At 46.7% G+C, this 70630-nt stretch overlaps 3 protein-coding genes across 7 annotated transcripts; 1 reads left to right on the forward strand and 2 right to left on the reverse strand.

The window, feature by feature from the left end:
- Nucleotides 1–784: 784 nt before the first annotated feature.
- On the reverse strand, nt 785–13937 carry DUSP3 (dual specificity phosphatase 3). Of its 4 annotated transcripts, none has more exons than XM_068976718.1 (4): nt 13800–13911; nt 13337–13396; nt 10413–10639; nt 1249–4449 (listed from the first exon to the last, which is right to left on the reverse strand). In XM_068976718.1, exons 2-4 carry the CDS (start codon nt 13363–13365, stop codon nt 4244–4246), a joined length of 462 nt encoding a protein of 153 aa, XP_068832819.1. In that variant the 5' UTR covers nt 13366–13396; nt 13800–13911; the 3' UTR covers nt 1249–4243. The 4 variants fall into 4 exon arrangements, with proteins under 4 accessions (XP_068832817.1, XP_068832819.1, XP_068832820.1 ...); XM_068976719.1 differs by having other exon boundaries at nt 13337–13380; nt 13800–13909; XM_068976716.1 differs by lacking the exon at nt 13337–13396 and having other exon boundaries at nt 785–1382; nt 13800–13937.
- A 1530-nt stretch (nt 13938–15467) lies between these two features.
- On the forward strand, nt 15468–18223 carry CFAP97D1 (CFAP97 domain containing 1). The gene is made up of 5 exons (XM_068979189.1): nt 15468–15591; nt 16143–16213; nt 16472–16590; nt 17538–17661; nt 18167–18223. The coding sequence occupies exons 1-5, from the start codon at nt 15468–15470 to the stop codon at nt 18221–18223; spliced, it is 495 nt and encodes a 164-aa protein (XP_068835290.1).
- An 11035-nt stretch (nt 18224–29258) lies between these two features.
- On the reverse strand, nt 29259–55038 carry MPP3 (MAGUK p55 scaffold protein 3). Of its 2 annotated transcripts, none has more exons than XM_068977842.1 (18): nt 55014–55038; nt 54650–54768; nt 54405–54482; nt 53084–53164; nt 52701–52838; nt 49042–49123; nt 47451–47536; nt 45645–45719; nt 41973–42169; nt 39511–39575; nt 37997–38017; nt 37390–37431; nt 35804–35968; nt 35628–35708; nt 34198–34291; nt 33556–33664; nt 31830–31952; nt 29259–29690 (listed from the first exon to the last, which is right to left on the reverse strand). In XM_068977842.1, exons 1-18 carry the CDS (start codon nt 55036–55038, stop codon nt 29514–29516), a joined length of 1758 nt encoding a protein of 585 aa, XP_068833943.1. In that variant the 3' UTR covers nt 29259–29513. The 2 variants fall into 2 exon arrangements, with proteins under 2 accessions (XP_068833943.1, XP_068833941.1); XM_068977840.1 differs by having other exon boundaries at nt 53084–53197.
- Nucleotides 55039–70630: the final 15592 nt, after the last annotated feature.

Genomic DNA, 70630 nt, shown 5'->3' on the forward strand with positions numbered 1-70630 from the left:
TTGAATTTATTACTGTTCCTATACAATATTTCCTTTTAAATTAAAATGTTTAAGTTCCACTTTAAAAATGTTACCCGTTTTATATATCAGTGCTTTTGTATCAAAATATGAAGATTAGGTTGCCAAAGAGGTTTGATAATACTGAGCTAGTCTAATTGCCTCCTGCCGTAGATGGTGAGCTGGAGACCAGAGAGGCTCTTTTTCTGCCCAGGCTCTGTCTGGAGGAAAGTTACCCAGTTTTCTCTCAGTTTTTATTCAGAGGGGGAGAAAAAGCAATGCTTCTTATAAAATAGTTAGTGCTAATGGAGGAATTTATAAAACATCCAGGGGCAGGGGATGTTTAGGGACTGCCCGTTTGCAGGATCACTCAACTCCTAAAATGCCACGCAGTCATCTTCATGTGAGGCGACTCTGAGACTCACCCCTATCCCCTTTCTTAGGAACATAAATCTTACCTGCCTCACTGGCGTTGGTAGGCCACTCCAATCAAGAATATCCCAATCAGTTACACAGTAATAAAGCTGGAATTCTTAAAAATTAAATAAAAAGATTATTCCTAAGCCAGGAATTTTCTGGTACTGGAGAGATGTTCAATAAATATTTAGTACATGAATATAATCATCACAGAACCTATAACTAGATCAGGAGGGTGAATTTTTAAATGATGATCATTAGAAAAAACAAACATAAAAGCTAAGCATAAAAGTATAAAAGAAAATCAACTATGATAAGGACAAAAAAGACCATTTCTTCATAATATAAGATTTATTGTGGTTACAGTTTTAGTGTTTTAACACTGATTTGTGATATGACAGACATTAAACTTATTTTTTTAAAAACCAGTTTAATACCTTTCCCTTTTCTGTCCAGAAAATTGATGCTTTCACAATCAAATTACAAAAAGCTGACAGCAGGTAAGTTAAGCTTCCAACCAATCTGTTCTCTCAACCGGAGATGGCCTCTCTTTCCAATCAGGATAAAATCTTGACTTGAAAGGGCCATCATTGTCAGCTCTTCAGTGATTCTTGATGCCAGTTTTATGACAGAAAATTTCCTGCGAGAAAAGCTAACATCTTCATATTTTAAGATCAGTGCTTATTTCGATTAAAATATTAGCATCTTAACATTGTGACACAAAAGGCACCAACATTTTCCCAAGCATCCATCCCCATGAGTGGAACACAGCGCCACCTGCTGGTCATCATGTTGTTACACACCCTATAATTTCCAGGTGGCGGTCCAAGTCAATGGGGATTCTTGTAACAACGCGATGGTGTCAGAGCCAAAAGGGACCTTAGAGGTCTTCAAGTTTAGTCCCCTTGCTTGAAAGATGGTGACTTCTGCTCTCCAGCTAACTTGGAGTGGCAGGGAAACAGACCAGCCTGTGGAAGATGTACTGCTTCAGAACTGAGAAGAAAACCATTTGGTGCTCTCATTTGGTCTAGATGGGGGTCTCCCAGTCAAAGAAAGAGACCAGGTCAGAGGAGGGGAGAGAGGCACCCTGAGTTCCTATTCCATCACTTCCCGGTGGCAGAGGGGGAAGCTGTCCAGATGAGCATGTGCTGGCTGTTACACAACAGAAGTTGATTTTGTTTTTACTCAAAGAAGTAGGAGCCACATCTCGTGAAGGAAATACAGGGTTTCTGGGACTAAAGACTATGAAGAAATCCCAAGTTATCAGCAGAAGAGTAGCCCCAAAGTGACGGCAGTAATTCTCCCCGTGGCCTTTTCTCCAACATGTCCCCACACAAAGAGGCCTTCAAAAGGTCCTGTCAGCAGACCTAAGTAGCTGAGGCTGTCCTGTGTGAGGACCACCACCTGGGCGTGGGAGAGGGACCCCAGCCCCAGCTCCTGAGCCTCTTCCGGAAGTGGAGCAGAAAGCTCTGACTTAGGGATGCTACGTGATTCCGAGAAGAGCCACACGTCCTAACCCAAACGGTGACCCACACTTATTTTTCCTGCAGCAGGCCCCTCCCCTCCCCCGGCACCACGGCTTGAACTCTTGTCCTCTGGCTACAAAACTAACTGGCCTCGTGCATGGGGGCTGGGTCAACAGCATGCGCAGTGCACCCAGACCTTCCCGAGGGCTCATTTCTTGAGGAGGAGAGTAGTAGGAGAGGAAGAATTCAGCTTCAGAGAGCAGTCAACCTGAAGTTCCACCTCAGCTCTGCCTTTGAGCTGGGAAGCCCTGAGCACCCCACCCCTAATCACTCTGAACCCCAGTTCCTTTTCTTAAAGGTACCAATACATGAAGGAGCCCCACACCAAGTTAATAAGGTTATTGTGAGGATCAAGTTAGATGAAGTGGAAGAGTTATTTGGCCTCTGTGAGGCACACAGTGGGGGAAAAGGCCATTTCACTTGGGTGGGTCTATGGGGGCAGCCTGGTATCTGAAAAAGAAGACAGATTCTAGTCTGTTTGGGGCTGCTGCAGTCACAGAGCAAAGGGGACATCCAGGCTGGGTGGTGCTGCTCCTGTCAAGTTAGAGATCATTACCCCTGGGTGTTAAGCCCCAAGGCATACCTGCCTCTCCTCCACCTAGCTGGAAGCTTCTGGTCAATTCTTGAAAAGGCACATTTCCCACCTCCACATGGTCAGAACCACTGCCTGAATTGAAACTTAAAACTGAATTTTAAATATTCAACAAAAGTCCCTGATATTTCATTTCAGGTAAGACTCCTTTGCAAATCCTTGCAAGGGATCCTACCACCAAGTCAGGCTTCTGGGAGCTTGATAGACCCACCAGAGCAATGCCTTGCATATATTTGGTACTCAAGAAAAGAAAAAAAAAAGTTTAATTCCACAAACTTTTATCAAACATCTATGTGCTAAGGGCCAGGGGGCAGAGCTGAGGACCACCTCTCTGCCATTAGGAAACCTGAAGACAACGGCACCGCATCACTTGCCCCGATGGCAATTATCCCAAGTGCTAACAAGACTGTGTTCAAAGCAAAACTCCTCTATTCTGACAAATGTGTACACACGTGTGAGTGTGAGTGTTCATGGCTTCCAACATCATCCTAAAAAGTCCTTGCAAAGGCTGTTTCTTTTCATTTCTTTGCTCTACCATCCATAAAGGTGCCATTTGGACGTTCCGTCATGTTTCCTTTCTGCCTGGCTGAGTCATTTTTGCTCCCAAGGCTCCAGGACCTTTTCTGGCAGCAGAGAGCTGTAAGAACTACCTGTGAGTGGGCAGGGTGTGAGCCTGGGCCCGTTCAACCCCCCGTTTGTCCAGCCACTGGCTATGTTGCTCTCACACACACACACAACACACGTGCTATAATTGGCCAATTTCCTCCTCCTGTTCTTGGAATAGCAACTGAGACAAAAAGCAGTGAGCACGAGTGGCTTGGGCTCGCCAGCACTATAATTTAGGACAAAACCCTTGTAATTCTCCAAATGGTGGGGTTTTTAAATAGGCTGGACTTCAACACCCTGTTTTCTAAAAAAGAAAAATAAAACCCTGCCTAAGGAACTACTCTTCTAACGGACCAAGGGACTGAGAGCCGAGTATCCCTAAAAGGCGGATTCTGAACTCAAGCCTTCTAAGGAGTCACATTTTTCAAACTATTGATCTAGGAGAGTCCTTCACGGAGGGGGATGTGTCTGCCCACACAAGGGCCTCTTTGTTTCGATATCTTTAATCCTAAGGAAATCGTCAAAATGCAGTTACTTGATGAGCATTTCCACCCACGGACAACTGACCCCAGCCAACTTCAGACCTCATGACGTGTCTCTGTGAGCAGAGCGTGGACGGCTGTGAGGATTCGGGGGAGACAGACACAGTGGGGGGAGGGGGCCCACATTTGCATAGTTCCTTTACAGAGCCCCACTCAGGAAAGGGCCCAGGGGTGGGGGCTCGGAGTAGGGGGCGGGGGAGGTCAGGAGGGGCCCCTGTGAGCATCTCAGGCCTTGCACTTCCACAGACCTCTTGCCCTGGGTCATCCAGGAGAAGCACGCCTGTCGCAGGCCTTCCCCCTCTGGGCCCCCACCTCCGGGTGAGGACGTCATAAACTGCAGGCACAGGACACGCCAGGGAGCAGGACGCCCTCCTCAGCAAGCTTCTTTATATGCTCCCCAGGGGAAAAGCGGCCCAGGGCCGTGTTGGGACAGACGTGTGGGCAAGTGCCTGGTGATTCTGGGAGCAGGGTACACTGTGTTTCCTAAACATGGCAGCCTGTGACATCACAACCAGGGACCCCCACCCCCGTCTGACCTCTAGAGAAGAGGCAGTGGGGGCGCCCTAGAGTTTCAATTTTCCCTCCTTGACGAGTCTGTCATTGAGCTGGCAGAGCTGGGCCAGGAAGCCGTCATTGGGGCCGATCTCACGGTTCTGCCTGACGATGCTCAGGGCGGACTTGACATCCATCTTCTGACGCATCATGAGGTATGCGATGACGAGGGTTGGGGAGCGGCTGTAACCCTCACGGCAGTGGACCAGCACTCGGCCTGTGAGAGACGGGGACGTGATGAGCTGGGGCTGGCCCGCCACACCTCAACTCTAGTCAAAACTCTTCCCAGGACATGCACATGCAAATTACAGTGCCAGGCCATCCTGGGCCCACCAGAATGGCTAAGATGGCAAAGATAAATACAAAACACACAAAGCACTGTCAGGGATGTGGAGCATAGCTAGGACTTTGATCTGTGGCTGGGGAAAGTGAAAAAGAGAGTGACAGACGCTCAGTCATGTCCAACTCTTTGTGACCCCATGGACTATTCAGTTCATGGAATTCTCCAGGCCAGAATACTGGAGTGGGTAGCCATTCCCTTCTCCAGGGGATCTTCCCAACCCAGGGATTAAACCCAGGTCTCCCACATTGCAGGCAGATTCTTTACCAACTAAGCCACCAGGGAGGACCAAGAATATGCAGGGGGTAGCCTATCCCTTCTCCAACAGATCTTCTCAACCCAGGAATTGAACCAGGGTCTCCTGCATTGCAGGTGGATTCTTTACCAGCTGAGCTACCGTGGTTGGGGAGGGGATCATGGCTTCAGGAAACCATGTGATGGGATCTACTCAAGCTGACCATGTGCCTCCCCCAGGGCCTGGCAATTCCATCCCAGACTCACACCAGATAGGACTGCAAACACACGTCTGCTAAAAGAATCCCACCAGGACGTCATAGGCAGCACTAGTCACAATAGCCACATACTGGAAACTCCCAGAGGCTGGTCAACAGAAAAGTAGATGAATACTAAGTCTGAACAGTCTACAACTTCCCAGATACAAACTGGATGAAACACACAAATAGGATGTGTATGATCCCACAGAGTAGAAGAGTCAGGGGAATCCCCTGGTGGTCCAGCGGTTAGGACACAGGGCTTCTACTACAGGGGGCACGGGTTCAATCCTGGTTAGGGGACTAGATCCCATATGCTGCGAGGTGTGGCCAAGACAAAACTGAAAAAAAAAAGGGGGCCAGCAAAACTGAGCTATGCGGTTAGAAGTTTGGATAGTGGTGTGGAGGTGGGAGATGCGACACTGGGAGGAACATGTGGGGGTTCTGGGGTGCTGGTCAGGTTTAGTTTCTTGATCTGGGGCTGATAGTGAAGGACAGGGAAGTCTGGCATGCTGTCCATGGGGTTGCAAAGAGTCAAACACAACTTAGCAACCGAACAACAAAAACACGGGTGTGTGCAGTGCACTGATCTACACACTGCGATATGGGTACTAACCTACATGAATTTTCTATTTCAAGCGAAAACCACCCAAATGTCCATCAACAGGTAAATGGATAAACAAATTATGGAATGTCCATCCAACAGAACACTACTCAGCATTAAAATGGCATTCCTGCTATGGCAACAGCATGGAAGAAACAAAAGAATTATGCTGAGTGAAAGAGGCCAGACCGAAAAAGCACACACCCTGTGCAACTCCATTTACACGAAACTCTACAAAACGTACACTAATGTCTAGTGATAGAAAGCAGATCAGTGGTTACTTGGGAATGGAGGAGAGAGAGGAGCAGAAGGGAGAGGTCACAAAGGGAGGTGAAGGAAATCTGTGGGGTGATGGATAAACTCACCATCTTGGGTGTAGTTATGGCTTCACAGATGTATACATATGTCAAAACTTACCAAACTCTACTATGTGTAGTTTAGGGAATGTCAATTAATGCCTCAACAAAACCATTTCAAAATAGAAGGACCGTGAATGTCAAATACAAACACAGAGAATCAAAACAATGTATGTATGTGTTAGTTGTTCAGCTGTGTTCCACTCTTTGCGACCCCAAGGACTGCAGCCTGCCAGGCTCCTCTGTCCATGGAATTCTCCAGGCAAGAACAGTAGAGTGGGTTGCCATGCCCTCCTCCAAGGGATGTTCCTGAACCAGGGATCAAATGTAAGAGACCCAATGTACATTGCAGACAGCTTCTTTACGGTATGAGCCACCAGGGAGACTATTAAATCTGTCCTCTCCCCGTGCCTGACATCATCTCCTCGTTCCCCTCCTCCCTCCAATCCAGCCAGCCAGCCCCTTGGCCTGCAAAAAGTGAAAGTCTTAGTTGGTCAGGCCTGTCTGACTCTTCACGACCCCATGGACTGGAGCCTGCCTGCAACACCTCTTTTCCCAGGTGTTGCTCCAGTGTCCTAGGAAGGTCTTTCCTGCCCACCTTTAAAGAGCCATAATCCCACTCTCTATACCCTGTCATCCCCTTGCTCCCTGCTTGAGTCACCCCCATCCCCTGGGGGCCACACATGTTTTTCACTTGTCTACTGTCATCTTCCCCCAAAATGTAAGTTCCTCGAGGGTAGGGATGCCTGTCTGTTTTGCTCCCTGTTGTATCCCCAGCATTGGATGAAGGAAGGAAGGGATGGTCAGGAGAGGCCAGAGCATCATCAACAAGGTTCCCCCAATCTTTTATCAAAGTGGGGAGGCCCCTTGAGCAAGAAGCCTTGGCTTCTCTTATCCCTACACAGAGCGCTCAGTTCAGGTCTTCATCATCTCTCACCTCTGCCCCTTCACCTCCAAACTAAGCTTTCCCTCCACCCTCACCCTCCACCAACCTACACAACAGCTGGAGGGAGCTTTCTCCAATATAAATGTGACCTGTCACCATTAGTCGGGTAGGCTAGCCACCAAAACGTTACTTAGCAGGCTAACTGCCCGCTGCCCCGACACCTTTCCAGGCTATTCGTGCTCACCTCTGTGCCTTCGCTCATGTTGTTCCTCCTACCTGGAACACCCTCTCCCTCTTGGCAACCTGGCAAACTCCTATTCATCCTTAAGACCCCAGCTCAACTATTTCCTTTGTCAGCATAAGGACTGAGAACCCCAATCCTTGAAGTCATGGGAATCTGGGTTTAAATTTTAACTTGCTGGTTGTGATGGTTAAATGCGTCAACTTGGCTTGTCTATGACACCCAATTGCTTGGTCAAACACTAGTCTACAAGAGATTTTGTAGATGTAATGAACACCTCCCATCAGTTGACTTTAAGTAAAGGAGATCACCCTTGATAAGGTGGGTGGACCTCATCCAATCAGTTTAAGAGCAAAAAACTGAGGTTTCCTGGAGAAGAAAGAATTCTGTCTGCAGAAGTCCTGCCTCAGTTTCCAGCCTGCCTGACAGATTTCAGATTTGCCAGCCCCATGATCACATGAGCCAATCCCCTAAAATAATAATATATTTTACTGGTTCTGTTTTCCTAGAGAACCTGGGCCAATACCCTGGTTATCACCCTGTGACCCACCTAAGAATACTGTGCCTCACTTTCCTCATCTGAGCTAATATACCCATGGCCCAAGATGGCTGAAGATTCAGGGAAGAGATAAATAAAAGCCTCAGACTAGCGCCTGGCAGACATGAACATTCAATAGATAAATGTGAGCCAACACTATGAGTGTTCTGCTGGCACCTGGTGCATCGTCTTCTGTAGCAGCCCAGCCCTGTGTTTCTGTTGGTCACACACAGACCAACCCTCCTCTGCCAAAGTGTGAGTTCCTTAAGGGCAAGGACTATAGGGTATTGATTCTGGATACCCTACAATTCCCAGCATACACTAAGTGTTCAACAAATATTTGCTGATCAGCTGAGTGAATGATTCCCCACCAACACCTCTGCATGGGCATTACTGTGAAGGAAACCTGCTGACCCAGAGTCAGACAGTCTTCTATTCCCATGACCCTACCCCAAAAACATAACCTTATTTTTCCCAGTGCTCTCAGGGGAGAAATGGGGAGTTCTCCACTTCCCTGCCCAGTCACTCTCTGGCCAATGGACCCGAAGTATTCAGAGTAGGGCTCTCCCTGCTCCCGTCCTGGCAATGGGACCCTCTGCAGAGCAGCTGCCTCATTACTTAGAACCTGGAACATACTCAGCATGCACAGAACTCAGAGCCACTAAGCAAGGGGAGAGGTCAAAGTCCATCCTTCCAGGCCCCGCCCATACACTACCTCCTCCAGGAAGTCTCCCTTGATCTTCCCAGCTGGAAATGACTGCTTCCTTCTCTGAGGGTCCCTGGCCAATTCCCCCACCCCAAAGTGATGGGCCCCCAGCTCCCTTGAGCCCTGCACAGTGTTGGAGGCCAGTGTATTTCTATTGGCTCACTTGACTAATCAATCCTATAAGTATTTCCACTGGGCATTAGAACCCATGGAATTATTTCCTGTCACTGGTTCAGTACTCCAGTGTACCTGCTACATGCCTGATCTATGTCAGGTGCTAGGGAGACAGACAATGGACACAGTGGACTCAGACCGCAGGCAGGCTTCATGGATGAATGGACACTACATCCAGGGCTCAAGCATAAGGCAGGGTCTGCCAGAGATGGGTCAGGAAGATGCAGAGAGATCCCTCCAGACAAATGACCCAACCCACATGGGCTAAGGCAGGAGGTCACACAAAGTCAGAGTATGTTCCCAGTTGCATGGAAAGAGGAAACCGTCAGGGAGCTCTAAGTTCCCTGAATGAATGACCAATGGATATACAGGAAGAGCAAAATCCATCCCCTTAACTGGGCCCCTCATCCTTGTCTACAGCAGAGCTCAGTATAGCTGGAGAGGAGGCATGTGATGTATACGAGGCTGGGGAGGACCACAGAGGGCCTGATGATAAAGACTGTAGATATCCCAGGCAATCAAACCTCCCTCCTGGGCCCCAGTTGTGTGATAACCAGTGGCTAGTAAACTCTGTCCACTGGAAATCATTGCTGTGGGGAGGCTGCGGGACAAGTAGCATCAGGGCAGCAGAAACAGGCTAGAATCAGGGGGACAGGGCTGATCATGCCTCAGTGGGAGTCGCTCCCCCTGGCCAGGTCTGGGTGGGGAAGAAGAAAGGGGCTGGAGGAAGCGGCAGGAAGGTAAAGGCAGTTGCTGACAGAATCAAGCTAAAAGCAGAAAGGGCAAGCAGCCCAGCCTGGTCAGCTGCTGTCTGCCCTCTGGCCTTCTAGGATTTCTCTCTGGCATGCCTCATCTGACAGCCAGCATTCTAGCAGTTCTGCTTCGGTCCTGCTTTATCTTTTGGACCTGCAGGAAGCATTTAAAAACTGGGCCAAAGTTTGCTGACACCCAGCCTAAGCCAATCAGGGCTGCCCCCCTCCCCTAGCCAGGTAATGCATGTGACCCAGCTCTCACCAGTGAGGTGAGGGGGACTCCACTGGGTGGTTTCTAGGGGCTGTTTTATTTGTTCTTAAGAAAAGAGAAGGGGTATCCCTGGTGGTCCAGTGGCTAGGACTCTGTGCTCCCAAAGCACAGGGTCCAGGTTCTATCCCTGGTCAGGGAACAAGATCCCACATGTTGCAACTAAAGACCCCACGTGCCCACAGAGAAGATTGAAGATCCTACATACTGTAACTATGACCCAGCAAGGACAAATAAGGTAGTAAATATTAAAAAAGAAGAAGAAGAAGAACAAAGAGAAACATGAGGAAGAGATGGTGGCCTCATCTATCGATCGCTGCACTTTATCCTGTTGGGAGAGGGTAACCAGATCTACCACAGCCGTCTTGGGACCATCAGGGGAGTCCCCAACACTGAGGGTGGCAGAAAAGTTCCGAAGCCACCAGAGAGCTACCCATCAACCAGCCCTGGAGCTGGTCACCTCGGGATTTTTTATCACAGAAAATAATAAATCTTCACTATTGCAGCTATCTGAATAGGGGAGCAGGGCTGGCAATCAACCCTCGGCCAAAGTCAATGCAAACACAAGGGCCCCGAGGCTGCCATACCTTGTGTCACGTGTGGTCACTTAACAGGCAGCCAGGTGAGCAGAGAGAGACCCAAAGCTCTCGGCCATTCACACAAGAGCCAGAAAACATCAGGTTTTCCAAGAAGAGGCCTGTCACGTGCTTATTTTCTAAAAAAGTCAAGTTCAACCTGCCTCCCAGTAAAGCAACCCTACTCCAATAAAAACTGATTTTAAAAAAAGCTGCCTCCCACTGTTTCCTGGGTGGCAGGTCCCTTACCATTCTTCTGAGCCAGAGCCTGGTCGATGAAGTCTGCCGCCTTTTCAAAGTAGGCGCTGAGGTTGAACTCTTGTGTGTCATTGGCCTTGATGCCCAGGTAGGTGATCCCGGAGTCCTTGTAGAAGTTGGCATTGGTGTTGACGTGCATGAAGGACCTGCCCTCAGCCGCATTCAAGACATGGGTGATGCCCAGCTTCTGCAGCTTGGGGATGTCTTGAGCCACAGACCTGGGCAGGAAACAGCAGCAGGGGAGGATCAACTGACTGCCTGGCAGCCCTCAGGGGAGGACGACGGAGAAGACACTAAGCCTCTTGGCTCAGAAAGGAACCTTCCGTGCTCTGGCCCCTACTGGCTTCTCCAGCCTCAGCTTATGACCCTCTGCCCTCACTCCAGCCAGCTCCAATTACCTGCCGCAAATAGCCTGGGTGCTTTCATGCCCACACTGTTCCCGCTACCTGGAATGCCCTTCTCCACCTTCTTCATAAAGGTGCACCCTCTCATATCTCACCTCCCTTGGCAGCATTTCCTGATCTCCCCTTCATCCAGCATCGTGCTCTCGATCCTGTGGTGGTGATACCACCAAGAGGCTAAAAACAGAGCCAGACTCCAGACAGCCCTGTCACTTACTAAGCTTGAACAAGTCACTTAACCTTTCTATGCCTCAGTTTCCCTATCTGTAAAATGAGGATGATAACAGTACCTATGCCTGGGCCTGTTGTTAGTGTTAAATGAGCTGTTCTATAGACAGAGCCTGACACCGTGGTCACAGCCACTATCCTAATGCTTGATCGTGCTCATTTGTTTAGATGTCCAGGCTGTGAGCTCCTTGATGGAGGAACCATGTCTGCTTCATGTCCGTATGCCCTGCGCGTGCTCTGGTACCTGGCACACACAGTAGGAGTATGTGGTGAATCAGTGAAGAATGAAATCAGCACAGCCCAGCAGCCTTCTTCCTTGGATTATAGAGTGCAGCAGCCCCCTTCCATCCCCTAGAGGGATCCTTCCTGCTATTAGTCCACTAGCCACGTCTCTGAAGCTTTCCTGGGTGAGTAAGCACTTGGGGAGCCAGTGGAGGTTACAAAACATTCGATCTGAATAGTCAAAGGGCTGCTTTATTTCATCTCACAACAACGTCCCAATTCAAACAGCAGTTTACACTTTACGCAAGGCCTTCTCCTGCGTGATCTTGTTTGCCTGTCACATCAGCCCTGGGAGGAAGGAAGGACAGAGCTTCAACTCTGGCCCGACAGGACAGACGAAGGACGTGCATATGCTCTCAAGGGCTGCTGCAAGGCAGGGCTGGGAGGAGGCCTCTTTTCTCCTGACACAAGGCCTGCTCTATCTTCCCCCTCACTCTGCTTCTCATGCCCACATCAACCACAAATCTCACGAGGCAGAAAACGGGGCTCCTCCAGGTTTCACTCTGCCCTGTGAGCCCTGATCAGGGGCCCTGATTTTGTTAAAGCACTCCTGACAGCAAGGGGTAGGGGAGAAATAGGTACTCAGTCAATCCTCCCTGTGGAGCACTCCCCATGCCCCTGTGTCAAGGTCAGATTTGCTTAAAGGCAAGGGATGTGTTTTCTACAGTGGCCATTGGCACGTGCCACCCTTGACCACCACCAGATGGTCACATCTTTGGTTTCCACCTTGGAAGTAGTGACAGCTGACTGAGCCAAACTGCCCAAGAGAGCAGGGTTTCCAAGAGTGCAAGGCCCCTTGCTGCTTGGGTGGATGGAAAGGGGCTTATTCTCAGAACTCAGCAATTACTGAGGACTCTGGATGAGATTCTGGTACCCTTTGTTAGCTATCAGGACACTGCAGGCAACTGTAAAGTTGCTCATTAAAAAGGCTCTAAAATAACTAACTTTGAAGAGTCACTGCCATTCATCTTCCTTCTCAAATACTAAGTCAACATTTAACAACTTTACCATCACTACTGTGAATGATGGCTTGTCTGGTGGCTCAGATGGTAAAGAATCTGCCTGCAATGCAGGAGACCCAGGTTCGATCCCTGGGTTGGGAAGATCCCCTAGGGAAGGGCATGACTACCGACTCCAGCATTCTTGCCTGGGAAATTACACGGACAGAGGAGGCTGGCACGCTACAGTCCATAGGTGCGCTGAGTCAGACGCGACTGAGCAATTAACACACACTGTGAATGAACCTTGTTCAGTACCTGACACCAGTGATGCTCCATATGGTGAATGAGTGATAGATGGACGAAGTTGGCCCCCATGAAGCTGGGACCTGACTTCTAGACCCCCTAGTTCCGTGATGACCCCCATTTTTGCGGCAGTCCTTGGCAAAGTAAGCATCAGGTCCTAGTCCAGGACCTGGGATACAGACATGAACAAGATATTGACCCTAACCTCACAAGCCCTCACCTGCTCTGGGCCATCATTTCTTCCTGTGAAAAAGGAGAGAACCGGGTTAGACTTGGGGTCTCTGGGCCCACGGAGCTTAGGGCCTCAGGGTCTCATGAAAATCCAATCCAACCTCCTGTGGCCCTCCGGAGGCTACACAGGCATGGCAATCTATTTTTTACTTTTGGCTGAGATTTCAACACCTCTCAGAATGGCTATCACTAGTTATCTCCTGCTGCTAAGAAATTCTTACTAGTAGTTTGACTATGAGAAAATGAGAAAATCGATTTGGTAAGAACTCCTAAGTGATAAATAATGAATGCATTTCCTGGTGGCGAGAAGGTCGGCAGCCTTTGCTAAGTGATGGCTCGGGTCCTCAAGGGTTTTATCATAAATTGGGTCGTTCTAGAATTCTAGATAAATCAAACTCTAAGTGGAAGGTAGGGGGAGGAGCGAGGAAACGTGGGCCCAGATCTCTGAACCCCCAAGTTTGGGATATGTCAATTCTCCGATCTAAGCCTGCCTCGCCGGGAAAATTCCACGCCCGAATTGTGACGTCACCTCGTTGCCATGGCAGCGAAGGCAGACATTCCGCGGTGACCTCACTGCAGAACCAGGCAGCTGTCACATGACGCGCGGGCCGGAGACCGGTCGGGCGACATAGGGCCACCTGTTAGGTGAACCTGGTCGCCCCGACACCGCCCAAGGCCGAGCACCTAGACGGTGGAGGTCTCGGGCCGGACGCCGGCTGCCCGAGCGGCCCCGGGTCTCCACCACCCAGGGAAGGGAAGGACAGAGCTGGGATGGGGCGGGGTCCAGCCCCTCCGCCCCACGCACGAAGGGTGGGCGGTGACTCCAGCCCCCGCCCAGCCCCGGCCCCGGCTTCCGGAGGGGCGACCCCGCCCCGGCTCCCCCCACCCGCTCCCGCCGACGCCCCCACCCCAGCCCTCGGGTGGGCGGGGCGCCCCGGGGAGGGGCTGGAAGGGCTGGAGGGGCGTCTCGGGGCCCGAGAGAGGCGACTCACGCGTTGCCCACGTAGATCCTGGGGGTGACCTCGTTGCAGGGCTGGCTCGGGAGGCTGTAGCAGCCGCTGCCATCCGAGAGCAGGTCGTTGAGATCCTGCACGGAGAGCTCGAACGGGCCCGACATGGCGGCGGCAGGGCCCTGCACGCCCGGGCAGCCTCGAGCGAGGGGAGAGCGGCCGGGTCAGCTGGGCGGGGGCTCCGGAGCCGGGACCCGCCCCGTCCCGCCCCGGAGGCGGGCCCGCAAGGCGCGGGAAGCGGCGAAGCGCGGGCGCCCAGGCGCGCTCAGCTCCGGGAAGTATGTGCGCAGCTTGGCGCCCGGGGGACGCGGGGAAAGACCTCTGGGCCTGAATCTGGGGCGGAAATGCTGCCACCCTGGAGTTTCGGAGGGTCCTCTTCCCACCCCCCGCTGAGGCATGGACGTGCAGTAACTCCACTGGACTAAATGCAGGGCTCAATAAAAATTTTTCTTGACCAGGGGTACACCCAAATGTCGCTTAATTTTCTCAGGATTACAGGGACACCCGGGTTCCGATTGTGAGCTCTGACTGCCTGCTGCGGACCAGCAGCGTTGGCTTCACCCGGGAGCTGGTCAGAAATGTAAAGTCTCCGCCCTCCCCGCCCCCACCCCGCCGCCCAGCTCAGACCTGCTAAGGGAGGATGTGCATTTTACAAGCCCTGCTGGGGATCCCTACGAAGGTTAAAGGCTGAGAAGCCCAACTCGGGGGCACATTTCTTCCAGCCTAAAGCTTGGGCTCTATGCAAACAAGCATGGCATTCTGGCCCTGGGCAGTGACTTAACCTCTCTGAGCCTGTTTGTTGAAAAAAAAAAGGGGGGGTAATAAAAGCACCTAACTCCTAGGGCCTTTTGAAAGATTCAATATAACATTCCAGGAAAGCGCCCAGCTTTGCATAGTGAGTACTAGGTAGGTGTTCTCCCTCCATCGGCAAACGTGTAGCGCACCCTCTAGGCGCTACACCTCCTAGAGCAGCTGCCAGCCCACTACAAGCCACATGATGTCAGCAACTCATCATTTACTGAGGTCCGGCTACCAGTAAATGACCATCCTCCTCCACTGGCATGAAAATGGCAGATCTCCACACCCTCCAAAGAGCAACTGTGGTGCTGGGAATTCAGAAAACCCACATCCCGAGCCCAGTTCTGCCACTAACTTTCTCTAGAGCAGTTTGGTTGTTGCTCTGGACTTCAGTTTCCTCATCTGCAAAATGAAGACATTGAATCAAATTATCATTAAGGATCTTGTATTGATATCTCCAGTAGCTGTAGTCTCACACCTGCGGGGAAACCATTGCAGTGGAGACTACAATTAAAGCCCAAGGTGTATAACAACCCCCACCCCCCACCTCATGCCTTCCCACCCCTTCCAGACAACAAACTTTTTCCTGCTGCCTTTGGTGGCACCTGCATTCCAGGCAGGTGGGAAATCTTCTGAGCCTCAGTCCCCATCTTGACTTGGACCTAGGTTAACTTTCAAAAGAGAAGCCCAGGGACAACCAGGCATGCTCCACTGCTCCTCTTTCTTCCCCGGGGACCTATCCCTGATGTCATAACTGGGTAACTATGACAACCCATCATGGACGCTAAGTACCTCACAGAGGTACTTAGAGGCCTGGGTGCCTCATTTCAGAAGTGAGACTAGGAAGAGAAGATGAACAATTCCCTGGATTATCTGGCCTACCCTGTAATTGTCTCTAATCATAGACAGAGCACATCCTTCAGGAAGAAGCTGGACTTTGGCCACTACGCATTCCATAAGAATAGAATACAAATAGGTATGTGGGGCAATTTAAACTGGACACTATGACTAGGATTCTGAAACGGCTCACCTTAAGAGATGTTGATGGTAAACCAGAGCAGTACACAGCTTTGCAATGATATGGCCTTATCTGCTGAGTCTGATCAAGACGACATTAGCGTCAGTGACAAAATTTATCTTCCACCAGGGAGTTCCCTTGATGGAAACACTCATTTAAGCTCTTTCAAGCCAAAAAGCTAGACAGAGGATGAGACTGCAGCATTCAGTAGCCAGGTTAGTCATATTGGGAAAGAGTGGGAGAAAGGCTCTTTCATTAGCTTCAAGGAACATTTCTGTCTGTAAATTTTATTTTTCTCAGCTCTCATCATGCTTTCATGTCTGCTCAAAACTCTTCAAAAGATGTCAGTTTGGGAAAGTCAACTAAACCAGAATCCCTGAACTGAATTGGTTCAGAATTCAAACTTGTAAGGTTTTAATCAGTGTCATTGTGTAGAATGTGAGCAGAGTCTCTAAGGCTACTAACAGGATACCTGTGACATAACATTGCTCTCTTTACTTCCTCTCCAGTGAAGCCTACTGTTGATACCAAACCTCCAGCAGCGCACACACATCACATCTTAAAATTGAGCAAACTACAGGTATTTGTTCTTGCCATTTGCAGATGTACCTTATCTATGTCCCAAAGAGGTCCAGTTTCCCAGAGCCTTCTAAATACCCACTACTTCCTCCTCCTCTCCATACACCACCCCTGGATTCCTCAGCCCTGCTCTTAGTCTCCACTATAGCCCCCAGTTTGCCCCTTTCCCATAATCCCACAGGAGGGGGATGCTCACCACTGTGAGAGGGAGCACCACATAGTGATGATGTCACCATGGTGGGGTGGGGTTTCTCACCAGGGTGAACAAAAGAGAATCGACAAAATTGAATACGAAAACAAGCAACTGTGTCAAAAAATCGCCAATGCCCACCGAGGCCCCGCCAAGGTGGATTGCTGGAACGAATATTTTTCCAAGAGGTAGTATTATTTCTCTTCATTTCATTTTCTGAAAGTCAAAACTGACTTCCCTTTGTTGGGTTTTAGTACTAGACACATACTTAAGGAAAGTTATCCTGAGGGATAACCAAAGAGACCATGTTAAGGAGAAAGAAAACCACCCCAAACAAGAACCTTTCTCTAATGCTAAAGAACTAACTTTTATTCCCTAAGAGATTCTTTGGAGTCCTATTTAGAGTTTGTCACAGGAAAGCACTTTTGTAAAATGGTGATGAAAACTGGGATTTTAATATACCATTCTTAAAATTGTTTCTGGAACTATTTGCTGAGCAACTACTATGTGCTGAGCACCAGGCATACCGAGGTGAAATGAGATGTATATTTCCTGACCTCAAAAAACACAAGGTCAGAGAGAGGGGACATTTATGCAAATAATTATGAAGTCTGATCAGGGTTACAAACGGAATGTATGCAAGGAAAGATGAGTGTGTATCTCTGTGTGTCAGTGAGTAGGGGAGAATGTCAAGATGTCTTTTCTGATCCTTGTGTATTTAAAACCAGGTTGAAAGCTGAGGGGAGTAAGGTGAACCAAAGCTATTACCAGCTATTTGTGATTTCTGGGTAGACAAGATCTTCATCACCTAAACCAGAGATTCTCAATCCTGGTTTCATATAAGAATGCCTGGGGAGCTATTGCAAAATGCTAATCCCCAAGCTCCATCCCAGACCAATAAAGTAGAATCTTCTAGTAGGCTGCAGGGCTGAGAACCACTGGCCTTAACCTAAAAAAGCTTTGCATGTTTCCCAGAATGTGGTCTGGTTTAATAGGTTCTCAGGGCTCCATGGAACAGCAGGCTCCCTGCACTCAGGCAGCCTGAATTTCTGACATCATAACTTCATCTTCTCCACTCCAATCTGGAAGGAGAATTTTATTCTTCACCTATTTTAGGATTTTTTTTTTTTTCCAGCTTAAACAGAGAAACAAGGAACCGGGAGCTAGTGAGAATCACTGTGGAAAACCAGGGCATTCTGAAGAGGCTTGGTGATCGCAAGCCACACTATGACCGCAAGTCGTCGGAGTTAGATTGGCAGGCACGTGGGTACTCTGTGATAGTTTTATCCACTCACAGAATCTGGCTGTGTTCAGAGGAGAGTCAGTCTCAGGAGAGACCCCTGATTGTTGGAGGACAAAATCACGAGGAATGTAACAATCTGTAAAAGAAAAACTGCCCAGAGCCTACAAAGCTAACAACAGGAGCAAACCTTTCACCAGCTAAGGACATCTTGGTAGCAAAGTCATTATGTGACAGCTTCAGAAAATATCTGGTAACATCTTCCCTCATCCCTTAATTCATTTAGGTTGAATGAGCAAGCAAAGAAGATGAAGAGTATACAATTCAGTATGTGGTTGATTTGTTTCATGTAGGGACAATCCTGCAAGAGGTGGGAAAAAAGCCATCTGCAGTGTTTTTATAAACTTCCACTCTCTGGCTTTGGTCTGTAAGCCTTTTCTAAGACCCATAGTATTTAGAACTTCAACTTTCACACCAGCACCTGGGCATTGACATAAATCTTTCTGATTTTTTTTTCCTTCAAGAATTCAAGACGCTATATCAGAAATACAACCAGATATCTTCTCTCCCGAGATAAATAGGTATGTCTCCACATGGCTGCTCTTTATCAGAGAACATGGTGATCACAATTGATGCCAAAGCCCTAAAACCCATGTAGATGGAGAACAAGGGGCCCAACCAAGGGGTGAATTTTGCTCTTCTGTAATATTGATTGGCCATCCATTTGGGGGCTAGATTCCATTTTTGTTTCTTCTCTCCATATAAGGAGGAAATGACTGCCTTTTGTCACCAGCTTTGAGGCTTTATGTCAGTCTAAGTGGAAGTGATTTGTTTCCGTAAGATAAATCACTCGGTCTTGTGGCTTTAATGTTATGCTGAAGTTATATTATGGGTCTCTGTCACTGTTCAAAAGCACTATTGTGTTGGCATTTTGTATTATTTCATATTATTAGTGATGACTAAGTTCCCCTGCCCTGCCACTGCCCCTAGGAAGAAGGATAAATGGACACTCAGGCTTTTCAAAGAATAATTCTGTATAATTGATGGCTCTCCATTTCTCTCCCTCTCCTCTCCTTGAATGCAAGGTTACTCACCATGGATAAGACAAGAGAAGGCCCTAGGATTTCTTAGCTGCTTAGGATTTCAAGGCACTCCTAAGTGGCTGAATGCTCAATCTTAGGATGCTACAATAAAGCTTGGAACATAAAATGAGTAAGTTACATGTAAAATACCCAAAGGCATTAAGTTCCATCCCCAAATGGAGACAGAATGGGGCAGGCAGAAGGAGAGATCCAACAAGCACTTTTATTGGGGGCTATGAAAAGTCTTAATGAGAGAAAGTGACAGCTTTTTAAAGCATACACCATTACTACCACCCCAGGCAGGAAGAATAGGTTGAGTGAGATGATTCAACCACAAGCTCAGCTCTGTGGAAATGGAAAACAAAAAGCACATGAGGAACAGACAACACAGAGGAAAAACACCATTAGTTTCTCTGTGAATACCCAGGATTGGAAAAGAATGCTTCAGTGAGATTTTCATGGACTCTGTTCATTTGTAGGGAGAAGCAAGATTGAAAATGTCAAAAATATCTCAAAACACATGACAAGACAATGTTACATGGCTTCTGGGATTGGTCATGCTGGTTTTGAGCCTTTTTAAATGTTTTATTTTGAAGGAGAGGAGACCTTATATGTTCTTATCAGAAATAAATGTTTTATTTTAAAATAGATTTACAGGAAGTTACAAATAAATGTATGGTGAGGCCTCCTGCACCCTTCACCTAGCTTCCCCCAATGTTAACATCTTATCTAAATATAGTACGGTGTCTCCAGGAAAGTTGACATTGGTACAATCTATAGAGCATACACAAACTTCACCACTTATACATGCACTCATTTGTGTGTGTGTGTGTGTGTGTGTATAACTCCATGCTGTTTTTATCACAAGTGTGGTTTTGTATTAATATAAACACTTTCAAGACAGTTAACTGTATCGTTATGGAAAATACTGTACCACCTCTTTTGGCCACAGCCAGCCTCTTCCTCCAGCCCTAAACCCTGGCAATTACTAATCTGTTTTCCATCTCTATAATTATGCTTGTTTCATGAGTGTTACATAAATGGAATCATGCAGTATGTAATCATTCTTTTCAGATTGTTTTTTCCACTCTATAGAAGTTCTTTGAGGTTCATCCAGTTTGCATGTGTTGATAGTTCATTCCTTTTTATTGCTGAGTGGTATTCCACGGGATGAATGTACCACAGTTTATTTAACCATTTACCCATTGCAGGATATTTGGGTAATTTCTAGTTTTTTGACCATTATGAATAAAGCTGCTATCCACTATTATACACAAGTTTCTGCATGAAAATGAGTTTGATTTCTCTGGGATAAATGCCCAAGAGTGTACTTATGGGATTATATGATAAGTCCATTTTAAGAGAAATTACAAAACCATTTCCAGAGTGGTTATACCATTTATATTCCCACCAGCAATGAGTAAGCCAGTTTTTTCATATCCTCATCAGCATTTGATGTTATTGCCATTTTTAGTTTGGGGCATTATAACATGTGCAGTAACATCTCATGTGGTTTTAACTTGTATTTTTCTAATAATTAATGAAGTTGAACATCTTTCATATGTTTATTTGCTCTCTGCATATGCTCTTTGGCAAAATATTGGTATATTTGCCCATTTTCTAATTGGGTTGCTCTCTTTAATATTGAATTTTGAGATTTCTTTACACATTCTACACCCAAGTCCTTGGTGTTGGATATGTGATCTGCAAAATATTTTCTCTGTAATTTGTCTTTTCATCTTTCACAATGTAAAGCATTTAAATTTCGATGGCATTCAATTCATCAATGATGAGCTTGTTCTGTATCTTGACTCTGTCATGCCCATCTCCTGGCTGTGTGTATTTTGCCAAGTGCTACCACCTGGGGAAACTGAGTTAAAGGTACACAGGATCTCTCTGTATTATTTCTTTCACACATGTCAATGTACAATTACCTCAAAATAAAAAGTTTAAAGAAAAAAACCAGTGTGTGCAAATACAAATTCAATTTTAAGCTGATTCTAGTTCATCTCATTCTGAGGAGCCTTTCTTCTAGACATCCTGGTGAGAAGCCTGGCAGCCATCCTCTACTCCCTCTCTTTCATCCCTTCCTCTTCCCTGCCTATTTTAAATCTACCCATCCTCCCAGTCTTTGTATGTACTACTGCCCATTTCAGGCATTTGTGATTTATAACTGGTATTATTAATGGGAAAATATGCCCATATCACTTTCTAGCTTCACACCTTCAATGATTTGCCATTCCTTCCAGAATGAGCCACACATTTCAATGTGGCCTACACAATATGGGCCCCTCACAATCTTGTTCCTTCTGTCTCAGAAGCCTCTATCAACAGGAACTTTTATTTCAAGCAATGTAAACTGACTTTGTCTGATTTTAGTGAAAAAATATATAATTTATTGAATGAAATAGCTACAGTATTTGCTAGAAAACTGCAGGACCCAGCTTCAAGCGGCACATTCAAGGAACAATGCCCCAAGTCTTGGTGTAGAATTGGTCTGTGGTGCTGTAGCGCACACAGTTGCCCTTGTTCTACCAGGAATGGAAGATTCCTGACCTGCTAAGTTCTCATTGATCTGAAGTCTTTGTGTCACTAGCTCTAAACTCCCAGTCAGTGAAGGTGTATATCTGATTGGTGTAACTTAGATCATATGTTCCCATTCCTTATCTGCAAGGGAGGTTGGAAGAGTATTTGCATTTTTCCAATTTTGAATATGGGTTGTGCTTCTCATTCTTGCCAGAATAGGGAATTTTCCCCTAGTTCAGATACTAGGATTTCACAAAAATGACAAATGCCTGTAACCTTCAGTTCTGTTCAGTTGTTCAGTCATGTTTGAGTCTTTGCGACCCCATGAACCGCAGAACGCCAGGCCTCCCTGTCCATCACCAACTCCCAGAGTTCACCCAAATCCATGTCCATCAAGTCGGTGAAGCCATCTAACCATCTCATCCTCTGTCATCTTCTCCTCCCGCCCGCAATCTTTCCCAGCATCAGGGTCTTTTCAGATGAGTCAGTTCTTCGCATCAGGTGGCCAAAGTATTGGAGTTTCAGCTTCAACATCAGTCCTCCCAATGAACACCCAGGACTGATCTCCTTTAGGATGGACTGGTTGGATTTCCTTGCAGTCCAAGGGACTCTCAAGAGCCTTCTCCAGCACCACAGTTCAAAAGCATCAATTCTTCGGCACTCAGCTTTCTTTATAGTCCAACTCTCACATCCATACATGACCATTGGAAAAACCAGAGCCTTGACTAGATGGACCTTTGTTGGCAAAGTAATATCTCTGCTTTTTAATATGCTGTCTAGGTTGGTCACAACTTTCCTTCCAAGGAGTAAGTGTCTTTTAATTTCATGGCTTCTATCACCATCTGCAATGATTTTGAAGCCCAGAAAAATAAAGTCAGCCACTGTTTCCCCATTTATTTGCCATGAAGTGATGGGACCAGATGCCATGATTAGCCTGCAACCTTACGTCTCATCATTCCTTGCCTTTTTCAACTAACAGAAGACATGTTTTCTTCTCATCCCATTCATCTGTTTTCCCCTCGAGCCAAAAAATCCATAGTTCTATGCCTTTATCTGGACAACACCTATACATTACTTATAAAGAGAGTGGTCCGTTCTCTAGGAAGCTTCCATGAACTGTTCAGGTTATATCAGATATTCTTTCAAATGATTTGGAGATTTTCCTATCGTCCTTCTGTGACTGAATTTGAATCCATTATGGTCAGAGGACGTACCCTATATTTCCAATTCTTTTAAATTTGTAAATATGGCCTACCTAGGTAAATATTTCATGGGCATTTGAAAAGAATGTATATTGTGCTGCCATTGAGGGGAGTGTTTTATAAATGTCAATTCGATCCTCTTAGTTGATGGTGTTCAGTTGTTTTATGCCCTGGATAACTTTCTGTTCTAATTCTATCAGTTGCTGAGAGTAGAGTGTTGAATCCCCCAATTATATCCATAGAGTCATCTATTTCTTCTTTTAGATGTCTTTTTTTTTTTTCTCCCTTTTGGCTGCACTGGGTCTTCACTGCAGTGCATGTGGGTTTTTTTTGTTGTGGTGTGTGAGAGTTTCTCTTGTTTAGGTGTTCAGGTTTCTCTTGCCACAGTGTGTGGGCTAAGTCGCCCCACAGCATGTGGGATCTTAGTTCTCTGACCAGAGATTGAACCCATGTCCCCTGCACTGGAAGATGGATTCTTAACCACTGGACTACCAGGGAGGTCCTTAGCTATGTCAGTTTTCGCTTCATGTACTTTAAAGCTCTGGTGTTTGTTGCATACACATTTAGGATTGCTCTGTCTACTTGGTGGAGTGATCCTTTTACCATTATATAATGTTCTTCTTTGTCCCTAGTAATTTTCTTTCTCTGAAGTCTACTTTATCTGATAATAATATAGCCTTTTAAAATTATGCTTTTTAAAAAATTGTTTGCATAATATGTGTTTCCATCTTTTCCAACTACTTTTGTATACTTGTAGAGGACATATAGTTGGATCATTTATTTATTTATTTTTGGCTGCTCTGGGTCTTTGTTGCTTTGTGCAGACTTTCTCTAGTTGTTTTCTCTAGAGCAGGGGCTACTCTTTGTTGTGGTGCAGGGGCTTCTCATTGTGGTGTCCTCTCGTTTCGGGTCCCAGGCTCTAGGCGTGGAGCTTCAGTAGTTGAGGCTCCTGGACTCTGGATTTCCGGCTCAGTAGTTGTGGTGCGTGGGTTTAGTTGCTCCACAGCATGTGGAATCTTCCTGGGCCAGGGATCGAACCTGTGTCCCCTGCATTGACAGATGGATTCTTATCCATTGCACCACAGGGAAGTTCAGGTTATGTTTTCTTTTAATCCACTCTGCCAATATCTTCCTCACTTTTAGAATATAATTATCTTATGTATTTCCTCTATATACACTGAACACTGCATCAGATGGTGACATAACTTTTGTTATCCAGAAAATATGGATAAAGAAACTCAAGGGGTGAAGAATAACCTATTTACTTCTAGCTTTAAATGTTCAGTTGTTTTTTCCTTTCTGAATGTCCCAGCTTCTGCCATTTTGTTAATCATTCTTTAAGAGTTAGTCTCAAGAAATTATGTTAGTTTCCCTTTACTGAAGAATGTCTTTATTTCCTCTTCATTCCTGAGGGATAGTTTCATCACATTTAGGATTCAAGAGTGAGAGTCTTTGCTGTCAGCACTTGATAAATGTCATGTCACTTTTTCAGGCCTGCACAGTTTCCTTTAACATAATATTAAAATAGAATTTGCGTTGGTGTTCCTTCCCATTGTTTCTCCCTCTTCTTAAGTTTTTGGTTTTGGGGGTTTTTTTAGTCTTTAGCTTTCAGGAGATTAATTATGATGTATCTTGGTATGGATTTCTTTGGGCTTATCCTATTTTGAGTTTATCAGCTTCTTGAATCTGTAGATTTATATCTTTCACCAAACTGGGGGAATTGGGGGCTATTATTTCTTTGAGTACTTTCTGGCACCACACTTTCTCCTTATGGGACTCTGATGATACAAGTGTTAACTCTTTTGTCTGTAATGCTTTTTTCCAGTTATTTGTTCACATTGCATAAATTTTATTGATCTGTCCTCAAGTGCCCTGATTTGATCTTGTCACTTCTACTCTACTACTGAGTCCATCTGAGTTTTCAATTTTTCAATAACTTTATATCATTTCCATATAGTTATTTCTCATAACTTCTATTTCTTTGTAAGATTATCTGTTTTTAAAATTTTTTCTAGGGAGAATTTGTTATTGATTGTTAAAGCATTTTTATTACAATTGTTTTAAATTCTTATTAAATTCCAACATCTGAATCATATCATACTGGTATTGGCTGATTTTTTTTTTTCTTATTTAGATTGGGGTTTTCTTGATTTGTATTATGATGAGTAATAGCTCATCACATTTCTATCTTGTATCCTGGATATTTGGGTGATTATCTTAGGGGTCTCTTAATCCTATTTAAATCTTCTATTATAGCAGATAGTAGTCCAGTTTAGGTGCTGGTATAAATTTCTGCTTCTTTTATGTGTCTTATTTTCAATGAAGCATGGTTTTCTGAGCTTTTGCAATGCTATTCTAGTCTGCTTGTTCTTTGGGTACTGCCAGGACTCCCACTCAGTCCCTTCTGGTGTCTTCTGCAGTGTGGGAATGTGCTTCCCTGGGCTGCACAGTGTTGCTGGGCTACCTTCTGCAGAGGGGTGGGCAGACATTGCTGGGCCTGGGTCTCCTTTTGTCACTGGGTGGAAGCCAGGGAGACATAGGCTTCATTCCTGCTATGAATGAACTGGGCCACCTGCTGGTACCCTGGTGTGGAGCTAGGGTGGGGCTCCCTGGTAGGTCTCTTCCAGGCTTCTTTCCCTCCCCTTTCCTGTCCTTTGGCAGAAAAAGCAAACTTTTCTTTCTTTCTTCCTGCTTCACTCCCCCTTTCTTTCTCTTCCTTCCTTCCTCCATTTTTTTCATTCTTTTTCCTTCCCTGTCTGTGCTATTGGTGGTTCTGGGTTGTAGGCCTTTCCATATCTCAGTTGGGTGTGGGAGATGAAAAGAAAGCCCAGGAAAGTCACCACATTGTTGTTCCTCAAATCTTGAGTTTCCCTACTCAACCCATTTTCTTTCCATCTTTCAGAGTCCTTTTATCATTGTCTTTTTAATAAATTCCTAAGATTTTAAGTTGTATTTGAAGTTGTGGTGGTGGTGTGTATACACATGTGTGCTCTGTAGTGTCCAACTCTTTGCAACCCCATGGAATGTAGCATGCCAGACTCCTCTGTCCATGGAATGTTCCAGGCAAGAATGCTGGAGTGGGTTGCCATTTCCTCCTTCAAGGGATCTTCCCAACCCAGGGATCAGACCCAAGTCTCTTGTGTCTCCTACATTGGCAAGTGGGTTCTTTACCACTGTGCCACTTGGGAAGTCATTTAGAGTTGAAAGTGAAAATGAAAGTTGTTCATTCATGTCCAACTCTTTGCGACCTCATAGACTATACAGTCCATGGAATTCTCCAGGCTTAAATACTGGAGTTGGTAGCCATTCCCTTCTCCAGGGGATCTTCCCAACCCAGAAACTGAAATGAGGTTTCCTGCATTACAGGCAGATTCTTTACCAGCTGAGTCACAGGGAAGCCCAAGAATACTGGAGTGGGTAGCCTATCCCTTCTTCAGCAGATCGTCCCGACCCAACCCAGGAATCAGTTAGGTCTCAGACCCAACTGAGCTACCAGGGAAGCCAGATTTAGAGTTGAGGAGGAGAGAAAAAATGATTCTACATCATCTTGCTCTGAAACCATAAGCTTGACTTTTAAAGGAAGCAATGGTTTGAGACTGTATTCAGAGGACAGGGAAAAAAAATAGATTCATATTGACTACACCAGATAGAGAAATGCTGCTTATTGTTTCTAAACTATATGATTCAAGAGGGCTTTGTGCATATGCTGGTCAGTAGTTAATAAAAAAGTCAACAAATGCTTTCTTTTTTTTGACACGTGATCCTGTGACTGCTGGCATAAATGGTGTAACTCTGCATAAGTGGATGCAAAACTGTGATGAGTCACATGTCTTAAAGCATGTATGTATTCAGTGGTAAAAGCACAATCGGCCAGTGTTTAACATAGCTAAGCATTGTCTATGAAGGACAGATGGTTGTAATTTTGAAAAATCCACTTCCTGCAGGGAGTGGAGTGGATGACAGAGAAGGTTAAAATTGCTGGATCAAGGATGGCAAACAAGATTAATCCACTTGCCAGTTCTGCTCAATTGAGACCAGATATCCAAAAGCAATATCTACATTCAGCAAGAGAGTGCTATTATCAATTAGTGATGTCTGCCGTGTGTGTAAGAGTGCGTGGTGGCAGCTTATTGGCCCTGCCTGTCTAATATCCTTGACCTAGAAAAAAGCCCTCCAGAGCTCACCATATTCTCTCTGGTTGGAGACACAAGCAGAAACCTTACCAGCCATTGAGGGCCCAAGTGGGAGAAAAGGGACGTATTGAAAGGTATAAAATAAGTAGATTTCTTGGTGTGAGGCCCAGGAAGACAAACACGGAAAAATTTTGCCCAGAGGCTCGGAACGTAAGTGTTATTGGCTAGAATGGGACTAGGAACTGAATTTATATACATTCCACCAATATATATTTGTAAACAGGTTTGTGGTTTTTAAAAAAAAAAAACACAACAGTTTTATTTTTACAAACAGCAGAAACACTTTACAAATGACCTGTCTCTGGGGCCCTATCCATTCCACTCTCACAGATTTTGTAGCAGCCAAGCAGCTGTCAACACAGTTTGCCTTCGGGGTGAGGAGGTTGCTTAGATAAGAAATAAAGCAGGCATCACATTTTAATGCCTTGCTTCACAATACACATGAAGAGGAAGATGAAGAGATGAAATAGCCATCTGAAAATCATTAAGAAAATATTGAAAATAAGAAAATGCTGAGTTGTTTGAAATTTAAAAAAAAAATCTGTTATTCAACCACTGTGCTCCTACAATGGGGGAAAAACCACCCAGTTGGGCCTTGCTAAGAGTTGGTTAGGATCTCCACCAAGGGGCCACCCTAGAGGACTTTTCAAGAGTAATTTTGACTTACATGGTTTTTGCCTGAGGGCTGATTTTAATCCTCTCCTGTATAATGGAGCTTCCCTGCTGGCTCAGAGGTAAAGAATCTACCTGCGATGTGGGAGGCTTGGGTCAGAAGATTCCTGGAGAAGGGAATGGCTGCCCACTTCAGCATTCTTGCCTGGAGAATTCCATGGACAGAGGAGCCTGGCGGGCTACAGTCCATGGGGTCACAAAGAGTCAGACATGACTAAGGGACTAACATGTTCACTCTTTTCTTTCTCCTGTATAATATACACAACTTGGTATGTGCCACTCAGCTTCAAAGAGCAGTTACCTTCCCCACCTGGTTCTATGTGCAACAGCTAAGACTAATTTAACTTGGTAAGAATCCAGTACTTTGTAAATACAAAGAGGTCCTCATCCTTTTGTTAGAAAGGTCTGAAGAATGTGATCCTGTTCCGTGGACCTACCAGGTTTATGAGCTATGTGGGTTGACCAAAAAGTTTGTTTGGGTTTTTCTGCAACATTGTAATGGAAAAACCTGAACCAACATTTTGGCCAACCCAATAGAAAGTGGAAAAGGTATCCTCGTGTAAGAAGGCAAAATGGAAATTTCTAAACAGGCAGCAGATCTTCTCCCTGGTGCTTTGCACTTTACCTCGCCTCCTTTTTTCTCATGAGGAAGAGCTCTTTCAAGAGCTGTAAGCAGCCTCTTTCAAGTCTTAGAAGTTGCAGCCATACTGCATATTATTGTAAATTCTAGCTGAGAGCACATTCCTCACTTCTAAGTCAATGGCTTAACAGGCAGCCCCAGTTATGGGGCCACAAAAGAGAGGCAGTATAGTGGTTAATGACCATCACTGGTATTAGAGTTGGACTCTAATATGATTCTGCCGTTTTTATAAAGCTGTGTGAACTTGAACACATTGTTTAAACTTTCTTAGCCTTGTTTTTCTCATTTATATAATAGGGATGATAAGAATCTTACATCAAGGAATTCCCTGGCAGTCCAGTGATTAGGACTCTCACTGACAACGGTACTGGTTCAATCCCTGGTTGGGGAACTAAGATCCCACAAGCCATGCTGTGTGGCCAAAAAAGAAAAAGAACACTACATCACAGGCTTGGTGCATTTGTCAAAGTCATGTAGGTAAAGGCCTTAGCGTAGACTCCTGGCACAGAGTAAAGGTTTATATACATTGGCTATTAAAAAGAAATACAATTCTCTGAAGCTAAGATGTATCACAAATGTGTTGTGATATTAAACACTTTCGCTCAGAGACAACCCATCAGGCCCACACTCAGAGTCTATATACTTAGATTTTGACGGTTCGGACTGATTTATTGTGATTTAGACATAGATTTGATGGGGGTGGGGGGTGGAGGTGTGGGGATCATCTGGTTTTCCATGACCTAGCATGTCAGGGGCTCCTATAATCCGAAGGAAGGGACAGGTGAGAACCAGGGCAACTGTCAGTAACGAGAGAGACAAGTGACAGAACAGAATAAAGCAAGCAAGGGTGAATTTTTGGAGTCTGAGGGTATATAGAAAAGGCACAAGCAGCCTTACATTCCACAAGAGTCCCTGAAAACACCCCCGTACCATAGAAGAGTGCAATAACTCATGGTGACAGGGAAGCACACCTTAGTCTGTCAGAAAAGCTTGTGAATGCTCACTATGCAAGAGGGCAGAGAGCCACATTTTCCATTGCCAGGCAAACACAAACTTTCAAAACGTTTAAAAAGATCCACATTTTAGTGCCTGAAGACAGGCAAACTTCAACTGCATGTTAAGTCCTCTTGGGTAAAACAACTCAACTTTGGACAAAGCCCAATAAATGAAGTGTCAGTCTGTTTATAAAGCTTAAATTATCTCTGCAAATTGGTACTGCATACATTCACCACCACCTCCCCCGCCAAAAGACAGTGGCTACTCAACTTTGGTACAGAGAATCAGGGTCAACTTGCCTGTGATACTTTAATGAATGACATGTGTTATATTGTGATATATACCCCCTTTTGACTCATGTTTTCTGCTCCAAAGGAGTGCAGTGAAAAGCAATGGACAAAAACCAATGACAGACAAGACTTCCCACAGAGACTCTTCTTGAGGATGGAGTTTATGGAAAATTCTGCCCCTCTCACTTGAGATTCCTTGATGGTAGCATGGGGTAGGCTGGGCCAGGTGGTCTTCCAGGTCCCCTCCAACCTGGATGTTCTAGGATACAGTTACCTGACCCAACTAATAGGTACCCAGTGAGTGTCCTTGCTCAGCCTCTCTAAGAGCGCTCTGAGCTGGCTGTACGCACTCTGGAGGTCCTTCTTTACCAGTACAGCATCCACCAGGTGCCCGTAATGCTGGTCTATGAAGGAGGCAGAGGCGGCCATCTCTTGCTGCTCCTCATCCTGCAAGGAAAAGGGGTAATTACGGAACAAGTGGGTTGTTATCCCCCTGACAAGTAATGGACTTACAACCTTTGTCATGGGCAGTGTTGCAGTCTCTAATTTATAGGCAATAAGTGCATGAATATGGCCCTTGAATAACCAACTGGGTACACAAGAACCAACTAGGTACACAAGGGCGTAGTGATGCTAGCCTATCCAACATCCAAGAAAAGTTCATGAATTGTAGCCATAATCACTGTTCAGTCATTCAGAAGATATCTACTGAGGACCTGTTAGCTGATATGAAGTGCTCTGGGGAGATGCTGAGTCTATCTGTGTGTATATATATGTCACTATCACACTTCTGTCTGAAGGTATTTCCAATATAGTACAATTATGGTACATGGCAATTTGGTTAAAATAATTACAGGAAAGAACCATAAATAGTATTCACTATATAAAAGCCAAGCAAGCATTTCTGGAATCAATGAGGGTAAAAAGGAAAAGAAGTAATTTGAATGCCCTCAGAGGATATCTTAATTCACCCTGTTGAACTCAGTTCTTCTTTTCATTTCCTCAAACCAGAGCCAACCACTTGCATAGTAGACAAAGGAGAGTTATTTAAGAAAGTCTGGGACAACCCTGACCCAATGCCCCATTTCCTTAGGATACCTGACTTCTATCAGATTGCTTTCCTGACACCTAACACTAAAGCACAGACAGCCAATGAGCCCTCCCTTCCCCCAACCTGTGCAAGTGTCTGAATCGTCATTCAGAAATACCTCTAGTAAGTCAAATTCCAAGCAGGTAGTTCACTGACAATGAACTTGGGTTTTGGAAGACAGGAAAGTGGCAGGATCCACTCTTAAGTAAAACTGCAAAGTGAAATTTATCACCGGCATTCACCCACCTCCCTTTCTATCCCTTTCCAATCCTCTGTTGCCTTCTCTCCTCTGCTTCTAGGGCTCAGTGTTTTTATTCTGTCATGGAAGGGGGTGAGCTGTCTCCCCCTAAAAGGACATTCCAGAATATTCCCTCCTCCTCTTCTATCACCAGTCAAAACCAGATTCCTTCTTTAGTGACAGTGTCCGTGCTTTCAGAAAGTATGTTCTAAAGGGCTAGGAAACAGTTTTTGCCTGCTACCGCAAAGACAGTAGAGACCTACAGGAAGGCTGAGACGATTTCTTCTCCTCACTTCTAACCCCCTAGGAAGGGAAAAAAAAACTATTGAGTTGGCCCAAAAGTTCGTTCAGATTTCTCCATGACATCTTACGGAAAAACCCAAACAAACTATTTTGCCAACCCAATAGATTAAATTGGGCGAAGCTTCCCAATTCTTTACGGTATCTTGCAGGGCTCCTCTCCTACTCAAAAGCACCCTGCAGCATCCCACTGCTGTCCTTGGATCTAACATCCTACTTCTCCCAACCCCTTACACACGCACATCCTATAGACCTGTTCACCACTTCTGGAGTTTCCTCTCCCCCAGGCACCCTCACGGTTCATCCTGGAAGCATGTATCTATTCGAGAAATTATAGAAGGGACTTTTCTTTTTTTTTGGCCCCTAAATCCCTCTATCTTCCTAATAAATATCTGTCTCTTGGAAGAACTCAAGTAAATCTGTAATGGAGTAAAACGTGTGACATTTGTTTTGCAGCCGTCAATCCCTTGAACCCTTTTCCTGACCTGTAAAGGTGGAACTCAACCACCTGCAGCTTCAGCAAGAGAGCCTCAGCCCTGAGCAGCATGTAGGGAAGACTCCCCCTGCTGTCCCTTGCCTCCATCTTGGATTAGCTTTCTGGACCTGAAGTTGGTGTTACAATTAAAAATTATTCAGGTTTGACTTAGGAGTTCAACAAATTATTGTGGTTTGTCACACTCAGATCAGGTGCCTGAAAGAGGTCAGTCCCTTATTTTCTGAGAGGATCCTCATGTGAAGGGGTGGAGGGTGGGAAACCCTGGTTAAGCCGCCCCTGTGTGAATCAGGTGGTGCTTCCAGCTGCCCCAACTTAAGCCTTCCAATCATCACATGACATCTGAGTCCGGGCAACAGGCAAAAATGGAAAGATGGTCTCATGCAGAAGGTACGTCTGCCCACATGCAGCTGTAACAGGCCCTTTTAGGCCTTGGGAGATGAAATGATCACCTTGAAAACTTACAAGTGGGGCTGCTGCATCCTCACAAGCTGGAGACATGGGTGGCGTCTTCCTTTTTTCCTGAACTGCAGGTTTTACAAATATAACATAGGGTTTAAACTCTGAGGTCCTCAGTTGTTGCAGTGCCTGAAAAAGAAAGTTCAGGAATGTTATATACTTCGAGAATATTTTATTGTGAAATGTATTTCTCGAATACTAAATAATGGTGTGCCTCATCACATCACCCCAGTGGCAAAGGTCCTGACTATATGATCATATGACAACTGACTTCAACCACGCAGACCACCTGCTCATTTTCCCACTCTTCACACTGGGCTCAGCTGGGCCCTGGAGGCTCACTCGCTGAGAACAGAGGTTCCAAAGCCTCAGTTCCGAGAGCTGCCATCTCTCTTATCTCTGCCCACCCTCTCCCAAGCTCTAATTAGCCTTCATACACCCTTCTTTGCCTGCCTACTCCTGAAGGAAAAACCAGCAGGATTCATTGGGTGTATCTATTTAGTCAGACGTCATCAATTTGGACTAATGCAAAATTTGTGCTATCACACAGGCTGCCTCCTTATGATATTCAAAGAAAAAAAAGTTTGTTAAGCAAATGAAGAGATTAAGAGATCCCTTGAAGTAAACTGTAAAGACTTTAAAAGGTTTTCCATATGCAAATTGTCCTGTTAATTAGCTCATTTTATTATGATGTGAGCTTCTATTCGGATACACTGGTATTAAACTGCTATGTATACAGTTTGCATTCCCCCACCCAAATCATAAAATCACTTCTCAAAAAATTTTTGAAATTCAGACTATTTTAATTTCAACTACCAACTCCCAGGAAGTTCAAATTAGTGAGGATTTTCCTTTCTGGACATAAGGTGCTTTAGGGAATCTGTTTCAAGTCTAGCTCTGTAAAATAACAGTTTATGTGATAAAATCAGAACTCTGTTTCCACACAGGGGGAAAAAATGCCCAGACTGAGTTCAAAGCTTAGAAGTTTTTCTCAAAGACAAGGTGAAAAAGATGGTTAAGCCCCTGCGGGGTGTGCGGGACTGGAAATGTTTCTGAAACACTTCACAAGGTCAAGTCTGCCCATTTTCCCTTTCAAATTGCTCTCCTGACTGCCTCCCTCAGTGGTCCTCTAAGCCACTGACTTCACTTGTCCTAGTTGGGAAGGGGGTGGCCCAGCTTTCATTGGTGCATTTATATCTAACTGACTGTCCAGAAGAGCCTGGCAGGCTATAGTCCACGGGGTCACAAAGAGCCGGACATGACTTCACAACTAAACAACAACCCTGACTGTCACATCTAATGGACCAGTTGGTGCCATCAGCTGCTGCATGACTTACTGCATGCAATCTATCCCAGGTCTGTGGGCCACCAAGAGGGTCCCTTCAATTAAGGGAGTTTCTGCACAGAGGTGCATATTTGGGGTAAAAAGCTTTCATTAGTCAAAGGGATACCCAAGGAGATGTTTGGGGTTTTGTTTGCTTTGGTTGCACCACGTGGCATGCAGGATCTTAGCTCCCCAATCAGGGATCACACCTGTACCCCCTGCAGTGGAAGCACGGAGTCTAAACCACTGGATCCAAGGGAAGTTCCAAGGAGACCCAAAGAGATACTAACATTCACTGCTCTGGAATAAAAAGCCCTTGCACTGAGGTTGAATGTTCTATAAAATGTATAGCCCCCGAGTTTACAAATTCCATTAATGGGAAATCCCTAACTGGCCCCAGGAACTCACATCTGGCTCCACGTCCACCAAACAAACTTTGTTTTTGGCCATCACAACCCGAATGGCTTCCAGGCTGGTTCCGTAGAGGTTTTCCTTATATTCACCATGCTCCAGGAACCTAGAACACCAACCACCAGAGGGGAAAAAAAAGGCTTTCGGCTCCCAAGCTCGCTTGAGTTCGCACCGAAGGTAAATGTGACGTGAAAGTCGCCCAGTCGTGTTTGACTCTTTGCGAGCCTATGGACTATACAGTCCATGGAATTCTCCAGGCCAGAATACTGGAGTGGGTAGCCTTTCCCTTCTCCAGGGGATCTTCCCAACCCAGGGACTGAACCCAGGTCTCCCGCATTGCAGGCAGATTCTTTACCAGCTGAGCCACAAGGGAATCCCAAGAATACTGGAGTGGGTAGCCTATCCCTTCTCCAGTGGATCTTCCTGACCCAGGAATCAAACCAGGGTCTCCTGCACTGCAGGCGGATTCTTTACCAACTGAGCTATCAATGGCCCACCACAGCTACCACCCCCGCCCACCCCCGCCCCACTTTCTCTGCCTTTCCCGGGAAGCCTTCCCAGGAGGTCAAGTGGAAGATTGGCCAGATGAAGAGACACACAGCTGCACGGAGGCCCCACTGGCCCATCAAGATGACATACTTGCTGTGATGCAAGTCGGCCTCAAATGTTTGCCTAGAGACAAAGTGATACTCTACTCCTTCCTTCTCATGGCTCTTCCTGGGCCTGGTGGTATCTGTGGAAGACAGAAGGACCACTGGGCAGAGATGTCATGTCACAGCAAGGCTGTGCTCTCATTCCTTTCAGAGGTTCATCGCTGATTTGTGTACAAACACCCACTTCCCTTCATCAAGGGTCCCTGTGTGCAGGTATGCCATTGATTTGCACAGCTCTGTGATGTAGGCAAAAGGAGGCCCCAGTTTTGCAGGTGAGGAAACTGAGAGGTGCAGAGGTTAAGCCCCGTTCTGAGGTCCCGAGGCTGGCAGGGAGCAAAGCCAGGCTGAACACACTGTCTCAGGCCAAGTGTATGCCCCTAACCACTCAGCAAAACTGCCTCACTGATGCTGCAGGTTTTAAAGAATTACTAAAGGAATTCCTAGTCCTCTAAGTTTTAAATTCCCGTTTGTTCCTCTTTTAAAAAATATTTTAATTTATTTATTTGGCTGCACCAGGTCTTAGTTGTGGCACACAGGATCTTCTATCTTCACTTCAGCGTGCAAATTCTCAGTTACAGCATATGGGATCTAGTTCCCTGACCAGGGATCGAACCCAGCCCCATGCATAGCCACTGGAGCATCAGGGAAGTCCCTCCTAATTGTTTTTCTTTTTGAGAGCCAAAGAGCCAAAAACTCAGATGACCCTGCTGTATGCTTTTAATTCTTTATTCAATTATTTCTCATTTTGAGAGGAAAGGAGACGTGAAGACAGACAGTCCCCTTATGGACTGGATGTTTCTGCACAGGTGGCTCTTACACAGTTTTAAAGCACATAGTGTTTTCCCTCTGATTTCCAAAATAGAATCAAAGTGCACACCTCTAGGGAAAATCAGATTCCCCATAGAACAAGGAACACACTCAAAGCAGTACACAGCTTTTTCCAGAGCATTCTGAAGGAAAAGAAGGGATCTCAGAGGGCAGCCACCCAGGCGATGCTCTGCACTTTAATGTGTGACCTCTTTGTCCAACCTCTGGCAAAGCTGCTAGGGTCACTTGTGACCATGTGCTTGTGTTAATACTTTTATTCACTCACTGATTACATTCTAAACACCTTAGATGAGTATATGAGACCCTCTTGATCAACCCAGCCTCCCATTCAGCTTCATACCCCACCAATCACCCACACTAAGCTCCTCACTCCCTCACACTGCTACTCTGGGTCACATCTTCAAACCTTTGCATTTGTTCTCTTGATATAGAGAACTCGTCCTTCTCTGCCTGGAAAACTCCTATTTACTCTTCAAAACCCAGCATAAAAGTCACTGCTGCTGGGAGTCAAGGCCGCAAGAAATCTTCGTGTGCACACACGTGCATGCATGCACATACACACAAACACACACACTCAGACCCTCTTACGTGGAATGGCAACACCGAAGTGCTGAGGGTTCTCTGCCACCACCTTCTGCTTCAGCTCATGTAGTCGGGCTCCCAGAGACCCTGAGAAACAAGAGGAAGGCTGCCAGGTTCCAGCTGGGCTCCCTCCCTTCCCCGTCAGGGAGGAAACCAGCCCATTCTCTGGAGATGTCACCTACCAATCAGAACCACCAGGCGGGGCCGCTCGCCAGGCTGGTGCTGGTACCTGGTCACCTCCTCGTAAGTCGGCAGCTCTGAAGACTCAGCTACTGCAGACGTCTTTCCTTCCTGTGGGCTTCCCAGTCTCTCTCTGCGGCCCAGCCGGAAGCTCCTCCGAAGACCAGCTTGGAGAGAAGGGCAGGGGGACACCGTGGTATTTGTCCCAGCATCTCCCTATAGACTTTCTCTACCTGGTCAGACCTGGAGATGCAACTGAGACCCACTGGCCTCTCCCAACCACCTCCTGCTACAGGATGCACAGTAATATGATGAAAGAGGGACCACTTGGCACCCAAAATTAGGGTTCAAGGCTACTATCTTACTTGGCATGTGACTGACCTCAGGCAAGTCATCACCCCTCTGAGCCTCAGTTCCCCTATCCATGAAAGGAGACACAAATCTACAAAAGCAATGGGTGCTCCTAGATTGGATCCTGGGTCAGGGGAAATGCTCTAAAGGACATTACTGGGACAACAGCAAAAATGTTGATACGAACAGCATAAATTAAAAAAAAAAAAAAAATATATATATATATAAGAAATTCCCAGAATTGATAATAGCCCTAGATTATAAGAAAATGTCCTTGTCCTAGAGAACACATGCTGAGCTATTTAGGGGTGAAGGGATATGATGGCCGCAACTAGCTCTCACATGACTCAGGGTGGAGGATTAAATGTGTATATGTGGGACTTCCTTGGTGGTGCAGTGGTTAAGAATCTGCCTGCCAAGGCAGGGGACATGGGTTCAGTCCCTGGTCCGGGAAGATCCTATATGCCTCGGGGCAGCTAAGCCCATGCACCACAACTACTGAAGCCCATGCACCTAGAGTCTATGCTCCACAACAGGATAAGCCACCGCAATGAAAAGCCCTCACACCACAACGAGACAGTAGCCTCTGCTTGCCGCAACTAGAGAAAGCCTATGTGTAGCAATGAAGACCCAGGGCAGCCAAAAATACTCCTAAAAAAAAAAAAAAAGACTTAATAGTCTTAAAAATGTGTTTATGCAGAAAAAGAGAATGATAGAGATAATACGGTAAAGTGTTAACGTCTGGTGAACCAAGGCGTAGAGTATACATACGGGAGTTCTTTGTACAATTCTCACAGCTTTTCAGTAAGCTTGAAATCACTCCTGAATGAAAGGCCTTTGAAAAGATTTACCAAAATAAAAGAAGCAAAGGTACTTCAGAGACTGGTAAAAGGCGCCACTGCCGTATAGGGGTGGAAGAAACACTGAATAAGCTACAATTGGGGTTATGGTAATAATAAAATTGGTACTAAGGTAGGGGTCCTTGTCCAGGGCGCTGCTCCCAGTGGCTGGATGGAAGCTGGGGGCAGGCTGGGGACCCCGGGGCCAGGGCAGGCTCAGCTTGGCCTCTGGCTAACAAGACTGAAAGGAAATGTAGGTCCCACAGACTCAGCTGCCCTTGAGGGGTTCCTGGGTCTCAGTCACCTCTCCCTGACCCAAGAGCCCACGATGGGCTAGGTTATGCGTGGGTGGGGGAGGGGTGTTAAGGCAGGGGTGGAGGAGAGCCCCCATTACTTACCCACGTAGTGTCCTTTGAAATACCCCTCACAGTCACAGGTCTCTGGGAACCAAACAGAGAGGGAGGCTGGTGAGCCAGGCTGGACACACGTCACAGCCCAGAGGTACCTGGCCACAGGTAGCCAGGCAGGACCCTCCGGGATGGAGTCTCAGAGGGGCTTGGGACAAACACCATGTTCCAGTCAGCCCTAGGTGAACAAATTCCTCTGTTTCACCCAGTGCTCCATGCTTAGGCCACAAACAGCCTTTCCAGACCTGGTAGGGTTCGGGGTCAGCAGGCCCCATTTCAGCCCCTCTGAGTTAGGGCCTGTGAGGATAAGGAGGGGAGATACACTCGCCCTGCCCTGCCCTCCTGTCTCCTGCCCGCTGCCCAGGCAGGTCACGTGACCAGTCCAGCCAGAATCCGGGGAGGGCTGGGCCCGTGTCCCCACCAGCTCTGCACGCCTGAAGGAGCAGATCGGTCCGGCTGGCAGAGCCGGGAGTGAGGTGCCAGGAGGGGTGCCTGACGGGCACCGCCCCCCCAGGAGGAGTGGGTGAAGGGGCTTGTTCAGACAGTCTACAGAAAAGGGACCTTGTCCATGCACACAGGGGACAAATACCAGGCCTACCTTTGTCACAGGGCTCATCATCTGCGGTTTGCACAAAAGACAGATGGAGCAGCGTTAGCAGAGGGAAACCGGGAGGCCCCGCCACCGAGAGGCAGCAACAGCCTCGGGTCCTCAGGAGCCCTCCATCTGTCCCCTGTTTCTCTCCTCCAACAAACCTGTGATCTGAGCTGCGGCGCATTATTAAACCAAGACTTGCTCTAATTAGTTTTCCTGTGTGTGTCTCATTAGCGGCCCAAAGAAAGCCTGCTCGTTACTGGCTTAAGTAAGCGGCCTCAGGGCCAACGTACTCAGCAGCCCCTCCGACTGGAGAGCAAGTCTGGAAACGCAGCCACACAGCCCAGGGAGCAGCTCGCTGAAGGGTGTCTGTGGCAGACTGGGACCTCTCCCGCTTTTCTGGGGTCTGAGACTCGCCTGGGCAGACACAGATGCAGATGATGGCAGAGCACAGAGCAGGGCAGCCGGCCAGCTGCGCTCCAGTCACCCGGTGTGCTTCTAACCCCCCAACTTGGTTCCGAGCCCCACTCTCGACCCCCCGCTAGAGAGGCCATCCCCTGACGTTTCTTCACCACCAGGGGCTCTAACCTGGGGGCTCTGGAACCCTGTTCCCAACCCCACTTCCTTGACCTCATGAGCCTCTGTTTAACTATCTTGGAAAAAAGGATGACCCTGACTCCACTACGAACCAGAGCTGTTGTGATGATTACAAGGCAAGAAGGTAAGTGAAAGTATTTTGTAAAAGGTAAGGGCTGCACAGAGTAAAATTCCCAGGTAAAATTCAAGACACTAAGTTAAATGTGAATTTCAGATAAACAGCGAAGGGACTCAGCCATACATATACATGTAGCCATTCTCCCCCAAACTCTCCCCCACCGCATCCAGGCTGCCACATAACCTTAAGCAGAGTTCCATGTGCTATATAATAGGTCCTTGTTGGTTAACCATTTTAAATGTAGCAGTGTTTACATGAGAATGTCCCAAATATTGCATGGGATATACTTATATTAAAAACCGATTCATTGTTTATCTGAAATTTGAATTTAACTGGGAGTCCTTTTCTTTTATTTATCAAACCTGGCTGCTAACACAGAGGGTGAGATCACTCACAGCCATCTCCAACCCCTTCCAGTGTCAGTGGTTCTTACGTTGTCAGGGTCAGGGGGCCCCTTGGGGATCTAAGGAAAGCTGTGGAGCCTCTCACAGACACAACACGACACACACCTACAGTCTGCACACAATTCTGGAAGCGGCATCACCATGCCCTGCAGTGTTATCTATGGGCTCTCAATATAGTAGCTCCTCTCCAGGGAATAGCTCCCCACCACCTACCCCCATTTCTCCTCCTCACCCCTCTCCCCAGGCCCCCCTCCCTCAGGAGGTCTGAGAGCTCAGACAGGAGTACCCACTCCAGCCCAGCGCTTGCTTCTTCCCCACATGATGTCCCAGGGTCCTAGGGTCCTAACCCCAGCTCCTCCCTGAACTGCTTCCCTGAAGTGCCATCCTGCCAGACTACTCACAGTGGGGCTTCTTGAGGCTCTGGGGACTCGGCAGGGTGCCTGTGGCTCTCCGGTAGTTCAGTCGCCTATGGGGACAAAAGGGGATGGGCAGGCCAATGAGCTGGATGAGAGAACCAGTCAGAGGAAACCTTCTGGAAAACTCAGGGAAACCAAGGCCTGGATCCCACAGTGGGGTACAGCCTGGCACTCCAAGGGCCTCCTGGCTTCGCACTGAGTTCCAGTGCAGAGGGACATTTGCACAGGTGCTCACAGCTCTGTGAGGAAAAAACTAAGCTTCTTGCTCTGAGAGATGCTTGCCCAGCCTAAGGTGGTCATTCACACACAGAGGGGGCAGAGCCCAGTGTCCATGATCAGTGGGTGGTTGTTACTTTCCCAAAGCTGATTTTCAAGGAAAGGAAGCCCCTTCTCCACAGTCACCCGGCCTCCCCATCTCTGAGGAAGCCAGAAAACAGCAGGACAACTCTTAGGAGAAGTCAAGGGTGAAAGCGACTCTAATTTAATGCCCTAACCACCCTCTCCCCAGCCCAATGGAGAGCTCAGCCTGGCACTTTATTCAATGTGGCCTTCAGTGGAGAAGCAGCTTCCAAGGCCTCATCTCTGAGCTGACACCCAGGGCTCCTGGAGCTGTCTAGATTTCCACAATTAAATGCAGCTGGAGCGCCTTCCCCCACAACCTGTGAAGCCAAAGACGCAGATGGGTCTGAGGCTGCCCCGAGGAAACAGAGCAGCAGTCTTCAAACTCCAGCCCCTCAGAATCACCTGGAATATCTGTTAGAACGTAGAGCTCAGACTCTGGCCCTGGGGTCTCTGATTTAGCAGGTCTGGGGCAGGGCCCAGGCAGGGACTGGCTTTTCTAACAAATTCCTAGGGGATGCTAATACACCTGGGGACCACACCAGGAGAGCCACTGAAATGGATGAACCCTGAGGTTTGTACATACAGCGCCATGCCACACCCCCAAAATGGAAGAGGGCTACAAATCTCAGGAGAAGCATTGCAGGTGTAAATGCCACACTCTCTGACCCAGGGTTTACGCTTTTGGAAATCTAGCCTAAGGAATCAATTTGAAATATGAGGACCAGACTATGTGCACGATAATTATTACAGCCTTGTAGCAGTGAAACATTGAAGAGAGCTTCAACATAGAGCCACAGGGAAGAAGAGAAGTCACTTGAGGTATGGCCTTTCTTCCATGAAGCCTTCCATGCTGGCCCAGACTAGGGCCAGTCCTCCTGCTAAGACCTGGTATCCTCCTCACACCCATCACGTTTTATATGAACTGTTCGTCTGAACCACGTGTGACTTTTCAGCTAAACTGTCAGCTCCTACAGGGCAGAAACCATAGTTGCTGCCTGTGAATAAACAGTACATCTCCTGATGAAATATTATATTACCATTAATTCATATTATATTGCGATTAATTGGGCTTCCCTGGTGGCTCAGATGGTAAAGAATCCACCTGCAATGTGGGAGACCTGGGTTTGATCCCTGGGTTGGGAAGATCCCCTGGACAAGGGAACGGCTACCCACTCCAGTATTCTGGCCTGGAGAATTCCATGGACAGAGGAACCTGGCCGGCTATATAGTCCATGGGGTCGCAAACAGTCGGATACCCTGAGTGACTTTCACACTCTTCACTGTTAATTAATAGTATAGAATAAATACTATTATTCTATAGTAATGCTGGAAATGCTCACGTCAAAATGTTAAGTCACCAAAAAAAAGAAAAGGCAAGACCTCAAATTCTATATGCACCACTCACATAACAGGCACAAGAAGGAAATAAATTATGCTGTTTAGATAAGTCGCTCAGTCATGTCTGACTCTTCGCGACCCCAAGGACTGCAGCCCACCAGGCTCCTCTGTCCATGGGATTCTCCTGTACTCTTGCCTGGAAAATCCCGTGGACAGAGGAGCCTGGTGGGCTGCAGTCCTTGGGGTAGCGAAGAGTCAGACATGACTGAGCGCCTTCACTTTCACTTTTCACTTTCCCATGCATTGGAGAAGGAAATGGCAACCCACTCCAGTGTTCTTGCCTGGAGAATCCCAGGGACGGGGGAGCCTGGTGGGCTGCCGTCTCTGGGGTCGCACACAGTCGGACACGACTGAAGCGACTTAGCAGTAGCAGAGGCAGATAGTGGTGAGACTGGGTAATTTTCTTTTCCTTACCCTCCTCTCCTGTATTTTTATATTTTATTTTTCAACTTGCCCTAGTAGGCATTATAAAAAATACATTAATTTAATAGTCCAGATTTATATACACTGACTAAAATCTCAAACACACATCACTACCGATGATGAGAGAAGAGCCAACACAAGCACACTGGTACTTCGCTTACAGAAGGACACCCTGTGGGCACCCCCGCCCCGGGATTTACTAGCAGAAATTTGGGGCTCTGCCATGTACTTATGCCTCTGGCCACTCTAGAACCACACCCCTTTACAACACGCCCCAGACCCACCTTTCCTGGAACTGCTTGGAAGGGATGAGGCCAGCTCGAAGGTTGGTGTCCCCCACTCGCTTGGCCTGCCACCACGTGGGGTCATCCTGACTCACCACCTCCAGGACCTGCCTGCGCTGGAAGGGCAGGCCTGCCTCCTGGCAGGGAATGGCCCGGTCTTCCCGAGGGTTGTAGTGGAAGAGGGCCCGCATGAACACCTGCAAGGGAGGAGCTAGGTGAGACAGCCTGAAAGCACTGACATGTCTATGCCACATGGAAGGCCGAAGGAGGCTGTTCACAATTAGGAAGAACAAGCAGTGTCAAGAATAGAAGGCTAATCAGAAACCCACCACACCTATTTTCTTACTGTTGTTCAATCATTTTTAATATCCCACTCGGGAAATCCATCAAGAATCAAAAAAATGGGGACTTCTCTGGTGGCAAAGTAGTTAAGACTCCACCTTCTGAAATGCGAGGGGCCTGGGTTCGATCCCTGGTCGGGGAACTAGATCCTCCACGCTGCAACTAAGAGTTCACCTGCCACAACTAAGTTCCTGAATGAGGCTGCAGAGAGGAAGGAGGATCCCGATGGCTGCAGTTGGGACCCGGTGCAGTCAAATAAATAAATAAATGCTTTAAAAACCATCAACTTGCTAAGCTATTTTAAAAAGAAAGAATCAGAAAACGATTTACGGATTTCCCTTTCCAACCTAAACATCTCCTTATTAGCCTGACCTGCTGTCCTTACAATAGCCTCTCAGCCTACACAAAGCAACCATTAGTCTTGGGAGCAAAAAACCAAAGGCAAGCACAATTTCTAACTCAAATGTTATTTCTGATATGCTAACTGCCCCTAATAATGTCAGCAGCCATCTGTTAACTAAGTAGTCTAGATGTTTTGATAAGAACACGAATGTCAATGAAACTACTGTTACCGATTCTTCATCATCACTTTTCAGTGGGTAATTGACAGTCATGTCTTTGACAGTTCAGTCCTACCTCATGAGCCACATACTTGGCCAACCCCCAGCTCTCTTCTGTACCCAGAAGCCATCCCTCTAGAGAACAGGATGGGGACAGCATTGGGTCCCATTTCTTCATTCTCTTCTGTAATTCAGTGGCATGGATTTATTTATTCCTACTTCCAAATCATTATGGCCCAATTGCTTTAACAGCAAAATAGCGGGGGGAAAAAGGCCAGAGGTTTTCCTTAGACAAATCCAAATCCCTTAGGTGACAAGCAAAAGAGATTCAGTTAGACAATAGTATGAATTTTCTGGCCACATATTAATATTATGAGGACAGGGACCCTCATTTAGCCATACATGTCACCAGGCTCCCAGGCACTCAAAAGAAGGCCAGCCCTGACCAAGGACCTAGCGAAGAGAAAAATATTCAGAAAGGATGGACTAAGAGATAAGCTACCCATTTTGTCCTCCAGGAAAACCAAATCCTCTCCCTGTATCAAGTTAGAACCTGCAGAAGCTGCATACGGAGACCATACCAGCTTGTCCCAGGAAGAACAACCTTCCATCAGGTATTATGTGTGCCCTGGGATTCAACTGAAGGCGCAAATAAGAAATCGTCATATGAAGATGATTTCTTCATTTGCGTAAAAAAACTGTCAGACATTGTCTGCTATTAATTGACATTCATCAAATTATTTATTGACACCTACTCTATGCCAAGTGTTTTCATGCCCTGTCTTTCCTGCTCCTGGTCCTGGGAGATGGGGGCGGAAAATTAGTTTTGAAAAATCAGCATGCTTCCTTCCATCTTCCATGAGAAGTATGTAATTCATTATGTTCTCCTTTTTGCCTTGGCTGCCAGAAAGTTCAGATCCAAGTTTACTGGGAAGTCAGAGTAATGCCTCTTCCATCCTCCCTACCACCATTTCCGCTCAGGGTTTAATAATCTCTCATCTGGGTTTTTACAACTCCTACCAGTTAGTCAATAGTATGAATTTTCTGGCCATATATTAATATTATGAGGACAGGGACCTCATAACTAACTAACTCCTAACTTTCAGACTCTTACCAGGCGCCCTGGACCCCATCTCCACCCTCCTCCCCTCACTGCCCTAGGGAGCTTTGTAAAACACAAATGTGATTTCCATCGCTTCCCTCTCAGAACCAAACAAGCAAAGAACACCAAAAATCTAAATACCTTTAGGAGCTTCTCACTGCCTCTGAGGCTATTACTTAGCCTGTGGGGTGCCTTCCCATATTCCCCAGGGGCCTTACCTTTTCAGTGCACCCCACCCTGACTGCCTAACGACTTCCTCCAGCCACTAGGATCTGCTCCCCCCTAATTCAGCAGGGAGGAACTGCTCGGAATCAACCCCTGGGGTACAGCCTGGTGAGAGTTGGTGTCTAGATTCTCCCCTCCCCAGCTCTCCCAGCTGTTAGGAGGAATGGAGGAGGCATGGTCTACAGGGGACCCTGAATTCTGAAGCAGGATTAAGCTCTGGTTGTCTGCAGTGGTAACTTGCTGAGAAGACACCCTTTGTTGCACTGGCTGCCTTCCCTTCCCCAACCCTGTTCTGGTGTTTCCTGGGGTCACTGCCAAATAAACAATTTGCACTCAAATCCTTGCATCGGGGTGGGCTTCTGAAATCTAAGCAGGGATTATGCCAAAACTCTGAACAAAGCATTCAAGGCCATTCAGACAGAGCCTTAACCCACCTCACCAGCACACCACCCCCTCCTCCTGGAGGCCCACACAGTGCACTTTCTCATGGACCTCATACTCCTCTCTGCCATGTCTGTGAGCCCCCACTTATGCAGGCCCTTCTGCCCGCCCTTCTCTTCTCCCTCTTCTAGGCTCACTGCCAGCCCTCCTATTATATGCCACCTTCCAAAGTGCCTAGGGACTTCCCTGGTGGTCCAGTGGTTAAGAATCCACCTGCCAATGCAGGGACACGGGTTCGATCCCCGGTCTGGGAAGATTCCACATGCCTCGGAGCAACTAAGCCCATGTGCCACAACTACTGAGCCCTAGAGCCCCATGCATTGCAACAAGAGAAGCCATTGCAATGAGAAGCTCGTGAAACACAACTAGAGAGTAGCCCCTGCTCACTGCAACCAGAGAAAGCCCACATGCAGCAACGAAGACCCAATGAAGGGGAAAAAAAAAGTGCCTAGAACTCTGCTGCAGTCCATGGGTCACAAAGAGTAAAACACAACTGAGCGACTGAACTGAGAACTCTGCACAGAATTTTCCTGAAGCACTTATCACGTTTCAAGGAGACACTGGGTCCCCGGCCTCCCATACTGAATCAGGAAACCTCTAAGCTACTAATCATCCTGGTCTCCAGCATCTGGCAGGGCACTTGGCACAGAGCAGGTGCCCACCAAAGGTAGGCTCCACCAGGAATTGAACAAATGGCAGTTACTTAATTGGGCCTGAAGCCGGAACATTTGGTATCTTCTCCTCCTCTTCATGGCCTGGCTTTTCTACTTCAATTAGAAGAATCTTGTCTTTTATTAGCAAGCTACGTCAAATCCTGTTTAGAAGAGATGGGGTACAAACAAATGAATCACTTGGTGACTGAATTACAAGTCTCTACCGAGCACTTGCTCCGAGGACCAGATGGATGATCTCTTCCTGAGTGACTGTTTCAAAGACAGGGCTGGAGTCCCGCCACCCCCACCACCCCCCTTGCCCACTCCCTTGCCTTCAGCTCCCCCATACCTTGCTGTCCTTTAGGCGGTCTTCCTCCTGGGTGGCTGGGATGATTTTCAGGGTGATGGATCCCTGGGACTGCGCCTGAAAGGAGACAGCACATGACCATGTCATCTCCCAGGTCTAACCCTCGAGGACATCACATGTTACCTCCCTGATCTGGAAACTCACATGCAGAAGGAAAGTTGGACGTGCAGCCTCCCCTATGACCTGCCCTTCTGTGGTGACACCCAGATGAATTAACTCAAGCATTTTTATGGGACAAAGGGACAGAACACTTTTCTCTCTCTTTTTTTTTTTGGCCACACCACACAGCTTGCAATATCTTAGTTCCCTGACCAGGGACTGAACATGGGCCCTGGAGAATTGAAGGCATGGAGTCCTAACCACTGGAGCACCAGGAAAGTCCCCAGAAGATTCTAAATGAGAACTTGAGAACAATGCATACAACAAATACAGCTCTCTCTCTCCCTCCTGACCTCTAGTGCCCTCAAGCACTTCCCTTCTTTTCTCTTGGGTTATTTTCATATCCTCGTTCAATTTCATTTTCCTCTTTCCTGCCTGATTTGGGGCTGGTTCCCAACCAGCACTTCCCTGTTGACCTGCATCTTCCCCAATCTCAGGTCCCCCTCCCTTCTACCAGAGACAGATCCTGCACCCCACGTGGGGGCCCATTAGAGCACATCTCACCCGATACTGTCCCTGATCCCGCCTCACTCTGGAACATGGGAGGCTGGCGCCCAGAACCAGGGGAAAAGGAGAGGGGGCAGAAAGACTGAAGGGTCTGCTTGCAACCAGGGTCCCCTGTAGTCAGGGCCTTAAAGAGTGGGCCTCTGAACTTTAGATCTCATCCCATTTCCAACTCCCCAAACCATTAAAAGTTAGCAAACAGTGTCGTGCTGGAAGAGGATGCCTGAGGATTATAGAGGTCAGAACTATGACAGGGGCTTTTTATAATTTCAGTTTTGACTTCAATTCCCAGAATGGACTGAGAAGGTTGTTTCCATCCCAGCACTGGCTACCCTAGAATCCTTTCGCAGTTGTGAAGTGCAATGCCCTCTTCCAGATGTTTACATCCTAATGATAACCACACCTTGGTTGAGAAACCATCCCTACCCCTATTGAACAGGAAAGGAAATCAAAACTTGATGATTTGATGACTTGTCCATCAAGGTTACACAAGACACTCCTGGTGGCTCAGTTAGTAAAGAATCCACCTGCCAGTGCAGGAGACGTGGGTTTAATCCCTGGGTTGGGAAGATCCTCTGGAGAAGGAAATGACAACCCAATCTAGTATTCTTGCCTGGGAAATCCCATGGACAGAAGAGTCTGGCAGGCTACAGTCCACGGGGTCACAAAAGAATCAGACACAACTTAGCGACTAAACCACCACCACCAGCAAGGCTGCACAACTGTAACGTGATGGAGACAAGATTCTAACCCAGGACCAGCTGACCCCAAAGCCCTTGCTCTCCTGTGCTACAGCCTTTTACTCCATGTTCCTCAGCTCTTCAGAAGAGGGGACCCTTTCAAGAGGCTCTTCTAGAAGAGTCCTCAGGAAACAAGGCTGGGGGTAGGGAGAATGGCTGTGCTGAAGACAGAGTCTGAGAGAGGCAGGTGGTCTGGGCACTCCCCTCCTCCTGTCCCCAACACCCCCCACCCCCGCCCTGGTGCAGGGTACACTGTAAGGTCACTAGGCCTGCAGTCTCCCCATGAAAACAGGGAGACTGGGCTAGATCAGCCCTGGCTCCAGGAAGCGCCCTGGTCTGGGTCTCTGAAGAACCACCGCACCCCCAGCTCATGCACAGCACGGACCAGAATCTGGCTAATCTCGTCGGGCCGCTTGTGCAGGACTGTGATCCCGTTCACTTCCCGGAGCTCGTCTCCAACGTGGACCAGGCCTAGGAGACACAAGGGCTGACAGTCAGCACAGCAAGGGGGCCAAGGTTCCCAGAGTGCGAAGTTTTAGGCACCTCTGGCACCTGCCTACAGAACCCAAGCAGGGGAGATTCAAGGTTTAAAGGTAGTGGATGGGACTGGGATGAACTTATCCCCAGGAGTGCTGGGTGGCTCACCTCAAATCACAGCCTCACAGCAGCCTGGTGAAACCCCCCAGTTTACAAACAGTCAGCTGAGATTCAGAAAAGCGATGCAGCTTGCCCAAGGCCACACTGCTAAGAAATAATGGAGCCAGTGCACAGACGCAGTTACTTGGCTATAGAAAGCCTATGTTCTTTCTGCTGTCACCTCTGCTTCTTTAAAAATATCATTAACTCTTCCCCTGCCTGGGTGTACAGACATAACTCCAAGGACATCCTTCTCCAATGTTACATGAAAACTGAAGGGCACCAGAGAAGATGGAGTCAAGAGTGTTAGACACACCTGTCTGTTGGCCTCTGCTTTAATGACAAGCAACTCTGCATATGGGGCCCTATTTGCCACTCAACATGGACACCAGTCCAGAAGCAGCAGCATCACCCAGGATGCAGGAAGGGCTGCAGAAGTCTTGGTACCACCCAAGACCTGCTGAGTCAGAATCTGCATTTTAACAAGACACTTGGGCCATTTCTGTGCTTGTTAATGGGATGCACTGGTCTTAGGGCTCCCATCACAATGGTCCCCAGACTTTTGGGGGCAACACTCCCCTACCCCAGGAGATCTGCCTCCCAACTTAGTTCTCCCACGCACCAAAGATTCTTTTTCTTTTTCTTTTTTCTTTTATATTGGAATATAGTTGATTAACAATGTTGTCAGCTTCAGGTATACAGCAAAGTGATTCAGTTACATACATACATGTATCTATTCTTTTTCAAATTCTTTTCCCATGTAGGCTATTACAGAGTACTGAGCAGTTTCCTGTGCTATATTCAGTAGGTCCTTGTTGGTTATCCATTGTAAATACAGCAGTGTTTACATGTCAATCCCAGACTTCCTATCCCCTCTCCCGCCCATCCTCTCGGGTAACCATAAGTTTGTTCTCTAAATCTGTGAGCCTGTTTCACAACAGTGATTCTTAACTTGTTTTCTACTCAAACAAATCTGGGACATGAACACGCTCCCCATGGTAACTGAGGCTGGCTAAGGCAGCTGGGGTGTCAGGAAAGGGTGTCTTGCTCCCTAGTTAGGATTTACCTACCAAGTTCAACTACCACAATCTCCAGGCTAAGCCAATGCACAAACCCTCCTGATGACCCTCAAAGGACTCCATGCCTGACCTATTTTCAAACAAATAAAATTTCTACTGGGCTTAGGAAGGAGAAGAGAATTCCAGTCCCACTCCCAGAAAGTAAAGCACATCCCGAACAGGCGAGCCAGTGGGAGAAGGGAAGGAGACCCATGACCAAAGGAGGAAGGCTGGGGGGACCATGGCCGTGAACGTGGCCAGGCCGGCACGGATGCCACTCACCGCTCCGGTCTGCTGCGCCCCCTCGCATGATCCTGGCCACCACGACAGCCCCTGAGTGCTCATCTCGCCGGATGGTGGCCCCCTGCATCAGAGACAGAGCAGGCAGGCCCCTAAGAAGCAGCCTCGAATCTCAGACTCTGACTCTCTGGACCAGAGAGAGCCTTCCCCTCCCACCCCTGTTCCTCCCTCTGCCACCCCAGGGGGGACAGCCCAGCAGGCACCTTGCCATGCTGAGGACAAAATAAAACCAACATCTCAAATTAGTATAGCACAGCACTTTAAACAAAGCACGATTGTAACACTGTCACAGCCTCATGTGACAGGTAAGCGACAGGGGCACACAGAAGGTAAGCACCTTCAAGGTCACCCAGCTTTCTGGGATGCCAAATGCAGTGTTTTCTCTATCACATCACAGCCCTTGCCTCTTGCAAAGACATTTAATCATGAGGAGAATACGTGCCAGCAAATTCTCAACCTGCCTTGAGCCAATCACGGGGTTACCAGGCCTTCTGTTGTTGCCAAGGGGAACCAACTATGCCCCAGGCGGAGCTTTGGGACCAGGACTTGGCCCCCAAAACACGGCAGACATGATGTCTAGGATGAGAAGGGCACTAACGAGCTCTCGTGCACCAGGCAGGCTAGGCTGTGGCGGGGCAGGGCAGCAGTCAGAAGTTGGATGGCCCTGGGTTTGAATCTGCTCTGTCATTTACTAAGAACAATGGCCTTCCTTTAGCAAGAAAGCCCCTCATCTTCTCTGCGACTGCTTCCTCTGGGGTGTGGGAAAGCATTTGACTCTTGGGGTTGTTGCAAGGATAATGCAGGCCAGGCACTTAGTACACAGTAAGCACTCATTATGGGCTTCCCTGGTAGCTCAGCTGGTAAAAAACCTGCCTGCAATGCGGGAGACCTTGGTCCAATTCCTGGATTGGGAAAATCCCCTGGAGAAGGGACAGGGTACCCACTCCAGTATTCATGGGCTTCCCTCATGGCTCAGACGGTAAAGAATCTGCCTGCAAGGTGGGAGACCTGGGTTCGATCCTGGGTCAAGAAGATCCCCTGAAGGAGGGCATGGCAACCCACTCCAGTATTCTTGCCTGGAGAATCACAATGGACAGAGGTGCTTGGCAGGCTACAGTCCATGGGGTTGCAAAGAGTCAGACACAACTGAGCGACAAAGCACAAGTGTTCAATACATGCTAACCACTAATTATTGGCTGTAAGTGCAAACACACTAGCACACTTAATCATTAACTTCATTTGAAATCCATAAAATGAATGTTGCTGGAAAGAGAGACCAGCAGCTAAGAACCCTGTGGCTTCTTGCCCCTCAGACCATCAAACTTGCCAGCATCTCTGTCCATCCTCTCCTCCTCTTCCCCAAGTCAGCAGAGGGGACCCTCCTGGCTAGGCTGGTCCCTCCATCTCCCTCCCTCCCTCTCCTGCATTCTCAATGCCCCCTCCCCAGCGACTCCTTCTCCTGGTCCTAAAAATATTATCAAGCCTGTCCCATCATTAAAAATGTGGCAGCCCCATCCAGTGGATGCCAGTCTCCATTCCTTTGGAGCAAGCTTCTCAAAGAGGCAGCACACACCTGCTCTGACTCACTCCCTGCCGGCCTCAAGTGCACCAGCAAAAGGATCAGCGACCCATGAGTTGCCATGTCGGTCGCCACGCTCAATCTCCTCTCTCTGATCTTCTGATCTGCCCTTTCCCTGGAATGCTCCCTTAGCCTGGGCCCTGGTGACACCTCTCTCACAGTACTTCTCAGTGATCAACTGGTCTCCTCGGCTGAGTCTTCCTATATCTGTCTTTTAACTGTTGACTAAAGGGCCAGCACTTGGCCCGTGTCCTCTCCTTGTCTCTTTCTACACACGCTTCACCCAGGTGGTCTCAGCCTCTCAGGTGGGATTGTAACCCCTCTGGATGATGGCAGCTACCAAGTCCTCATCTCTACACACCTAAGCCTTTATCTCCTGGACATCTCCACTTGCAGGCACCCAGGCCTCTTGAATTCAATGGATCCTAAGTTTCTCTTTATTTCCCCTTTTGAATCATGGTCCCACTGCCCACCTGTCATCCCAGCTGGACACCTTCGCCTTATATCCAAGATGCCTCCCCAGACTCCTGCCCAAACTGAGCAGTCACAAAGTGACATTAATTTTATTTCTGATGTATTTCTTGGATTCCTCTTCCCTCTTCCCACAAACCAAGGTCAAGCTCTGTCTCTGAACCATATGTATTTGGCCCCCACTCTCAAATAAGTCCTCTGCTTCCGGTCTCACCCTCCAGGTGACTTTCTACCCCATAGCCAAGATGATCTTTCAAACTGAAAATCTGACCATTTTATTTCTTACTTAAAACCCTTCAGTGGCTCCCCACTACCTTCAGAGTCCAGGGAAGCAACTGTGGGTGACAATCCAGTCTTTATGCTCTCCTAATGATCTGGCCTCACCTCTGTCACACTTGACCTCCAACTTGGCCAGTTCCCTGAATCTACCATGCCGTTCACCTTCCCATGGCTCTGCTCATGCAGTTCTACTGGTAGAATGCCCTTCTTCTCCCTCTTCCCTCTGGAAAAATTCTGTTCTTTTTTTAAAAAATTTAGCATGGGTATAACCTCTTCCAGGACATCCCAGTTACTACCTTCTGTAAACTCTCAGAGGGTGATGACTAAGTCTGTTAATTTTTTTGGCTTTGCTATGGAGCACGGGGGTTCTTAGTTCCCCAACCAGGGATTGAACCCACAGCCCCTGCATTGGAAGGATGGAGTCTTAATCACTGGGCCACCGGGGAACCCCACGGACTAAGTCTTAACCCTCTCCGAACTGCCCGCACCTAATGTGGTGCCTGGCACACAGGAGGGTTCACGATGTGTTTGCCAAGTAGCTGGATGACTGCCCCCGTTTTGAAAGTAAAGAATCAAAAGCAGAGGAGAACCCTGGCCAGTTTGCAGAAGCGGTTCATCTGAGGTCACTTGGTGAAAGTTGACAGTGAAGAAGGCCAGCTGTGGTATTCTCTAGGGCACGCCCTCAATTCTCTCGACTGCTGATACTTCCCTCCATCTAATAAACAAACCTGTCCCTTAGCTCCGTAAATCAATGCTGAACCGGGACCAAAATGAAACAATCTGTCAGCTGCAAAGAAGAATGGCTGCTACCCTGGGTTTCCTCAGAATTCAGAACAGAGGTTGGCCAACTTTTTCTGGAAAGGATCAAGTATAAATGTTTTACTATTTGCAGGCAACACAGATTCCATTGAGTCTGCTGTTGCCATGTAAAGGCGGGGCCCCCAGACAACACCTAAGTGAACTGGATGGCCAGGCACCAATAAAACTTTATTTAAAAACACTGACTGGGTTGAGTTTGGCTGTTGGATCATAGTTTGCCAACCTCTGGTTCAGAGCATGATGATCAGGGCTGACCTGAACAGCTGTGCAGGTTCTCGACTGCACAAAGGAGCTTGGCCACAGCAAAGGGAGGCTGAATCTACCCAGAGAAAGGAGTACTCTGCACACGGTGGTGTCACAGGGACTAGTGGCAGCCCTGACAAAGCTGCCATCACTTACTCCAAAGACTGCAGTGGGTGGTCCCTTCCTGGGTTTCTCAGTGGGTGGGTGGGAAATAGAGAGAGCATGGGGAAGAGAGGTGAGGACCACATACCAAGGGTTCCTTGTTTTTCACCAGGCGGACAATCTTCACTGATTCTTCATCAAAATCCTCGTCGATATTATCGGGCAGAGGGGGAAGAACGGGGTCAAAATTCTTCTGGGCGACTGTGTCGTGTACCATGAGCATGGCCTGTCATGAAAGCAAGACAACAGAAGGGCTAGCCTCCAAAGCACGTGGGACTCCAGGGGACCTGGCCAGGGGGCAGTGGTTTGGGGTCCCAGATCTCATGCCAGAGAGACAACCTCCCCAGACACTTAGGCTGAGGAACCCTAACTCAGAAATCTCCTTTCCTCAGTTTCACGGCCAAGCACTCCTCCTATCCCCATCCCGGGAGACACAGATGCATGGGTAGGCAGGGACTGTGGTGTGACTACCCTGAGGTGGGGGGTGGACAGCAGCTGGAGCAGCTCCCTCTCGTCGCTGTGCACGGAGGCAGCCTGCAGCTCCTCCATCACCTGCAGGGGAAGGAGAGAGAAGGCCACAGATGGCTGCAGGTGCTGCGAGCCTCCTGGGAGTCACCCAAGGGGAAACCTTGCTCCCTGGGCCCCCTAGCCACGACTACAGCACCAGGGGGCATTGGACTCTCAGTCACTCTAGGACTGTGGCTCCCAGGGAAGTCATTCCAGGGATCAGAGAGCGTGAGAAGCCTCTACAGGCTAATCCTAATGGGAGCTAATTTATGAAGGCTTTCCTGGATGCTGTTTGCCTCATGTGGATTAATTCTCACAACAAACTAGATGGAGCAGGTACTATTATTTAGCCATTTCACTGGTGAGAAGTAAATGAGAGAGATTAAATATTCTGCCCAAGGTCCCCAGGGTAGTGAGCAGCGGCACCACCAAGACTTGAACCTGGGCTTATCTAGCTCTCTGTCTCTACCCTCACCATATGTTCCAGATGAGGAAATTGGGGCTCAGAGAGGTTGAGTGACTTGTTTAGGGTCACAGAGCTAATATTAGAGGCAGTGCTGAGCCTAGGAGCCTGGCAACCTAAGCTGCTCCTAATGGCATCTCACAGGCAAGAAAGGCAGGGAATCCGCCCCCATCCCTCGCTGGGGTGACATGATTTTATTCAGAAACTGGCGTTAGTAATCAACTAGGACAGCTTTTTCAATCGTGTGACACAAAGGACAGGTCCACAAGAAACAAGGAAGGATTCCTTTAAAAAACAAGAAGCCTAGGAATTCCTTGGTGGTTCAGTGGCTAGGACTCGGCATTTTCACTGCCTGGGGCCCAGCAATCAAGGCCCAGGGTTCAATCCCTGGTGGACCCCACAAATCACAAAGGAGCAGCCAAACCAACAACAAAAAACAAGAAGCTGCAAGTCCCTGGACCCAGGACTTCATATTGGGCCTCCACAAAGCACAGATATGCAGTGTGCATGTTTGACCTGTTCTTGTCGCCAGCCCTCAACTGTTTGGGAACTGCTCTCATCACAGCTGGGAAATCAGACTTTCTCGGGAACACACAGTAAGTGAGTGTCACCATGTGGCCATGGCCCCTGGCCCTGTCCAAGGCTCACCAGTTTCTCCCTGCCTATTAGGAGGCCCAGAGAAGAGGTGAAGGGGAGGAGACGTTATTCACCTTGGGGCTCCTGAGCCCTGATGGTCCCTTGCTAAGCAATGGCAAGCAGGCCAGATGAAAGAGCTAGGGGTGGGAGAGGGGCTGAGGCCAGAAGGAGAAACTGGGGGCTTACATCCTCGGCGAGGGCCACAGCGCTGTGCAGGACAGGGGTTGGACTTTGCCTCTCGTAATAGCGAAGCTTCTCGTGAATCTGCAAACACAGCTGAACTCAGGCTGGGGCCTCCCAAGACAATTGCCCAGATATACCCTGGATGTCACACAGCCCACCCACAGCTGTGAGGATGCCTGGGGCTGCAAACCAGGTCATTCAGAGGGCAGCATAAGGGAAAGACCTTCCTGGGGCAGAAAGGACTTTACCTTCATTAAATAACTGAGGCTTTTTTCACTAAAAACATCCCTCAGAAAGCCCATCTCTTCCTTGTGGTTAGAGTCAGGTCTCAGCTGAGAGGTCAGTAGTGCCAGGGTTTCATGCAAACCTGAGGACAGAGTGAGAAAAACACAGTAGAGCCAATGCAGTGGCTACTTCCTGCCCCATGGGACCCCGAGCAGACCCTCCAACAGTATGTCAGCCCTGCCGGGGGCACATTTTCTCCCCCCACCAGCTCTCATTCCCAGGGCTCCGAGCCAACACCGGTAGCAGCTGCTTTCTTTGCTGCCCTGGGTTGCTGGGCAGGCTCTTGTCTTCAGGACTGTGGCAGGCCCGGCCCCAGGAGACACTCACCGGAGTCCTCAGACAGCACCGGCATGTCTGTGCTGCTTAGATCTCTGTCTGTGGATTCTGGGAGAAAAAGAGGGGATGGGGTGGGATGTGAGACTCTGGCAAGCTTATTCATTCAACAAACAGTGATTACACGTGTACTGCGACTGTCCATGACCAATTCGGGGACAGAAGGGATGGGAACAAATTCTCCACTCAGTTTTTTCAGAGAGGAAAGAAAGAAAACCAAGCTTGCTGAGTGCTCCCAATGTGTCAAGCACTGTCCTGGTGATTTCATATGACATTTTTCTTAATCTCTTCAAAGCCCTGAGGAACGGACATTAATATTTCCATTTACCCGATGAAGAAACAGAGGCTGTGGGGAGGGCCGTTCAGTAAATTGTAGATCAGAATCTATACTCCATTGGCCCTTCCAGGCAGTTATCAGGCGAGAAGCGGTCCCTACCTGACAGCGGGTGCTCTCCTCCACAGCTCCCCCCTCCTCTGTGGCCTTCTAAGGGGTTTCTCTCAAGTCTCCTGACTGTCAACAAGTACCTGGCTGGGCCTACAAGCCCCTCCTTTCCCACCATTCCCAAGCCCCAACCAGAAGCGATCCTGCCCCCAAAATAGAGCGTAGAGAGGAGGTGGAGAGAGGAGAGTCGTGTCTACTATGCCGGCGTGGGGAGCCCTATCTCGGCAGGCCCCCCAGCGTGTTTTGCAGCACGTGGATCTCAAAAAGTCCTCCTTCAGAAGGGGATAAGGAAGAGTAATGATTCATTCATTCCGCAAACATGGAGCCAGCCCCACAGCGCCCGCCCGAGTCCCGCGGACACCAAGACGCAGAAGAATGGTCCCCGGCCCTCCAGCCACCGCCCCGCCCCCCTACGCCAGACTCACCCTCTGGCTCCTTCGAGCTGTGCCCCCAGCTCCCCCAGGCAGCCAAGCACAGACTCCGGCTCGCTTTGGGAAGGAACCTGTGGGACCAACAAGGAGCGCGGCTGGGAGAAGGCGAGGCAGGACCTGGGGGACGCTGGGGGCTGTCTCGGAGGATGCGGGCCGGCAGGAAAGGAGCGGTGCGCATGGAGGAGGGGGTGGGCGCGGAGAGGAGGCCAGGGACGGAGGGGCGGGGACTGAGTCCCCCCCCAACCCGCGCTCTCACCAAGCTGAGGGGGGGGTTCCCCGGGTCGCGAGGCTGCCTGTGCACGAGAGGCGGGTCTTAGCCCATCCTCCCCTCCTGCCGGGCCCCTACGGCTCCGAGTCCGTGATCCATCGCCCGCGCCGGTTCCTACCTGGGCGAGCCTGGATCTCAGCTCCAGACCCGGAGCCGCGCGGGTGCCGGGAGCCTCGGCGGCCGCTGGCTCCGCCTTCCCGGCCCCTCCCTGCCGCGGCCGCGCGGGCGGGGGTGGCGGAGCCGGAGGAGGCGAGGCGTGGGGAGGAGGAGGGGGAAGGGGGCGCGTGGGGGGAGGGGGAGGGGCGGAGGGCGCACGCCGCGTCTGGCACCGCCAGTCCCCTGCCGGCCCGGGCTTCGCTCTCCTGCGTTGTACCCCCTCCTCCGTATCCTCCCACCCGAGCCTCGAGGAGCTCCCTGCCTTGTGTCCCCAACCAGGGCACACAGCCAGCCTTCCCTCCGCCCCCGTCGCCCGCACATTACCCACCCCCGCTCCCCCCACCCCCGACACACACACACACCGAGTGCTGAAAGGTGGACGCTTGCTTAACACAGATTTCGATTTTGCAAACATTTATTGCGCGCCTTCCAAGTGCCAGGCGCTGTGCCAGGGGCTGGGGGTTCCGCGAGCACCCAGGCAGGGATCCTGCGTTTGAGAGACTCCCAGGCCTGGAAAGGAGGACCGGTCAGACGCCAGGGCAACTCGCTGTAACAATACAACGATGCTGGGAAAGATTTATCGGTGCGCGGGGCCCTGGGGGAGCGGAGAAAGGAGAGAGGAGAAGTCGAGTCGGGAAGACTGCAAGGCTCGATTCTGCCCCGCTGTAGTAGGCGGGGGTGGATCTGCCGGGAAACGGCGGCTCGTGTGCAGGGGCTTCTCCTGGGGGACCTGCTCTGAAATAGCCCTGACGATCACTGACTTTTATTGTGCTGTCTCTGTGCCCGAGATACTCCTCAGACCACTTCGAATCGCATTAACTCCTGAGCTAGAGACCATTATTATTTCTGCTATGTGACTGAGGAAAACTGAGGCTCAGGGAAAAAGACGCGTCTGGAGGAGAGGGTAGGAGCTGCGGGATGAGTGAGCCCGTGGTTGTGGGTATTCGAGAGTGAGGAATAGGCCATTGAGCCCCCTCCCCGTGCCCCCAGCACGCAGCACGCACCCCGAGCGTGGACCCAGGGGTTAAGCATAGGAGTCCGTCTAGCGCTTCTTCATGGAGAGAAAATGGATCTACAAGCCCCCACAGCCCGCGGTGCCTGGGGAGGCTGTCAGTGGCAGAATATGTCATGATCACATTTCCCCTCCTTCCTCAAAAATTATCTACACCAGTGCTTCTCAAAATGTAATGTGATTACAAATCATCTGGGGGTTGTGTAGGGCTGGCGTGGTGCCAGATGCTGCATTTCTAACAAGCTCCCAGGTGATGTGATGCTTCTTGTCTTAGGACCTCACTTTGAGTATGGAAAGACTACTTGAGAAACGTTTTTACCAGGGATGCTTAGTCAGAGAGATATCAGGAGCAGTCTGATATAGGGTCAGCTGACTTTTGACATGAGCACCAAAAAATGTGCTGGAAAATTCTAGATATTCTGGGATGGAGGAGTGAAGCCCAACCTCACACCACGTACAAAGTTCAATTTGAGAGGGACCATAGGCATAAACATAACCTAAATTGAGAAAGCTTCTAGAAGAACGCATAGAAGGATATCTTCTCAATCTTTTGGAAGCCGATGATTTCCTAGAAAGGACATAAAAAGCACGGACTCAAAAAAATCTGACAATCAAAATTTTGAATTTCTGTTCATCAAAAAAACAGTCAAGAAAATAAATAGGCAAGCAGCAGACTACTCATAATTTATATATAACAAAGGATTTGTACACTGAACAAAGAACTCCTGCAACTCCATGATAAAAAGGATAAACAACCCAACCAAAAATCAGGCAAAAGATATAAACACACGCTTCACAAAAGATTATGTATAAACAGCCAATAAGCAAACATATGAGAAAGTGCTCAACCAACATTATTTGTGTTCAGGGAAATGCACAGTAATTCACAAGCAGGTACCACTTTGCATACACTGGAGGGTTAGAATGAGGAACATGTGAGGACCGGGAGAATTTGAAACCCAAACTGCTATGTTACAAGTATTTCACAGTACAGTCACTTCCAAAAGCTGTTTGGCAACTTCTTCAAAAAGTTAAGCATACATCTCTCCCATGATCCAGCAATTCCACTTCGAGATATTTATCTGAGAGAAATAAAATCTCTGTCTACAACACCTGTACTAGAATCTTCAGTAAAATCTTTATTCATAATAGCCAAAAATGGGAAACAATTAAGGATGTCCATCAACAAGTGCCTGGATAAATTGAGGTACATCCTACAGTGGTATATTGACTCATCAGTGAAAAGAGACTATCAACATTATTCAAAGATTATCCCCACAGTGCAACAACATGGGTGATTGCCAAAACAAATTATACTAGGTGTAAGAAGGAAGACATGAAAAATACATACTGTTTGATTCTTGTGGGGTTGTGATCTTGATGTTGTCACTGCCCTCAGAGGCCTTGACTTGGCTGGCCCAGAAACTCAGTTTACTATTATTATTATTATTATTATTATACAAATTACCCCCAGAAATACTAACAGACTGACTTTAAGGGGAGATGTCAAAGAATTGTTCCCTCAAAAAGCACCAGATAGTTCTGCAGAAGAACTCTACCAAACATTGAAGGAACAGTTATCCTGAACTCTTCTAGAACATAGAAATAGAAGGAAATCTTCAAAATTCTTTTTATGAAGTGAGCATAGCATTGATACCAAAACCTGCCAAAGAAAGCAACACACACATACATCAACCCTAGATACCAGTCTCATTTATTAAAAAAAAAAATCCTAAAAACTATATTGGGCTTCCCTGGGGGCTCAGAGGGTAAAGAATCTGCCTGCTATGCAGGTTCAACCCCTGGGTTGGGAAGATCTCCTGGAGAAGGGAATGGCTACCCACTCCAATATTCTTGCCTAGAGAACTCCATGGACAGAGGAGCCTGGTGGGCTGCAGTCCATGGGGTCGCAAAGAGTCGGACATGACTGAGCAACTAACTTAAAAACTATATTAGCTGATAATGTCACCGAAACACCAGAAGAATAATACAAAAGCTCAAGTAGAGTGTATTCTAAATGTTTTAATACTTGGAAATTAAATGGCTTAATATCTGGAAAATCTGTTAACTCCATATAAGGTAATCCATTAATAGAATAAAAAGTGAAATTTTCATATTATTATGTCCATAGATTCTGCAAAGGCAATCATATATGACTTTTCAAATATATCTTTCAGGGAATTCCCTCATGGTCCGGTGGTTGAGAGTCTGCTCTCTCACTGCCAAGGGCCTGGGTTTGATCTTTGGCTGGGGAACTTAGATCCCACAAGGTGTGTGGCAAGGTAAGCAAACAAACAAAAACTTTTAAAAATATATATCCTCTCCTACATATATACCCAAGAGAAATGAAAACACAAAAACTTATACAAGAATGTTGAAGCAGTATTATTCATCGTAGCCAAAGGTCCATCAGTTGATAAAGGGATAAAGAAAATGTGATATAACCATACAATGGAATATTATTTAGCAATAAAAGGAAATTAAGGGACTTCCTTGGTGGTCCAGTGGGGACCACCAGAATCCACCTTGCAATGCAGAGCTCACTGGTTCGATCCCTGGTCCAGCAAGATTCCATATGCTGTGGAGCAACCAAATCCGTGCACCTGTACTCTAGAGCTGCTCCACAACAAGAGAAGCCACAGTAATGAGAAGCTCACACACCACAACAACGAGTAGGCCCTGCTGGCAACAACTAGGGAAAGCCTACGTGCAACAAAGACCCAGCACACCCCAAAATAAAATGCATTAATTACTTTTTTAAAAAGGAAATGAAGTATATGTGCCACACATGGAAGAACCTCAAAACATAATGCAAAGTGAAAGAGGCCTGTCCCAAAAGACCACATATTGTATGATTTCAATAATATGAAAATTCCAAAACGGGCAAATCTATAGAGGCAGAGAGTTGGGAGGACAGAGGTTGGGAGGGATTGATAATGGGCGTGAAGTTTCTTCCTGAGATAATGACAATGTTAGATTTATAGTGATTGTTTTACAACTGTGAATATCAAAAACCATTAAATTGTACACTTTAAATGCATGAAATTTATGGTGTGTAAATTACATCTCAAAGTTGTTTTTGTAAAAAGTAAATGGTTTATATCCTCCAAATAAAAGACAGAGACTGTCAAGATAGATTTAGAAAGATTTAACCAAATGTTAGCTAGCAGAAACTCATTTTAAACACAAAGACACACATGTTAAAAGAAAATGAATAAAAAAAAGACTTAGCTGGGAAGTGCTGAAAACTGAATAAGGAATAAGAAAGCTGAAGTGATTACATTAATATAAGGCAAAGTGTTAGGCGCTCAGTTGTGTCGGACTCTTTTCAACCCCATGGACTGTAGCCTGCCAGCCTCCTCCATGGGATTTTCTAGGCAAGAATACTTGAGTGGGTTGCTGGTTTCTTCTCTAGGGGCTCTTCCCCACTCAGGTATCAAACCCATGTCTCCTGCATATGCAGGTGGATTCTTTACCACTGCATCACCTGGGGAGCCCCGATATAAAGTAAAGTGGACCTCAAAACAAGGACTACTGCCAGGGATAAAGGGATAAACTGATGAGGGATCAGTTAATCAAGAAAATATATCAACCCCAAATGCATGTGACTGTAATAGTCAAATCTCAAGGTGCCTAACCATCACCAGAGTAATTTAACATCACTCTTGGTATGTTGGCCAACATGGGTAAGTGAAAAAAAGAAATAACAGGCATAAATACTATAAAGAAGGAGGCAGCACAGATGATACATGTTATGTGTAGAAAACCAAGGGAATTGGCTAAAAGTAGAAATAGAAATGATGGGAAATTAAATAAGATGTCATAGGAAACAATTGATATTAAAATTCAATGACTTTTCTATGAACAAAAAGAATTATAATTCATAATGAAAGAAAAGTTTCAAGCTAAAATATTTAATCAACCAAGATTAGATTAAATATCAAGTTCTAAACTGCATAGGAAAAGTATTAATAAAAGACCTATTGATATATGGTAAAGGACAGACGCAGCAAACTGCAACTCAGGGAAAAGCACAGTTCGATACCATAAATACATCAACTCATTCCCAGATAATCTCTAAACCCAGTGCAATCTCAATTAGAATATAAAGAGAGTTTGCAGAAGGAACTCATTAAATGGTACAAAAATTCATCAGGAAAAATAAGCATTGGTAAATAGCAGGAAAATTCTGAAAAAGAGAAGTTATGGGACTGGACTTGGGGGTGGGAGTGGCACTAGCCCTTTCAGATATGAAACATTTCTGAGATGAAAACTATTTTTTAAAACTTTGTGCAGAAGAAACGATCAACGGCTAGACAAATAGAACAGAATAGAAAGTACAGAAATAGTCCTCATGTATATGGTAATTTAACTTTTAAGAAAGATGGCATTATAAATAAGTTGGGGGAGAGAAATTACTAAAAAAAAATAATAATGTAACTACATGCAAAAGAATCAAACTGGACTACTTTCTCACACTAGATACAAAAATTAGCTCAAAATGGATTAAGGACAAATGAATCCATCAAGTTCCCAGGAGAAAACCAAGGCAGCATACTCTTTGACATTGGTCTTTGCAATACTTTTTTGGATTTGTCTCCTCAAGTAAGGGAAGCAAAAGCAAAAATAAACAAATGGGGCTACATCACAATAAAAAGCTTTTGCACAGCAGAGGAAACTATCAACAAAAAGTTACCTACTGAATGGGAGACAACTTTTGCAAATGATACATCTGATAAGTAGTTAATATCCAGAACATATAAAAAATTCATACAACTCAACATCAAAAAAACAAATGAACAAACCTAAAACAGAGAAAGACTCTTAGATACAGAGAACAAATTGGTAGATACCAGAGTTGGGGTTCCCCGGTGGCTCAGATGGTAAAGAATCTGCCTGCAGTGTGGGAGACCTGGGTTCAATCCCCAGGTCGGGAAGATCCCCTGGAAAAGGGAATGCCTACCCACTCCAGTATTCTTGCCTGGAGAATTCCATAGACAGAGGAGCCTGGCGGGCTACAATTCATGGGGTCACAAAGAGTCAGACATGACTGAGCAACTAACACTTTCACTTTCAGAAGGGAGAAAGTAGAAAAATGAATGAAATATGTGAGAGAGAGATTAAGAGGTAAAAACTTCCAGGTAAAAAAATAAATGTCAGGGAGATGAAATGTACAGTATGGGGAATATAGTCAATAATATTATAGTAACTTTCTAAGGTGACAGATGGTAACTAGACTTATCATGGTGATCATTTTGTAATGTATGAAAATATCAAATCCCTATGTTGTATACCTGAAATTAACATAGTGTTAGGTGTTTGGATGAATGAGAGTTTAGAGCTGGAGAGCTGAGGAGAGGGCCAAGCTCCAGGACAGAAAAGGTGACTCAGGTCAGTGTTGGCCAGGATGATCGGAAGCCCAGCAGGGTCACCCACCCAGGACTTGGTCAAGACACTCCAGCCAGGGCAGCTACAGATGAAACAGAAAGATGAGCTTGATGCCAGAAGAATGAATGACTTGGGGAGTGCATCTTTGGAGAAAGAGAAGAGTATAGGAAGCACACAGTTCAGTGGTCCCTGATCCTCAAAGAGGTGACAAAGAATCTGCTTCAGGCTACAATCTGCATCCTTTGGTTTGGCATTCATCCCAGACACTGAAGGGAACAGGGAATAATTCCAAGAGGAGAAATGGGCTGATGCCCAGACAAGGGCTCACCAAGAGAGTGAGTCAGAAGGTCTGAATAAAGGGTGGGCTCAGCCAATTTACATCTCAGTGAGAATTTGGGAAAGTACTGCAAGTTTAGGGAGGGAGGGTTGAGATTTTTTTCTTAAGGAGTTATTTATTTATTTTTGGCCGCGCTGGGTCTCAGTTGCTGTGCGTGGGCTTTCCCTAGTTGTGACAAACGGGGGCTACTCTTCGTTGTGGTGTGTGGGCTTCTCACTGCACTGGGTTCTATTGTTGTGGAGCACCGGCTCTAAGCACTAGCTCAGTCAGTAGTTGTGGCACACAGGCTTAGTTGCCCCACGGCATGTGGGATCCCCCCAGACCAAGGATCGAACACATGTCCCCTGCATTGGCCGGCAAATTCTTAAACACTAGACCATCAGGGAAGCCCCTCTTTTTATTTTTGGAGATTTCTGATAACTTCTCCTCTTTGTTGTTTTCGTTACTCCATCTCCAAAAAAACACAAAGTTTAGGTTTGTGAAATAAAATGTGCTCATAGGGGATAAACAAGACAATGTCACAAATTAATAAAAAGTAAACATCCTTGGAAGGAAAGTTATGAGCAACCTAGATAGTATATTCAAATGCAGAGACATTACTTTGCCAACAAAGGTCCGTCTAGTCAAGGCTACGGTTTTTCCTGTGGTCATGTATGGATGTGAGAGTTGGACTGTGAAGAAGGCTGAGCGCCGAAGAATTGATGCTTTTGAACTGTGGTGTTGGAGAAGACTGTTGAGAGTCCCTTGGACTGCAAGGAGATCCAACCAGTCCATTCTGAAGGAGATCAGTCCTGGGATTTCTTTGGAAGGAATGATGCTAAAGCTGAAACTCCAGTACTTTGGCCACCTCACGCGAAGAGTTGACTCATTGGAAAAGACTTTGATGCTGGGAGGGATTGGGGGCAGGAGAAGAAGGGGACGACAGAGGATGAGATGGCTGGATGGCATCACTGACTCAATGGACGTGAGTCTGAGTGAACTCCGGGAGTTGGTGATGGACAGGGAGGCCTAGGGTGCTGCGATTCATTGGGTCACATAGAGTCGGACACGACTGAGCGACTGAACTGAACTGAAACATCTATGTAGCCACACCCCGCAGAAGTCCCCGAGTGACCTAGAGGACACAGGTCTCTGGAGATCACAACATCTTCCCACAAAGAGAGCCACTACCCTAGCTTGACTTTTTTTTTCCTACCCTGACTTTTACAGGAATCACTTCTGCTTTCTAGTTTTTCCATGTAAGTATATATGCGTGCATGCTTGCGTGCTAAGTCCCTTCGGTCACGTCCAACTCTTTGTGACCTTACGGACTGTAGCCCGTGAATTTCCTCTGTCCATGGGATTCTCCAGGCAAGAATACTGGAGTGGGTCGCCATTTCCTCCTCCAGGGGATCTTTCTGACCCAGTGTTCGAACTCACATCTCTTGAGTCTCCGGCGCTGGCAGGCAGGTTCTTTACCACTAGCAGCACCTGGGAAACCCAAGTATATATATCTGTTTTTACATTTCATCTAAATGGAATCAGTTTTTTATATGCCTGGCTTCTTTTACTCAATGTTATCTTTTTTTAATGCGTTATCTATGTTGTCTGTAACATGCATGACACGTGCATGTAACATGCATGACACTCTGTGGGTGTGTCTCTTTGCTCTTCATGGCATCTTTTGATGAATACGTTTTCATTTTAACGTGGTCTGATTTATCAGTCTTTTCCTCTGTGGTCTGTGCTTTCTGTGTCTGGTTGAAGAACTCTTTCTCTACCCTGAGGCCATGAAGATATGTTCTATAAGCTTTGAAAAGCTTCATCATTTTTCCTTTTACATTTAGTCTTGTAATCTGCCTAGACCGACTCTTGTGTTTGATGGGAGGCAGGAATCAAGTCTCATATTTTTCCTACACGTCCCAATACTACTTACTGAAAAGAATACCCCGCCCCCATTGCTCTATTGTGCCATCTTTGTCACCCCTCTAATGTCCATATTGTACCTCCTTTGGACCTAGGGAATATGGGTCATGCCCCAGGACACAGGCTTTAGCACCTCACATATTATAAGCAACAAACACCTGTTAAAAAAACGCTGGAGGTCCAGTGGTTAAGAGTCTGCCTTGCACTGCAGGGGATACAAGTTCGATCCCTGGTCTGGGAAGATACCACATGCCACAACTAAGCCCATGTGCCACAACTACTGAGCCAGGACTCTAGTGCCCATGAGCCACAACTACTGAAGCTCATATGCCTAGAGCTTGCGCTCTGCAACAAGCCACCTCAGTGAGAAGCCTGCACACCGAAATGAAGAGTAGCCCCATCATCACAATTAGAGAAAGCCTGTGTGCAGCAATGAAGACCCACCACAGACAAAAAAAATTAAATAAATCTAAAACAAAACAAAACAAAACAAAACACCGAGTGTGTTTCTTCACATTTGGAACATTACTGCCTGTGTGACATCCTCTGTTTTCTTTCTTCTCGTGTCTCCAATAAAACATATCGATCCCCCATTTCCCATATTCCCATTTCTCTATTTCCCATCCTTTTGGTTCTCTCTGCTTCATCCTGGATAGTTTCTTCTGATACATTTTTCTGTCTATACATCTTTCTACACTATAATCATTTCAGCTGTGTCTAATTTGAAACTCTTCAGTTGGATTCTTAATTTAAATGATTGTATTTTTTCAGTTGTAGAATTTTATGCCGCTCTGTTTCAAATCTGCTATGTCATTTTTTTATACTTTCCAGTTCCCTGCCAAAAATATCTAGCCTGACTTTTACCTCCTTGAACATAGTGAGGATGGTTGTGTCAAGGCTGTTCCTCCTGTTTTCAATATCTGGACTCTCCAGGCGTCTGTTTCTGTTGTCAGCTGTCTCCGCACACTCTCACTTATGGAGTCATGTCTCCTCATACATCTGGTTACCCTTGATCATATATTGGGTTTTATTTGAAAAAAAATTTTTTTAATAATTGGAGGCTTATATTGATACTATTTTCCTCCAGAAAGGATCTTTCATTGGTATCTTTATGATATCTAGAGATAGGGGCCAGGAGGGTGTTACTAGACCAGGACCATTTTATTATATTTATTTGAGTTTAGCTGATTTACAGCGTTGTGCCAGTTTCTGCTATACAGCAAAGTGACTCATATATATATATATATATTCTTTTTAAAAATATTTTTCCATTGTGCTTTATCCCAGAAGGTTGGATATAGCAGTTTTCTGTGCTATAACTGTAATAGTTTGCCTCTATCAACCTCAGCCTCTCAGTCCATCCCTCTCCCTTCCCCACTCCCCCTCGGCAGCCGCAAGCCTGATCTCTACATCTGTGAGTCTGTTTCTGTTTTGTAGATAGGTTCGTTTATGCCATATTTTAGTTGCCACATATAAATGATATCATATGGTACTTGTCTTTCTCTTTTTGTCTTACTTCACTGAGTTGTGATAGTCTCTAGTTGCATCCATGTTGCTGCAAATGACATTATTTCATTCATTTTTAATGACTGAGTAGTATTTCATTGTAGATATGCACCACATCTTCATTATCCATTCATCTGTTGCTGAGCATTTAGCTTGTCTATGTTTTGGCTATTGTGAATAGTGCTGCTATGAACATAGCATGTATCATTTTGAATTATAGTTTTGTTCAGATATATGCCCAGGAGTCAGATTGATGGATCGTATGGTAATTCTATTTTTAGCTTTCTGAGGAACCGCCATACTGTTTCCCATAGTGGCTGCACAAACTTACATTCCCACCAACAGTGTGGGAGGTTTCTCTTTACTCCACATCCTCTCCAGCATTTGTTATTTGCAGACTTTTTAATGATGGCCCTTCTGACTGTCCCCTTCATGGATCACAGCCTTGTCATGGCAAAGGGGCTTGAATAACTCCATGAAGATATGAGCCATGGGATGCAGAGCCACCCAAGATAGATGGGTCAAAAGAGATAAGAAAGCCTTCTTAAGTGAACAATGCAAAGAAATAAAGGAAAACAATAGAATAGAAAAGACTAGAAATCTCTTCAAAAAAATTGGAGTCATCACAGGAACATTTCTTGCAAGGATGGGCACCATGAAGGACAGAAACGGTAAGGATCTAACAGAAGCAGAAGAGATTAAAAAGAGGTAGCTAGAATATAAAGAAGAACTATACAAAAAGGTCTTAATGATCCAGACAACCATGATGGTGTGGTCATTCACCTAGAGCCAGACATCCTGGAGTGTGAAGTCAAGTGGGCCTTAGGAAGCATTACTACAAACAAGGCTAGTGTAGGTGATGGAATTCTAGCTGAATTATTTAAAATCCTAAAAGATGATGCTGTTAAAGTGCTGCACTCAATATGTCAGCAAATTTGGAAAACTCAGCAGTGGCCACAGCACTGGAAAAGATCAGTTTTCATTTCAATCCCAAAGAAGGGAAATGTCAAAGAATGTTCTATCATACAGCTGAGCTCATTTCACATGCTAGCAAGATTATGCTCAAAATCCTTCAAACTAGTCTTCTGCAGAACCTGAACCAGGACCTTCTAGATACACAAGTTGGGTTTAGAAAAGGCAGAGAAAGCAGAGATAAAATTGCCAACATTCGTTGGATCATAGAAAAAGCAAGGGAATTCCAGAGAAACATCTACTTCTCCTTCATTGACTACACTGAAGCTTTTGACTCTGTGGATCACAACAAACTAAGGAAAATTTTTGAAGAGATGGGAATACCAGACCACCTTACCTATCTCCTGAGAAACCTGTATGCAGATCAAGAAGCAACAGTTAGAACAGGACATGGAACAACAGACTGGTTCAAAACTGGGAAAGAAATACATCAAGGCTGTATACTGTCACCTTGCTTATTTAACTTATATGTAGAGTACATAATTTGAAATGCTGGGTTGGATGAATCACAAGCTGGAATCAAAATTACCAGCAGAAATATCAACAACCTCAGATATGAATATACCACTCTAAGGGCAGGAAGTGAAGAGGAACTAAAGAGCCTCTTGATGAGAGTGAAAGAGGAGAGTGAAAAAACTGGCTTAAAACTCAATATTCAAAAAACAAAGATCATGGCATCTGGTCTCATCACTTCATGGCAAGCAGAAGGGGAAAAAGTGAAAACAGTGACAGATTTTCTTTTCTTGGGCTTCAAAGTCACTGCAGATGGTGACTGCAGCTATGAAACTAAAAAACGCTTGCTCCTTGGAAGGAAAGCTATGACAAACCTAGACAGCGTATTAAAAAGCAGCGACATCACTTTGCCGACAAAGGTCCATATAGTCAAAGCTATGATTTTTCCAGGAGTCATGTATGAATGTGAGAGTTGGACCATAAAGAAGGCTGAGTGCTGAAAAATTGATGCTTTCAAATTGTGGTGCTGAAGAAGACTCTTGAGAGTCCTTTGAACAGCAAGGAGATTTAACCAATTAATCCTAAAGGAAATCAACACTGAATATTCATTGGAAGGACTGCTGCTGAAGCTGAAGCTTCAATACTTTGGCCACCTGATTGGGAAGAGCCAACTCATTGGAAAAGACCCTGATGTGGGAAAGATGGAAGGCAAGAGAAGGGAGCAGCAGAGGATGAGATGGTTAGATAGCATTACCGACTCAATGGACATGAATTAAGCAAATTCCAGGAGATAGTGAAGGACAGGCAAGCCTGGCGTGCTGCAGTCCGTGGGGCTGCAAAGAGTTGGACACAACTTAGAGACTGAACAATAACAAATTCTGACTAGTGAGAGGTGGTAGCTCATTGTTTTGATTTGCGTTTCTCTGATAATTAGTGGGGATTTCCCTGGTGACTCAGCAGTGGAGAATCCGCCTGCCAATGCAAGAGATGTGAGTTAGATCCCTGGGTTGGGAAGATTCCCTGGAGAAGGAAATGGCAACCCACTCCAGTATTCTCACCTAGGAATTCCCATGAACAAAGGAGCCTAGTGAGCTACAGTCTACGAGATCACAAAAGAGTTGGACAGGACTTAGTGACTCAGACTACAGCAAGAACAATAATCAGTGATGCTGAGCATCTTTTCATGTGCCTACTGGCCATGTATGTCTTCTGTGGAGAAATGTCTGTTAAGGTCTTCTGCCCGATTTTTGATTAGGTTATTTGTGTTTTTCATTGTTGAGTTGTATGAGCTGTTTGCATATTTTGGAGATTAAGCCCTTGTTAGACCAGGACCATTTAAAATTCAAGTTCAAAGCTTGACGTTTCCTAGGACACCCAAAAGACAGGAAGCTGAGTGAAGACCGTGGTGGCTTGGTTGATTTGCAATTCATCCTTCTTCCAAAGTGCAACTCTTTGAGTGATAAAAATACATACATAACAGATTCCTCACCTTTAGAGGGCCCTACACTCTTAGCTCACTTCTTCTAAATCAGTAAATGCTCCCAGAGACAAAGGCACCTTGCCTGCATAGCTCATCTTTCTGGGTTTTCTACTTGCAGACCTCAGCTTGGTAATCCCTCATGCTCTTGTTGGCTCTTCGCTGCCTTTTTTTTTTGTTTTTTTAACAAATAAACTTTACACTGGGGAATGATTTTAGATTTCAAAAACTTTGCAAAGTTAGTACAGAAAATCCCTGAATACCAGTCACTGTTTCCCCTAATGTGTGTTTCCCTATCTTACATAACCATGTACATAGGTCACATCTAAGAAATTAATATTGATATATTACTATTAATTAAATTCCAGACTTTAATAGTATTTCACTAGCTTTTCTAATGTTTCCCTGGTGGCTCTGTGGTAAAGAATCCACCTGCCAATCCAAGAGACATGGGTTCAATCCCCGGGTTGGGAAGATCCCCTGGAGAAGGAAATGGCAACCCACTCCAGTACTCTTGCCTGGGAAATCCCATGGACAGAGGAGCCTGGCAGGCTACCAACCATGGGTCTTAAAAGAGTTGGACACAACTCAGGAACTAAACAACAAGCAACAAGGTTTTCTAATATTCTTTCTCTGTTCTGGGATCCAATCCAAGATACCACATTGCAGTTAGCCTTCAATGTTTTTGAGAAGATTTAAAAATATGTCTGTTGCATCCAGCTTCTGAGAGAGGATGGTCCTAATTACTTCCATCTTACATTGCTGCTCTCCCCCATCATTTCACTGGCATTCCTAGAAATGAAAAAGAAAATCCTTTGAACAGTCAACATAAGCAGTTTTCAGATTTGTACAGTGGAGGAAGTTGAACAATTGAGTTTTGGCTGGGGACGAGGGAGAGGTAAGTGGAATAGAGGATGAAATGTATGTGAGAAAACAAAACACTTTGTGTTGGCTTAAGCTACACCCCAAGGGCTTCCCTGGTGGCTCAGATGGTGAAGAATCTGCCTGCAATGCAGGAGACTAGGATTCAATCCCTGGGTTTGGGAAGAACCCCTAGAGAAGGGAATGGCTACTCACTCCAGTATTCTTGCTTGGAGAATTCAGCGGACATGGGAGTCTTTCGGGCTACGGTCCATGGGGTCACAAAGAGTTGGACATGACTGAGCCACTAACACTTTGACACTTCACACACTCCACAAACTGCAACTTCTGTAACCATCTAATGTGTGGCTAAACACATTAAAGTCTATCTTTTGCTCACATC

This window comes from Capricornis sumatraensis, chromosome 8, assembly GCF_032405125.1.
Source record: "Capricornis sumatraensis isolate serow.1 chromosome 8, serow.2, whole genome shotgun sequence".
Classification (NCBI taxonomy): Eukaryota; Metazoa; Chordata; class Mammalia; order Artiodactyla; family Bovidae; genus Capricornis; species Capricornis sumatraensis.

Coding starts and splice junctions, on each gene's coding strand:
- DUSP3 (XM_068976715.1), bottom strand. CDS start 13,924: ATGTCGGGCCCGTTCGAGCTCTCCGTGCAGGATCTCAACGACCTGCTC. Junction 10,640..13,799: donor AGGATCTACGTGGGCAACGC/GTGAGTCGCCTC, acceptor TTTCCTGCCCAG/GTCTGTGGCTCAAGACATCC. Junction 4,450..10,412: donor GGCTCTGGCTCAGAAGAATG/GTAAGGGACCTG, acceptor CGTCTCTCACAG/GCCGAGTGCTGGTCCACTGC.
- CFAP97D1 (XM_068979189.1), top strand. CDS start 15,468: ATGAACAATTCCCTGGATTATCTGGCCTACCCTGTAATTGTCTCTAAT. Junction 16,214..16,471: donor TAAAATTGAGCAAACTACAG/GTATTTGTTCTT, acceptor GTTTCTCACCAG/GGTGAACAAAAGAGAATCGA. Junction 17,662..18,166: donor CGTCGGAGTTAGATTGGCAG/GCACGTGGGTAC, acceptor TTTTCCTTCAAG/AATTCAAGACGCTATATCAG.
- MPP3 (XM_068977840.1), bottom strand. CDS start 55,038: ATGCCGGTGCTGTCTGAGGACTCCG. Junction 37,432..37,996: donor TGATGAGCCCTGTGACAAAG/GTAGGCCTGGTA, acceptor TTTGGTTCCCAG/AGACCTGTGACTGTGAGGGG. Junction 29,691..31,829: donor AGGATGCAGCAGCCCCACTT/GTAAGTTTTCAA, acceptor TTTTCCTTGCAG/GATGAGGAGCAGCAAGAGAT.